At 40.0% G+C, this 68,599-nt stretch overlaps 2 protein-coding genes and 1 pseudogene across 2 annotated transcripts; all 3 read right to left on the bottom strand.

Moving 5' to 3' along the window:
* Nucleotides 1–2,478: 2,478 nt before the first annotated feature.
* Nucleotides 2,479–3,410, bottom strand: LOC136142539 (TATA-box-binding protein pseudogene; annotated as a pseudogene).
* Nucleotides 3,411–36,908: 33,498 nt separating this feature from the next.
* Nucleotides 36,909–37,316, bottom strand: LOC136143029 (histone H2B-like). The gene has a single exon (XM_065901314.1). It carries the CDS (start codon nt 37,314–37,316, stop codon nt 36,909–36,911), a length of 408 nt encoding a protein of 135 aa, XP_065757386.1.
* Nucleotides 37,317–52,486: 15,170 nt separating this feature from the next.
* TMSB15C (thymosin beta 15C) lies at nt 52,487–55,684 on the bottom strand. Its single transcript, XM_065901014.1, has 3 exons — nt 55,623–55,684; nt 53,843–53,955; nt 52,487–52,916 (listed from the first exon to the last, which is right to left on the bottom strand). The coding sequence occupies exons 2-3, from the start codon at nt 53,940–53,942 to the stop codon at nt 52,879–52,881; spliced, it is 138 nt and encodes a 45-aa protein (XP_065757086.1). The 5' UTR covers nt 53,943–53,955; nt 55,623–55,684; the 3' UTR covers nt 52,487–52,878.
* Between the last annotated feature and the right edge of the window lie 12,915 nt (nt 55,685–68,599).

The raw sequence follows: 68,599 nt of genomic DNA on the forward strand, positions 1-68,599 counted from the left end.
CCCTCTCTCTTTTGTATCAATTTCTCTGTTTCCATGTAATCATTTCTATCAGCATAAACCTCTTATACTAGTCCCATTCTTTTGAAGAAAAAAAGTTTTGAATCTAGGTCATCCTTCAGCCACTGTTCTGCTTCTCTGATTCCCTTTACAACAATACTTCCTAACCCAGTTGTCTGTAGTTGATGTCTCCACATCCTCACCTCTTCATCTCTCCTCAGCCCACAATTTTCCAGCTTCCATCTCCGTCATAGTTCTTGAGATACTGTTCTTCCCAAGGTCAATAATTACCTCAGTATTGCCAAGTTCAGCAGTCACTGCTTTGTTTTCATTTTACTTGACTCCTCAACAGCACTCCTTTCTTCTTGAAATATTCTCCTCATTGTTTCTGTATTAGTCAGCTCAAGCTGCCATAACAAATACCATACACTGGGTGGCTTAAACAACAGAAATTTATTTCTCACAGTTCTGGAGGCTAGGATGTTCAAGATCAAGGTCCAACATGGTTTGAGTTTTGGTGAGGACTCTCTTCCTGGCTTGCTGATGGCCACCTTCTCACTGTGTCTTCATATGGAGATATATATGTACATACGCAGAGAGACAGAGAGAGAGAGAGAGAGAGAACGATCTCTGGTATCTCTCCCTCTTCTTATAAGGACACCAATCCTATTAGATTAGGGCCCTACCCTTTTGACCTCATTTAACCTTAACTACTTACTCAAGACCCTGTCTCCAAATACAATCACATAAGGGGTTAGGGTTTCAACATATGAATTTTTGAGGAACACAATTCAGTCCATAGTAGCTTCTATAACACTAGTCTTTCCTGTTTTTTGTTCCTGCCTCGGCTTACTGCTCTACCTCTGGTTCCTTAGTTGGCTTCTCATCCTATAACTGACTCTAAATGTTGGCATTCTTCCAGTCTCTTTATGGACCGTCTTCTCTTGCTACATTCTCTCCCTAGCAATGTTCATCAATTCTCATGGATTCAATTACCATCCGATGTTGATGATTTTCAAATTTGTATTTCCAGATTTTCATATCAGCTGTCCATTTGAAATTTCCACTTTGATATCTCATAGTAATATCAAACAACATGTTGAAAAGTGAAACTATTGTTTTTTTCTACCAAACTTGCTTCCCAGCCACAGTCTTCCCCATTCCAGTTAATAGCATCAGCATCCATCCACAATTCTTCTAGCCAGAAACTTATGAATTCCTTGCTTCCTTGCTCTGAAACCTTGATTTGCTTTCCTCTTGCCTTACTCTTCCCTGAAACAGATACACCAGTCAATCATGCCAATTGTAGTGTCAACATATATCTGGAATCCACCTCTGACTTCTACGGACACTATCTTAGTCAAGCCACACATGAGTCACTACAACAGAATACCAGCTGGTTTCTCTGGTTCCATTCTTGCCTCATCTAATTCATTCTCCACTTAGCAAAGTGATTTTTAAAAATGTTAAATAAATCATGTTACTTATTACATAGATCTATTCGATAACTTTCTATTACACTTTGGATAAAATTCAGAGTCAGGTATCATGACCTGTTAAGGCCCTGCCTGATTGCACCTCTTTATAATTCGACACCCTCATCTTCTGCCATTCTGCACGTCATGTACTCTTCTTCATGCACACTGGTCTTTTTCTCACTTTCTTAAACAAGGCAGTCCCTTTCCTATTTCAAGGTCATTATGTATGCTGTTCTTTCCATTTATAGTGCTCCCCACTGACTTTTCTCAAGGCAAACTCCCTAGATCTCAGCATGAGGATCTCTTCCTCAGGAGATTTTTTCTCACCTTGTTTGTTTTTTAATTTTATAAACAGCATTTAGTGTACAAAGTACTCTGAAGGAAGAAAAATATGTACAGCCATTTGTTTTCATTAATACATTTCTATTCTGTCCTGCAATACTGAAAAGGCGGAATGTGGCACAAAAATAACCCCTAGGAGTTACAAATTAGAAAACAACACTTTTAAAAAAGATTTTTACTTTTCTGTAGAAATATAAAAACTGTGGTTTATAGGGAAGAAATTAAACAAAATAAAGTCCAATCAATTGTTGAGGTGGCTTTAACACTTAAAGTTTTGTCCCTTAAACCCACTTGTCAACAGCAGTAAGTGTTTAAAATCTAAATATAAATAAATGGGCAGCTCTGACAGAATAGCAGCCCAGTTCGAGCAACTTACAGTAACACTTTGGTGTTCTCTGTGCAGAAATAATACCCCTTCCTGGCATTCTTATGGGGTACACATGCAGGAGAGCTTCACTTCATGCTGCAACCTACAACCGAACATCCATCCTCTCATCACATGGGGCCGTCCACAACACCACTAAATGTACAAAAACTGATTTGTTAAAAAAAAAAAACAGCAGAAACTAACACATTATTGTAAAGCAATTATACTCCAATAAATACGTTTTAAAAAATTAAAAAACAAGTGGATGGGGGAGGCAGGAATAGATGACAGCCATTACGTTGTATTCCTGAAACCCTTTAGAATAGGGTAGATGTTCTCAAAAGCTTCATAAATTTCTGCTCTGACTTTAGCACCTGTTAATATAACTTGTCCAGAAACAAAAATAAGGAGAACAATTCTCGGTTTGATCATTCTGTAGATTAAACCAGGAAATAACTCTGGCTCATAACTACTGAACTGTTGGTGGGTAAGCACAAAGCCTTCTAACCTTATAGGGAATTTCACATCACTGCTCCCCACCATGTCCTGAATCTTGAAGTCCAAGAACTTAGCTAGAACACCCAACTTCTGTACAACCTTGGCATATTTTCTTGCTGCTAGTCTGGACTGTTCTTCACTCTTGGCTCCTGTGCACACCATCTTCCCAGAACTGAATATCAGTGCAGTGGCCCGGGGCTCTCTTATTCTCATAATTACAGCAGCAAACCGCTTGGGATTATATTCAGCATTCCCTGAACGAAGTACAGTGGTCTTTAGGTCAAGTTTACAACCAAGATTCACTGTGGATACAATATTTTGCAGCTGCGGCACAATCCCAGAGCTCTCTGAGGCTGGCGTGGCAGGGGTAGGTAATGGGGGTCATGGGGGAGGGATACAGGGGAGTGGTGCCCGGCAAGGGTGCGGTCGTTAAGAGTTTGTGAGTGGAAAAGCTGTGGTGTCTGGCCCGAGGCTCCCTGGGTTGCCTGCTGGGACGTCGACTACTGAATGGCTGCCACTGCCACCTGCTGCTGCTGCTGCTGCTGTTGCTGCTGCTGTCTTCGCTGCTCTTCCAATAAAGACAGACTATTGGTGTTCTGAATAGGCTGTGGAGTCAGTCCTGTGCCATAAAGAATCATTAGACTAAAGACAGGGATTCTAGGAGTCATGGTACCTTGAGGGAAGGCCAGGCCCTGAGCATAATGTGGGAGGTTGTTGTTCTGATCCATGAGGTTCATTTACTTCTTGGCAAATCAAAACCCTTTGGACTGTAAATCGCCTCAGCATTCATTCTTTTCCTAGAGCATCCCCAGCACACTCTTCTTAGTGACTTCCTTAACTCTCTGGGTTATCTTCATGCACACCAAGAAACAGTGTTGCTTATTCTCAGAAAAGAGAGTTGTTTGTAGAATCTCCTCATTTTTTGGTCAAATCTGATATTTTTTTTTGATATAATCACTGGAGTCACTGCAGAGATAACTCTCACCTTCTTATCAGGAATAATTTCCTTCATCCTTGCCTCCTATAACTCTATCTCAACTCCTTGATTGTTTCTTTTGTTAACATTTACAATTTACAATACTTCTATTCATGTATTTTGCTTTGTTTAATGTCAGTATCCTCCACTAGACTGCAAGCTCCATTTTTGTTTGTCTTGTTCACTGCTGATTTCTCAGGTCCTAGCCTGGAATGAAATGAACTCTACATAGATAATACTTGTTGAACCAAAAAATTTAAAGTAACAAGCATGAGGGCTTCCTTTCATAGATTTTGGCAGTCTAGCCTAATGGACACAGGAACCTCTGATATCAAATTCAGCCTTCCAAGCAATGAGTAGTCCTTCCCAGACCCACTTCACCTCTAAGGAGGTTCAACATGGCTCTGTTTAGCCAAGGTCCTTTAAGGTCTGTGGAAGAAGGTTCTGAGCCTGGAGTCTATGAATAGGATTGGTGGTTTATGAAACCTCAGAAATTGTATATAGTAATTTGTGGATATGTTAATCTGTGTATTTTTCGAGGGAAAAATTCTACAACTTTGATCAGATTCTTAAAGGAGTTCATGACCCAGAGAAGGTTAAGAATCACTCACCGAAGGGTCTTTTCCTGGGATAACTGCCAGCCAGAAGTCCTGAACTGCTCTAATTAAAATGTAATTGGAGAATGTAGCTGAAACCACTATTTCCTTTGAGCTTTTCCTGGAGCTATGATCAGATCTGTTTGAGCCTTCCCTGGATTTGGGGTACATTTTTGGCATTATATAATGTGCCTTAAATCTTATCTAGTCATGCTCTGCCTCCTGTGACCCACATTGACCTGGTTGCTGTTTCCTGTCTAATCTTAGATTCTGACCAGACCTGCGCCAGTGTCACAACCATGCTGATATAACCAGCACATCCTTTTGTCTGACTCAGTTCTGTCAGGGATCTTCACTGGTCCCAGACTGATGGATCAGAATTATTATGTCATTGACCAAGACAATGAAGTAGGAATGGAGGGAAAACTGATTCAAGAACTCAAGATCAGAAAGCAAATCTGATCATATGAGTCACATTGGGGCTTGTCTGATCATATGAGTCACTTTGGGGCCTTGTGAAATGCAGATAAAACAGATTCTATCCACCCTGACCTACTAAATCACAATCTTGAGGGGAGTGGTGGCCTGGAAATCTGTATCTTAACAAACTCCCACTGTGAGGTGAGTGTTATGATCAGGTAATTTTGGGAAACTTTGTGTCTAAATTGCAATTCATCGGTTCATCTTGACACTTGACTTTCACAATCACAATTTATGACATTTTAATGATTGGAAATGTTCATATTTCACAAAATTAATTAGGTAGAGAATTTTGAACAGTGTATGAAGGCAAAGTTGTGGATTTAGTCTTAATCATTCAATTTACTCTAATTTATGTTCAAGCTGAAATATTACATCTTCTCAGTCTGTGTCAAATTGTTCTGTAGCTGATTTTCATCAGGGTTCTTTTTAGTATGGCATTGGTTTCCCCCAAATCTGAGGACCTTTAGGTTGTGGTTTACCCAGTTTATGCTCAGGAACTTCTTCATGAAGAATTTAAACATTCCTTTATTTAGCTTGTCTTTCACCACTATTAAGTCATCTTTGTATAAAGATCACTTTTATAAAAATTGAGCCTCATAACTCGTACTTTCCAAATGAGGAAATGGACACTCAGAGAAGCTATTTGATTCACCCAAGATCACAGAGCTGTTTAGTAGCAGGGTCAAAGCGTAAAGCTGTTCAACTGTTCTGTGTTGATTGAGCACTTACTTTATCCAGGTCAATGAAGTCATTGATGGGGATACAAAGATACAAAAAACTTGGTCCTTGCCCTCAAGGAAGCCCAGGTCTTCAGATTCCAAAATGAGTCAGGTATCCTGAAGATGCTGGGACACTGCTAATATCATTTGAACTTCATTAGAGAAAATTGTTTTTAATCTTGACTCATATTTATCAAAACAATGTTTGGGACTGTGGCAGGAGAAAGAGAGGTTATGCACTATTATCCTAAACACATGTTGTGTTTTTGGTCTGTACAGCACTTACATTTTCTTAAATTATCAGTTAAAATTGGGAGAGTTCACATTTAATATCTAGATCTCTGGATTCTCTTTAAAAAAACCCCAAAAATCTGGCCTTACTGGACCAATGTTCCCTTGTGGCAGTAATTCTCTGGAGGTGAGGGACTGCTGCCAAATTTTTATGGGCTGGTGCTAGCAGTTCACATAGTTCCTAACCAGTACGTTGCACACACTCCTATTGCCTACCCAACCCCTGGAGCATTTAAGTTTGCTAACCCTGTCCACTAATTTCTGAGGCTACCAGTTGTTGTCTGAACTGTTCCTGACAGCAGATGGCAGAAACAAGCTGTGTAATTTCCATTTCCCCTACAAGTAGGAAACATGTACTGTAGCAACAATCGACTTCCGAAGCTTTTCTTTTTTCCTCAAAAAACAAAACAAAACAAAACAAACAAACAAAAAACAACCTATGGTCACTAGATTTTAGCTGAGTCATATTTTGACAAAGTAAGTGGTGAGAAAGGGATTTGGTGCCAATTGTAGCAACAACTGACTTCAGAGGCTTTTCGTTTTTCTTCTTAAAAAAATCCCCTAAGGTCATAAATGTAAGACCAGATACTATAAAACTCTTAGAGGAAAACATAGACAGAACACTCCTTGACATAAAATGCAGCAATATTTTTTTGATCTGTCTCCTAGAGTAATGGAAATAAAAACAAAAATAAACAAATGGGACCTAATGAAACTCAAAAGCTTTTGCACAGCAAAGGAAACCATAAACAAAATGAAAAGACAACCCACAGAATGGGAGAAAACATTTGCAAACGATGCTACCGACAAGGGAATAATCTCCAAGATTTACAGACAGCTCATGCAGCTCAATATCAAAAAAACAAACAACCCAATCAAAAAATGGGCAGAAGACCTAAATAGACATTTCTCTAAAGAAGAGATACAGACGGCCAACAGGCACATGAAGAGATGCTCAACGTCATTAATTATTAGATAAATGCAAATCAAAACTACAATGAGGTATCACCTCATGCCAGTCAGAATGGCCATAATCAAAAAGTCTACAAACAATAAATGCTAGAGAGGGTGTGGAGAAAAGGGAACCCTCCTACACTGTTGATGGGAATGCAAATTGGTATAGCCACTATGGAGAACAGTATGTATCTTCCTTAAGAAACTAAAAACAGAGCTACCATATGATCCAGCAATTCCACTCCTGGGCATAAATCCTGAGGAAAACATGGTTCAAAAGGATACATGCATCCCAGTGTTCATTGCAGTGCTGTTTACAATAACCAAGACATGGAAGCAACCTAAATGTCCATCAACAGATGAATGGATAAAGATGATGTGGTATATATATCTATATCTATATCTATCTATCTATCTATATACATATATATATACACACACACACACACACACACACACATATATATATATATATATATATACACATACATACATACACACACACAATGGGATATTATTCAGCCATAAAAATAGTGAAATAGTGCCATTTCCAGCAACATGGATGGACCTGGAGATTATCATACTAAGTGAAGTAAGTTAGACAGAGAAAGACAAGTATCATATGATATTGCTTATATGCAGAATCTAAAAAAAAAGATACAGATGAACTTATTTACAAAACAGAAACAGACTCACAGACTTAGAGAATGAACTTATGGTTACCGGGGTGGCAGAGGGTGGGGGGGAGGGATAGAATGGGAGTTTGGGGTTGACATGTACACACTGCTATATTTAAAATAGATAACCAACAAGGGCCAGCTGTATAGTACAGGGAACTCTGCTCAATACTATGTAACAACCTAAATTGGAAAAGAATTTGAAAAAGAGTAGATACATGTATACGTATAACTGAATCACTTTGCTGTACAGCTAAAACTAACACATTATTAATCAATTATACTCCAATATGAAATTAATATGAAATTAATATTTTTAAAAATGAAATAAAAATTAAAATTAAAAAAAGAAAAAGGGGAAAAAACCCTACGGTCATTATATTTTAGTTGAGCCATATTTTGACAAAGTAAGTGGTGAGAGAGGGATTTAGTATCAGTAGTGAGAAGTAGCCCATTGTGTGCAGCAAGAATTTAGAAGGTATGAATGGAATAGCTAGCCAGCAAAATAACTCTGAAACTGAGAGGTAGGGCAAGCTGGCTTGCAGCCACTTGTTGGGAACCTCTTCCCCACACTATATACAAAAATGAGCTCAAAATAAGTCATAGACCTAAATGTAAGAGCTAAAACTTTAAAACTATTAAAAGAAAATACAAGAGTAAATCTTTTCTGACTTTGGATTAGGCAATGGTTTCTTAGACATGACACCCAAAGTGCAAGCAGCAAAAGAAAAAGTAGTTAAATGGGACTTCATCAAACATCAAAATTTAAAACTTTTGTGCTTCCAATTATATCATCAAGAAAATGGAAAGACAACATGCAAAATGGGAGAAAATTTTTGCAAATCATATGTCTCATAAGGAACTTGTATATAAAGGACTCTTACAACAGAACAATAAAAAACAAATGACCTAATTTAAAAAAAAGGTGAGAGGATATGAATAGACGTTTCTCTAAGGAAGCTATACAAATAGTAAATAAGCATATAAAAAGACATTCAACCTTATTAGTCATCAGGGAAATGCAAATCAAAACCACAATGAGATACCATCTTACTCTGCACAGGATGGCTAAAAAAACAGACAATAACAAGTGCTGACAGGGATGTGTAGAAATTAGAACCCTCAAGCATTGCTGATGGGAGTGTAAATGGTTCAGCTACTTTGGAAAACAGTTTGGGTATTCCTCAAAATGTGACCTAGCAATGCCATTCCTAGATATATAGCCAAGAGAAAAGAAAACATATGTCCACACAAAAACTTGAACACAAATATTCATAGCATTGTTATTAACAATAGTCAAAATGTGGGACAACCCAAATGCCCATTAATTGGTGAGTAGATAAACAAAATGTAGAATATCCATACATGGAATAATATTCAGTTACAAAAAGGAATGAAGTACCAAACATGTTACTATATGGATAAACCTTGAAAAATTATGCTAAATAAAAGAAGACAGACACAAAATGATTCTATTTCTTTGAAATGTCAAGAATAGGTAAATATGTAGAAACAGAAAGTAAGTTAATGGTTGCCAGGGCCTACAAGGAAGGGAGATCAGGAGTGACTGCTAAAGTGTACAGGGTTTCTTTTGGGGTGATGAAAATATTTTGAACTTAGATAGTAGTGGTGGTTTAACAACTCAAGGGATATACTGTAAACAACAGAATTATATACTTTCAAAGGTTGAATTTTATAGTATGTGAATTATGTCTCAATAAATTGTTATTGTTGAAAAGGGCACATTAGCTATTAGCCTCCTGCAGTGCTTTAGGATCAACTGTAAGAAAATCACTTTTTTAATATTTAAGGAATATGGTTTAGTGTGAGCAAGTTATGGGTGATGGAATGTGGGTTAAAGCAGCTATGGCTGTGGCCCAGACCCCCTTCTCTGTCTTCTGTAGGGCAGTAAGCTAGGGGAGAGGACAACCGGCAGCAAGGAAAAATGGGAAAGTTGGAGAGAAGGAGTCCAAAGTGAGAAGCCTACCCTGGGGCTGAAACTACCTTATTCTCAATGGATGAAAAAGATGAGGTCATAGAGCTTCCATCTGTCTTGTGAGACATCAGAGATCATCCTGATAATAATGTCCTTCCAACAAAAATAGAGCATGAACAAAGTACATTTCTCAGCAAGGCCAAAGATAGGCAGGTCTTGTTGTTAGGGATTGCCTGACCAGAATTTTCTCATTTCACCCTAAATCTACTGAGTTCCACTGAGTTCACACAAACACACACACACACACACACACACAGAGCAAGAGAGAGAGAGAGAGAGAGAGAGAGAGAGAACCCAACATTTTATGATGACCAAATTAATTATTTTGCTGGAGAAAATGATGGCATGGCTCTCAGCAGGCTCCAGCAAAGCTAAGCCTAAAGCATCAAGATTCTTAGTCACCCAGACTGCAAACCCTGTTGTTTAGCTGGCCCTCTTCCCTCTCTTGGGCTCTCATCCATGTCTACTTAGTCATCATGGTCTATTGATTTATGTTTCTCATCTAATGTACCTCACATCTGTCCCTCTGTTTTCAATCCTCTTACCACTCTATCAGACCAGATGCTCATTAACTCATGCTGGAAAAACAACTGAACTAACTAATGGGGAGAAAATAAAAGTGTCTGTTTAAGAGCTAACTAACTACAAATTTCCTCTTAGGGGAAGAGATCTGTGTTTGTTTTAGCAAATGCTTTGATGGATCATTTTGATTGCTCAAAGATTACCCTTGGGGCATGGTTGGAATAAACCCGGAGCTAAACATCTCTGCTTGAGAAAGTAGCAGTAAGGCCAGAGTTTGGGTATTTGTGATCTGAGGAAAACTAGGGAAAAGATTGAAAGATGAAGAAGGAGAATTGAGCAACATTGAGAAAACTCAAGCCATATTAGAATGGCTAAGGAACTTTCAATGTGAGAGATATTTAATTTTAAGTTGTTTGCTGTTGTACTGTAAATACTTGGTCCTTCAGTAAAATCTGTGAGCTCACAGCTATTGGTAGTATACGGGAAAGTGAAGAAATCAAGGAGTGAGCAAGGAGGCAACACAGTACAGAAAAGGAACCATATATCCAGGAGGCATGAGAAGAGAATGAGAACATAGTAGAAGTAGAAACTCACAGACATTGGTGACCAGAATTAACATAAGCATCAAACCTTCCCCAGAATCTCCTAAATCGTAAAGGGCACAATTGCCCCAGCAAGCCAGGAGGCTTAGGGCCTTGCAGGGCCTGAATCTTTATCACACTACCCCTGATTGTTGGTTACTTACTGCTCTTCCAGTTTCACTCTTCATCTCTCCTCACTTTCTCCATGCTTTGTGTCCAAGGAGGAAATCGACCTATATTGACATCATTAATGGGCTTCCTTATATAATGGCTTTCTGTTGGGTTCCACCATTGAGAAGCCCTGGTAGGAGATCTGAGGAGAGTAAGGTCAGGGTATTTATTCACTCAACTCATTCCCTGTAGGGTCACAGTGGGATGGCTAAGCACAGTACCTGATAGATGACCCTCTCAACATCTCTCTCTCTCATCAACTAACTTCTCACACTTCTCCCTCTCTTTCCTCCTCTACTCCTCCAGTATTAGGAGGGGTAATAACCCTACTGTTATTTGTCCCTGGGTACTTTACCATTCCTTATGATTTCCTTACACCTTACTCACAACTTTGTTAAGAGTCCCTCCCTTTTTTTTGCTGGCACCCTGACTAATACAGTCATTAGGCCTTTACATCCATTATCTTAGTTAATTCTCACCACAACTCTATGAAGTAGATATTACTATTAACCTTATTTTACAGGTGTGAAAATATGAGGCAAGGAGAGGTTAAGTAACTTCTCTGAGGACCTTCTGACTCTGGGGATTAGGCTTCTATACATGTTATTTTTTTTCCCACTCCAGTAATATCCCTGCATCCAGGCTCTAAGCCATCTGATACACTATGGCCAGATTATTCCTCCTAAAACATTCATGTAAGGCCCTCTAAGATCTGGCTCCTATCTACCTTTTATCTCCCCTATACTTTCCCTCTGTACAAGCCTTCCAATCAAGTTAAACTGGACTCTTCAGTTTTCCCCAAACATATGATATTAGTCCTACTTTATCATTCTACTCATAAGGTACCCCAAACCTACTCTCCTCACCCCCATTCTATCTCCTTCTATGGTAGTTTCCCTCTTCCCTTTCCTTTAGGCCCAGCTGAAATCCTCCATTCTCCATAGAGTCTGGCTAATCCCAGTCTTGCCACTTTCCAGTTAGGTGACCTTCAGTGAGTCATGCTAACTTCTTTGAGTCAGTGTCCTTAACTGTGAAATTCATATCAGTTGCTGGTCTACTGATCTCAAAATACTTACTAATACTAACTGATCTCAAAGTGGCTCAGCAATGAGGCCACCCAACCTAGGAACCTTTTCTTCTGTAGCTTAATCAAGATTTTCACAAGTGATGTCTTATGCTGAATATTTGCCAATCATTTTATGGTTGCATAGCATCTGAACCCCCTTCATGTATGGGGGAGTTGTCTATTGTGTGTATCTTGGTGGAAGAACGTGCCTTGTCTCTCACTACAGAGCTCAAGAGGGGCCAAATATTCTTACTTCCTGCTCTCAACAGCTAGGATAGATATATGACCTAGGCTCAGCCACATGACCTAGGTGTTTAGCTCTTTTCCAAGACTATTTTTTTTAACTTTCTATTTTATATTGGAGAATAGTTGATTAACAATGTTGTGTTAGTTTCAGTTGTACAACAAAGTGATTCAGTTATATATATACATGTATTTATTCTTTTTTAAATTCTTTCCCCAATTAGGTTGTTACATAATATTGAGCAGAGTTCCCTGTGCTATACAGTAGGTCCTTGTTGGTTATCCATTTTAAATACAGCAGTGACTTTTAATATGGAGGAAGTGGATACAGAGGCACTTGGAAATTTTTCACTAGCCATAGTTTCACCATTCTTCCTAGGCTACAGCATGGTTTAGTGGTTCTCAAACTTTAGTGTACATCAGAAACTCAGTGTGATGTATGTGTGCGTGTAGAGGGGTGGTATTCTTGTTAAAGTGCATTCTCTCCTGGCTCCTATATAGCTCTGCTACATCAGTATCCTTCAGAGAGGGGGTCCAGGATTCTTCATTTTCATAAACTCCTTAGAGCTTGGTGATTCTAATACACACTAAAGTTTGAAAATCACAGCTCTATAAGGTCTGTAGGTAATACATTATCCTTGCCTTACACATTCTTCCCTTCTTCATCTGTAGATTTCCGAGATCCCTCAATTTGCTTCTACAGAAGAGAAGATCTATTTTCTCTTTAGACTTTGACTTTACTTTTTCCCTGAAAATAATCTTTTTATTGACCACCCACACACACATACATTAAATACCACACACACACACTCACTGTTTGGACACCTTGAAAGATGAACAGGATTTATATGTCATCAGTTATTCCTTTTTACCATATTTCTAATTCCTCTAAGAGTAGGAATTCACTTAACCTCTATACATCTTTTCCAACTTTGTAATCTTTACAGGAATTAATTTAGGTTCTTTCCACAGCATGATAAGAAGTGATGACATCTTTCACTTCATTTTGCATGACTTCTATTTTTTCTTTCACTTAAGTCCTATCAATTTTATGGCATCTTTCATTTTCTTTTGGTTAAGTGTAAACTGGACAGATGGTATGAATTTATCTCAATCAGTTCTTCTAATCTTTTATCTTACTAATGTTAACTATTTGGCTTCATAACTCATTTTGATTATTTCTCTTTCTCCACCCCATTTGAAAATTCCTCTCTAACTCTTGGCATTTTTTATATATTGGAGGAATATATTACTTTCCCTGTCATAGATCTTTTCAAGGGCATATATATTCATAAATTGGATCTCTTATCTTTTCAAATACATACATAGCTATGTTATATCTTATGTCTTTTTTGACATTACTGTCTTGGGTAAGTTAAGAATTAACTTACTCAAGATTTGTCTTTCTGTACACTGAAATTTTTCCTAAGAGGGTAGATCTTACATTGTGTTTTTACCACACACGCATGCCCACACAGATAATAATAAAGGAGTGAGAGGCATCTTTGGGTGGTGATGGATATGTCTACGGCTTTGATAGTGTTGATGGTTTCATGGGTGAATAGTTATCTCCAAACTCACAGTTGTATACATTAAGTATGTACAGTGTAAGATGTCAATTATACACCAGTAAAGGGTTAAAAAAGAGAATATCCTTAGAAGGTTGTTTTTAAAATGCTGATTCTCAGCACTCCTCTGCCTCCAGAGATCTTTGTTCAGTAGGTTTGAGATCAGGACTAGAAATTTATGTTTTAAACAAGCACCCCAAGTGATTCTCATGATCAGGCAAGTTTAGGAGACTCTGCTAAAAGGATGGAAGATGCTGAAGGGTTTGGTTTAGAGTAAGCTTTTTTTTTTTAATTGAAGTATAACACACAGAAAAGTGCACAAATTGATCCATGCATTTTTCACAAAGTGAACACATTGGTGCAAGTAACACCAAAATCAAGAAACAGAACATTAGCAGGACCATAGAAGCTCTCCAATGTGCCCTCTCCCAATTATTACTTCATCTAATGGGAACCATATACCTCATTTCTAACAGAATTGATTATTTTAGTCCGTTTTTGAACTTTATGAAAATGGAATGAAACCCTGTGTACTCCTTTTTACCTGGATTCTTTCACTCAACATTATTTTTGTGAGATTCATTTGTGTTGCTGTCTGAATGAAAATTGGTCTTTTTTATTGCCACTCTATTAGGAGAACATACCACAATTTTTTATCCATCTTACTGTTGCATTGCTTTCAATTTGGGGCTATCATGAGCAGTGTGGCTATAAACTTTCTTGTGCATGTCTTTTTGTGCACATATTCACTCATTTCTTAGTTAGGTATATACTCAGGAGTAGAATTTCTGGATCACTGGACACATATATTCTTAGCTTTAGTAGATACTGCTAAACAGTTTTCCAAAGTGATTGTTCCAATTTGCACTCCCACCTGCAGTGTTTGAGAGTTTCAGTTTTTCTACATCCTTGCCAACACATGATGTTCTCAGTCTTTTTGATTTTAGGCATTTTGTTGGGTGTGTAATGATATTTAATTGTATTTAATTTTTATTTCCCTCATGACTAATGAAGTAGATGCTGTAGGATTTTGAGGCCTGAAGAAACTAACTAGGATGATGGCTTGATAAGCATGCCACTAATTAAACTTTGTTTACTTGACAGTTGCTGGCAGAGTATATGCCATATATGAGGTGTTAAATGAATATTTGTTATTGAATGAACCTCTGTTTGTAATTCTTCAGTTGTCTTCAGCAAGCCTTCAGAGGTTTTTGTAGGAAACAGTTGTGGAAAACCATTCTTTTTTCTTAAAAAAAAAAAATAAATAATTTATTTATTTATGTCTGTGTTGGGTCTTTTTTGCTGCATGCAGGCTTTCTCTAGTTGCAGCGAGTGGGGCTACTCTTCGTTGTGGTGCACAGGCTTCTCATTGTGGTGGCTTCTCTTGTTGCGGAGCATGGACTCTAGGCACGCAGGCTTCAGTAGTTGTGGTGCACAGGCTCCAGAGAGCAGTCTCAGTAGTTGTGGCACACGGGATTAGTTGCTCTGTGGTGTGTGGGACCTTCCCGGACCAGGGCTCGAACCCGAGTCCCCTTCATTGGCAGGCAGATTCTTAACCACTGCGCCACCAGGGAAGCCTGGAAAACCATTCTTTAATGATGTAAGGGATCACAGTTCTTCAGCAATTGAGAATTATTGACATGGAGGAGCCCGGTAGATGTCAAGGTGAATTACCAAATAATTAAAAGACCAGATTAGGTAGTGATGGATCAGTTGAGGATTGCAGTTGAGGATTAATAAGTAGGTACAAAAATTTTTAATCTTTTTGTTTATACTTCTTTAAATTGTTCTATGTAGTGTGCATACATAATATGCATAATTAGAGGATAGTGGGTGCTAGTGCTTTAGTCATTCATTCAACAAATATTTCTTGAACATCTACTAGATGGCAGGCATTGTGCTAAATCATGGTATAATAAAAAGAGTATGGGCTTTGTACATTAATATACCTGTCTTTCAATCCCTGATCTTCTGCAAGTTATTTAGCCTCTCTAAGTCTCAATTTCCTCATTTGTAAAATGTAATTATAATGCTTATCTTTCAGGTTGTATGAGGATTAAACAAAGGAATGCCTTTAAAGTTTCTGGTACATAGAAGGCAGGCAATAGCTTAATTCGCCACAGAACTTATCACAGTGTGATTTATATTATAATTGTATACATTCTACCTCCCCCTTTAGATTGTGAGTTCCTTAAGTAACTCACAGGGAGAATCCCGTTCATCCTTGTACCTTTCAAACCCTAACAGAGTGTCTGGCATGCATTGGGCATTAAATCAGTGTTTGCTGAATTAAAGATATACTCTCTTCCCTCCAGAAATTTATAAGCCAAAGGCGAGCTAAGAGATTCACATAACTAACTGTACTAGAAGGCAGTATATAATGAATAGCATAAGAAAGGTCCAAAGTGCTTTGGGGATTCAGAAGAAAGAAACTATCACTTCTGGTTCTGTAGATCATAGAAGCCTTCATGGAAGTGGAACCATAAGGGCTGGACTTTGAAAGATAGGTAGGATTTTTAATAGGCAAATATAACAAAAAAGATATTTCAGACAGTGGGGTCATTGTTAGCAAAGAGTGTGTTAGGATGAAATATAGGTTAACTTAAAAAAATAAACTTTCTATTTTAAAAGTTTTAGATTTACATAAAAATTACAAAGATAGTACAGAGTTCCTATATACCCTGCACCCAGTTTTTCCTATTATTAATATCTTACATCAGAATGGTACATTTGTCAGAAGTAATGGGCAAATACTGATGCATTATTATTAAATAAAGTCCATACTTTATTCAGATTTCTATGGTTTTGCCTAATGTTCATTTTCTGTTTCAGTATACCATCCAGGATATCACAGTACATTTAGCTGTTATGTCTTCTTAGTCTCCTCTTGGCTGTGACATTTTTCTCAGATTTTAATTGTTATTGATGACCTTGACAGTTTTGAGGAGTACTGGTCAGGTATTTTGTAGAATATCTCTCAACTTAGACTTGTCTAATGTGTTTCTCATGATTAGATTGGGGTTATGTGTTTTGGGGAAGAAGACCACAGAGGTAAAGTGCCATTTTCATCACAACACATTAAAGGTGTATAGTATCACGACTTACTCCTGTTGATGTTAACCTTGATCACCTGGCTGAGTTATTATGTGTCAGGTTTCTTCACTGTAAAGTTATACTTTTTACCCTCTTTCTATACTGTACAATTTGGAAGGAAGTCACTATGCACATCCCATACTTAAGTCATAGGGAGATATGCTTCACTTCTTTGAGGGAAGAGTATCTAAAATATCTGGATTCCTCAACATGGGAGATTTATCTCTTCTTCCCAATTATTTATTTTCATCATTTATTTATAGTAGTATGGACTCCTGGATATTTATTTTATACTTTGAGTTATAATCCAATACTGCGTTCTTTATTTTCTTGCTCAAATTACTCTAGCTCTGGCCATTGGGAACTCTTTCAGTTGACTCCTGTATCCCTTTGACATACTCTAAATTTTGTGGGATTTTTTGAGCACCTTATTACTTACTGGCACTACAAGATACTCCAGGATCATCTTGTATATTTTCTGCTTCAATTCTAGAATCAACCCTTTATCTAAGGAGTCCTGGGTCCTTTCATTGGAAAATGGTTTTAGAAATCAAGGTCTCGGCACTAGGCGTGCTCATTGTTATGGAGATATTAGGTTAAGTTGTACATAATTTCCTAGAAGCCGAATAGCTTTCTACTTTCTCTTCTTGTCGGGTGAGAGTTTCTTGATGTCATATTTTCTTTTTTCCTAATCCATGATCTTTGATGCCACTCTTCCTTTATCTAGGTAATAAGCCTCATGGCCTAGGCCTAGTGATTTCAGGGTAGCAGAAGAAGGATTGATATTAACCCCTACTTACCCTCATGCATACATATGTGTCCCATCCTTGTTTGCCATTTTCCAATCATATAAGAGGGATTTTTCTGAATGCCAGCAACTATGTTATTTAACCTCCTTTCCCAACAGATAGGCACCAAAAAGCTATTTTATTATTTGCAATTTTGTAACCTATACCGTAATACAGATCTCTTAGAAACCAAATTTGAAAATACCATACTAACTTGTTCAACTTGCCTATTTTCCTTTTAGAAGCACATTTTAACTCTGCAGTCGCCAACCTTTTTGGCAGCAGGGACCAGTTTCGTGGAAGACAATTTTTTCCATGAACCGGCTAGGGGGATGGTTTTGGGATGATACAAGTGCATTACATTTATTGTGCACTTTATTTCTATTATTATTACATTGTAATATATAATTAAATAATTATACAACTCACCATAATGCAGGATCAGTGGGAGCCCTGAACTTGTTTTCACTTGCCACTCACTATTAGAGTTTTGATATAAATCTGCAAGCAATTGATTTATTATGGTCTCTGTGCAGTCAAACCTCTCTGCTAATGATAATCTGAATTTGCAGCCGCTCCCCAGCACTAGTATCACCATCTCAGCTCCACCTCAGATCATCAAGCATTAGATTCTCATAAGGAGCACGCAACCTAGATCCCTCGCATGTGCAGTTCACAGTAGGTTCACACTCCTATGAGAATCTAATGCCGCCACTGATCAGACAGGAGGCGGAGCTCAGGCCTTAATGCAAGTGATGGGGAGTGGATGTAAATACAGATGAAGCTTCGCTCTCTCACCGAACACTCACCGCCAGTTCTGAGGCCCAGTTCTAAACAGACCATGGGCCAGTGCTGGTCTGTGGCCTGGGGATTGAGGACCATGTTTTAACTGACCACCAGACATAGTGGATTTCCTATAGATTCAAAATAACTCCTCTCTGCACTGTTGGTGAGAATGTAAATTGGTGCAGCCATTATGGAAAATAGTACGGAAGATCCTTAAAAAACTAAAAATAAAACTGAATTATGAGCCAGCAATTTCACTCCTGGATATACATCTGGAAAAAATAAAAGCATTAAGCAAAAACATACATTCACCACAATTATCATAGCAGCATTATTTACAATAGCCAATACATGGAAGCACCCAAATGTCCATCAACAGATGAATGGATAGAGAAGTTGTGGTATATATATATATATACATATATATATATATATACACACACACAAAAGGTGATTAAGGAGAAAGGGCACCTAGTGTGCAATCATGATCTAACAGTGTGCTTTATTGAAATGGTAAATTAAGGGAAAGAACTTTACTGCATAAATAAAAAATGATAAGCATCAACTCTGAGTTATAAGGACAAACATACCCCATTCAAACGTTTTCAACATGACTAGTGTCAGGGAAATCATTTAAAAGCAGAATTGAGGACCCAAAAACAGCACAGGAATAATTAAAACAAAATGTCCTAGAAAAAATACTTATCTAAGGTGGAAGAAACTGAAGTTACTAATCGGACTGGTTCAGATAAATCGTAGGTGGTTTCTAACCCCAAGAGTGCATTCCCCTGTTTTTGAAAACAGAAACTTTCTTGACATGCACTTTGGCATCTTGGGAGGATGCTGGAAGCACTGAATCAGAGCAGCCTAAGCGCCACTCTGGATCGGCTCAGCCAGTGAAAAGTCTGCAACTCCTGAGGCATGGCCATCAACTCAAAGTGTGAAGAGTTGTCCTGGGCTTGAAGCAAAAAGAGTCTTCACGGCACGTTCAGATTTTGACATTGAAGGGGGAAAGGGATGTGATTCCTTGCCAATGGGCCAAAATACTACACTGTGACACAGGATAAACCAATAAGGGCCTTCTTGGGAGATGCGGGCTTTAGAGATTATGGAGTATACTGGAACGTTTCATTCACTGTGGTTCCTTTGCTGGCTGGTGTTTAATCACAGTGATTTAATGATATGAATTCAGAGACTGTACCGGATATGTTTTTGGTTCTTCCATCAAAATACGGCAAGGTTCATTACGAGCATTTCAAGTAAGATTTTTTATATCCTCATTTGTAAAAGGAACTCTTCACATATTTGAAATAGTAAGCGATTTTCACTGGTTGTATCATTCCATTCCATTTTCTAGTAATAAAAATTAGCTTTTTCCCCTTCATGATTGACACCATTTTCTTAGCAGTAGGAATAGCTGTCCCTTAAAAGTCCAAGAGGAAACGTTATTGGAAGCCTGGTCATTGGGGATGAAACCACAATGATGACTCACATTTCCTAAATTTTTCTGAAGTCGCTTTTTGATTCAATTACTGTAACTTATTTCTCCATGCATACCTTTAAGTATGCCTTTGATTGAATTATCTTAGGCGCTTGAAAGTAGTTTGATTTTAATTTTTAAGTATTTCCAATTTTTTGAATCCTATTCTCTCCTCTGGAGGTTTCTGAAAGAATAGGGAAATTGTTGAGTGCTTTTTTGGCATATTTTTTTTCCCAACTAACCTCTCTTATATATATCATCCATGCGAGGTATTTTAGGAAATCAAATAATGTTTAAAAAAAGAATTTTAAATTTGTGAAAGATTAATTATTTTTAATCATTTTATGAGTAACCATTTTTGATTTGTGTTCTCGGTGTGAGGACTCTGATATTGCCATTTCTTCCACCTGTGTATAGCAGTACCATCCAGAGATTCTTATGTGGGATAAAGTAGCCGATAAAATGCAGTAACAGATATAAAAAACACACCTACCCATTTTTCCTCCTTCAACGTATCTCAAATCCTAATTCAGTTACATACATAAAGGAGGACCCCAAAGCAGTGTAAACTGAGAGAAAACTCATTTTCTAGAGTCAAGCTCGTGACAATAACTTGTGAAATTTCTTTGTACCTACTTCAGATTTCTCGGAATCCTTTTATTTATTTATTTTTTTAGCTTTACTTTTCGCAGTCTTTACCTTTTCCCTTTTCGTCCAAAAATCTTGACTGAACTGCAGTTGTGCATGGATGAAGGGATCATCCACTGGCAGCAGCTGTAACCAGCATCTCCAGAGCAGCAGCCCACGAGGGACTGGCAGCCCGTGAGCCAAAGCAGTTGGCCCAGAGTGCGGTGGGGCGTCCAGAGCTGAACAAATAACAGCCTTCCCGTGACACTCAGCCCGGAGATCGAGTTGGAAAGAGGTATGATAGTTCACTTGTTGTTTTTCCCTTCAGCTAGCTGCTGTTAACCATGGTGATCTAAGTACAGTCATCCAGATCTGGTAGTGGGACATGTCTCTATCTCCCTGCATGAAAATAAGAGGAGGGTGTTCAGTAATTAAGATAACTAAGATGACTCCTTCCTCTACCTCAAGTAATTTGAATGTTAATGCTTCTAATAATATTTATTGAAGTTAATATCCATTGTGTTTTCTTCTTGGTGCATTGAGGTTTTTTTTTTCTTTTCTTTTTCTATAAATATGTTCCTGAATTTCAAAGGATTTGTTGACTTTCCTATTCCTTTTTTCAAAACCTGTACTTCTGGCTTCCCACATCGCTAGAGAGAGAGAAGGCACTCCATGATTGCAGTCCTTTGTAATTTACTATGGTTTTCATTAGAGATTAATATTTCACATATTTAAAACTATTCATTTGGCATTTGAAAAGAAGCCACAAGGATATGCTGTACAGCAGAGGGAAATATAGCAGTTCTTTAATAATCGCTTCAAAAAGAGTATAATATGTAAAACTTTTGAATCACGTGTTATGAACCTGAACTGATAGAATAGTGTAACTCGCCTATACTTTGAGAAAACATGGAAAAATTGAAAGGAAATTCTCAGTACCCCTGGAGTAGGATGTACCAACCTGTGAAGGATGTCACTCTCAGCCACACAAAGAGAGAAAAGCTAGGTAAACTACAATATTCCAACCTTTTCTTGAACCCAGTTTTAGTGCTTTCTCTACGTCGGGCTTTGTAGAGTTTTATGAGGCCAAACTCATTTTCCTATGAATGTCATCTCCCAGTTTATTCTCATCCTCCCGTGAGCGTATGATGGAATTTTTCAGAAGTATGTTATGTGTGACATGCAATAGAAAATGTGGAGGAGCAGTCATATACATCAACTACCCCTATTACACAGTTTCAACCTATCCCAGTTTAAGCACACATCTAAATATATAAATGGGGACTGATGATAGCTTACAGAAGTGGCAAAACCAAATGTTCACAAGCATTTCACTTTTCTGATTACCTGGTTTTTGAAACTATTTAAAGAATTCCCACAGATGCATCTAATCAGTTCTTCCCTAGCAGAGAATCCTTCCATCTTTAAAAGGAAAACTTTCATGACCTGCAATTTTTCATCCATTGGAGAATGTCCAGTGAGAGCAGCTCATGCTCCGGTCTCCACTGGGGGTCTGGCAGCCTGTGAGCTACAGCCATTGGCTCGAAATGGTGTCCAGTGGCCAGGGCTGAACAGATGATAGCCTTTGTATGATAGTCAACCTGGAGATTAAGGGGAAAGGAACTGTGGTAATTTACCTTATTTTATTTTTATTTTTTATTTTTTTTGCTTCCTTACTTACGTTTAATCAGGGGGATCTAAGGAGTTAAATCCAGAGGAAGTCATTTCTTGCATCAGTCAGCCCCTTGCGTCCATTTAGAGGAGGTTTATCAGCAATAGAAGACCTATTATGTCTGCTTTTACCTCAAGTGGTTTGAATGTTAAGGTTCATATCTGTTCTTTTCCATTGTTTTATCTTCGTGGCCCAGGAAGCTTTCTATTTGTGTCATTTTTCTCTAAGTGTATTGCCAAATTACAAAGAAGTTGCCGATTTACTATGTTTTCGAAAGAGATTTCTAGCGTCCTACGACTGCTGAGAGAGGACGAACTGTGGGATTTCAGTCTTGTGCAGTATATTCCGATTTGCTTTGAGGCCCCATACTGCATCATGATTGTGCAGTGTTTCATTTGAACATGTAAAATAAGTTGTAAATAACCCTTTTGACTAGGATGTAGAAGCTGGTAAAGGATGTCTCTCTCAGGCAAACCATGGGACAAAAGACATATCAACTACAAAATTCAAAAATATTTTGGGGTCATTCTGTGGAGAGACCAGAAACCAAATATTCCAGCTTGGACAGAGCACCGCTCGCTGAAGAGTCAAACGGGGTGGGGGGGCGGCGCAGGACAGGACACTAGAGAGAGTTCACGCACAATTGCAAGTAAGAAGGGGGCCAATCTTGCCTCCAGCGATCTCTTTGAGATCTCTAGGAATAGGATTTAGGCAAATAAGCCCCCTCATGAAGTTCATTACTTATTATTATTCGGGAAAGGTGAAACTTAAAAGGGTTTGAAGAAAGGAGCGCTTGCTGCGCAACTTGCCATTAAAATCTACCATGAAATCAAGTGCATACTTTCCTCTGTGTAGGAACTACAAATTGTTGTACACACTGGGAACACAAAATTTCAGAACTCCAAACTCTTGGTAGAGCCAGGTGCCTTTTCTGAGAAGCAAGCGTGGACCACTTGGGAAAGAGCTGACTACAGAAAATCACGTAATGTCTCTCATGGTAATGGTTGCTGCATCAAAATGCCGGTTTCTCTCCATATGAAACAGAGATGCATTACCTAGGTTATTTTAGCGTGCTGGTCTCAAGGCTGTGGTCTCTGTAAAAGCATTCTAAGTGATCTAATACACCAGGACACTGCTGCTGTGCTTTGCATGTTTTGCATTTGTGGATTCAGTAATGAAATAGGGTCATTTTTGTAACATATTACAAATTCAGCATAATAGAGCTGGAGAGTGCAGACTGGGCGTGCAAGGGTGAACAACACGTGGGAAATCGAGAAAGAAACCAAGATGGTGGGAATGTAGTTATTTCTGCCGTTGAATTTGGGAAGCGGGAGTGAGCGATTGTGATTATCCACTTCAGTGGGTGCTTGAGGAAAGAAGGGCACCTAGTGAGCCATCGCGATCTAACGGTGTGGTTTACTGTAAAGACAAACTGAGGGAGAGCCTTCACTGCCTAATCAAGTAATTAGAACCATCAACGTGTGGATCATAGTATTGCTAGGACAAAAATACCGCATTCAGACTCTTTTCTCCACTACCCGTGTTATGGAATTCATGTAAAGCGTGGATCCAAACATGGTAAACGAATAACTAAATGCGAAAGTTCCAGGAAGAAAATCGATCGCAGATCCCAATCTCCCCGGAAAAAAAATTAATCTTGGAACTGAAGGGTCTGCTCCAACTTGTTCAGGTAATCAGTTTCTATTCTTTTCAGTCTTTACTCTTGTTAAAAACCACCTTGTTGTTACAGGGCTCAGAGGATGGGAGGCCCAATCAGAGAAGCTGAAGCACCACTCGTCTCTGAGTCAGCCAGTGAGAGGCCAGCAACGGTGAGCCACAACTCTGGATCCTAAGTTCAAGCGGATTTCTGCGCTGAAGGGGTAAGTGCCTTCGTGGATGTTCAGCCTTGGTAGCAAAGAGGGTATCAGGTGTGATTATTCGCTTGCTCTTTGCTTGCTTCGTTGTATGTTTCTAATCGTGCTGGTTCCCTGGGGCTGAGGTACAAAATGGCAGAGATTGGTTTCCTTGAAGGACACACGTACATAATATCTCACATTTCTGGAGATCGGAAGTCGAAATCACGATGTCAGCGGGTTTGGTTCTTTCAGACTGGTGTGAAGGAAGCCTGTGTTCCAGGCCTCTCTCCTTGGCTTGTGGAGATGGCAGAGACACCCCTCCATCTGCTCCCAGTTTTCTCCCTCTATGAGGGTGTCTATGCCCATATTTCCCCTTTTAATGTGGATACAGGTCATTTTGTATTCGGGGTCATCCTAATGAAGGCAGTTTAAGTTGATTTCTTCTGTCAAGATCCTGTCTCTGTAGAGAATCACTCGTCAGGTGCCAAGATTTAGTACATCAACATAGGAGCTTTAGGCAGAAAGCATTCAACCCACAAAGACATGAATTTTGAGATATAGGTGGGCATGTCTCCCGATTCTTCCATTCTCTTAAGAGGACACTGGTTCTGTTCACACATAAACGCTGGTTTGATGCTAACGAGGTGGTATAGTAACAGATTTGAGTTCTTCCAACACATCTAAGCATAGAATGTTGATGGAAAGTCTTACTTAAGCAGATCTTTATGGTGAATTAATGCATTCAAATCCCTGAGCTTTGTGGAAAAAAGTGAATCTTTTCATCATAGTGCATCATTTACCAATTTCTGCATTGTAAATTACTTCAATACTTAGTGGACTAAAGCAGCCATTATTTATTATTTCTCATGTATGTATGGGCCAGCTGAATGCTTCTGCTGTTATGGGTGGTACTTGTCAGGATTTTCGTGTAGCCCTCCTTTCTTTGCTCATCATCCCGGGTACAGCTCATCTCCCATTGCTTCAAATTTAATAGTGTATCGAAAGGACTTTTCTCTGTGTGATAAAATTGATGTTTGATTGTAAGCAGTGTTTTGTCGATACTCCTATAACCATAATAATAAAAAGGAGAACACTGCTGACTGCGTATGGGAAAATCAGGTGACACATTCCACGTAATTTTGCTCAAGAATTTGAAGAGTGAACAGTTTTTAATCACCTTTTCAAAGTTTCTGACTTTCTACCACTGTGAAGAGGGAAGATATTCTATCATTTCAGTCCTTGTAAGTGCTTAAAAAGGTGAATTGTGATTTGTTTTAGACACCAGCGTTTCTTCAGTTATGTTTGGCCTTCGTTTTATACTCTGAAAATAATTTGTAAAATTCCCTGTTGATTAGCATGTGAAAGCATGAAAAGTACGTCACGCACCCAGCGAGACATAGTATGGACAACCTACCGAAATCAGGCCCCGAGAAAAGGGACAGCACCGTCGTGGGAGACAAAACAGAAAATGTTTTTTTAATGTTTTCAGAAACCCACAAACTCAGGAGAAAGAATTGGGCAAGGCAGGATACTAGAGGGAGCGTGACCACTCTGAGGTGTGTGGCTATGCGGGGGGCCATTGCCTGATCGAGGAGAGCTCTAAAACTCTTTTTTCTCTGGTCCAGTGGAGGAGAACTCTGTCGGGCCATTCGCCCTGAGAAACTGTCCTTGGGGCCATCAGACGAAGGATTGATGATAAATGAGCAACCGGTATGAGAATCTTATTTTTTGCATTCTTGAATATGATAAGAATCGTAGGAAAATATTTCAAAGAACAAAAAGGATTAGACTCCCAAGGAGACCAGGACAAACTGCCACCAAAGGACCTGCAGGTAAATCCCTCTCTGTGGTACCTCCGGATGATCTTACACACCGGAAACAAAATTTTGGATGAGAAGAGCTCTAGGAAAAGCACGAGGACGACTGACACACAGGAAATGTAAGAAAGAGAGGAATACAGGGGTATGATGTTCAAGAGGATAAGACCAAAGAAGTACATGTGTGATTACTGATTTCCAAAGGTGATTAAGGAGAAAGGGCACCCCGTGAGTAAACATGATCTAACAGTGTGGTTTACTGAAATGATAAACTAAGGGAAAGAGCTTTACTGCTTAAACAACTAATGATAAGCATCAACTCTGAGAAAATAGTATTATAAAGACAAACATAACCCATTCAACCTTTTTCAACATGACTAATGTCAGGGAAATCATTTAAAAGCAGAATCGAGGACCCCAACACAGCAGGAAAATAATGAAAGCAAAATGTCCAGGAAAAAATACCTATCCAAGGTGGAAGAACCTGAAGTTACTAATCTGACTGGTTCAGATTGATGGTAGTTGGTATTTTTCCCCCAAGAGTGCCTTCTCCTGTTCTTGGAAACAGAAACCTTTTTGACATGCACCACAGCACCCTGGGGAGGATGCTGGAAGCATCCAATCAGAGCGGCGCAGGCACCACTCTGGATCGGCTCAGCCAATGTAAAGCCAATGAAAAGCAGGGAACTCACCGTAGGCCTATACCAGGCACTGCACCTGTCATGCTATGTCTATTCTCTCATTCAGTCCTAATCACAGCCCTTCTGCAATGGCGTTGTAAATAGTACACCCATTTCAAAGTTGAATGTCCTGAGGCTCAAGGAGAGAGAAGTCACTGTAGGCTGGGATGGTCAAGTCATCTTCACAGAGAAGGTAGGATTTGAGCCAAGACTGGGAATGTGAATAGGATTAGGAAAGGGAGAGGGTGAGGGGCCGAGGCTTCACGGGAGTGAGGAGGAACAGCTGGCCCACAAAGCGCTGAGTCGGCAATTCCCAAAGCCAGCGAAGTAACTAGGCACTTTCCACCTGCTCCCTAGCAACTTCCCATCACAACTCGGAGCTGCGTTATCTCTGCCACTTCACTAATGTGAGGCTCCAGAGGGAAAAGTCATCCAGCCTCATCTCGCTGTCAGCCCTAAGCAAACAGATGGGGCCAAGGCAGCCAGGAGAGCGTGTCCATACAGCTGTCTGGCAGCAAGTCTCACACCCACCCCTCCGGTTGCCTGAGGGCTTGAATCTCAGGCCTGAGAATAAGTATAACCTCCATTCGCTGGGCACTCCATCGGCATTGTCTCACTGAGTCCTCACAACAGTCTTGTAGACCCTGTTCAACAGAGGAGGAAACTGAGGTCCAGAGAGGCCAAGTCACTTACCCAAAGCACCACATCTAGTAAGAGGGACAGCTGGAGTTTCAACCCAGGTCTAATCTGACTCCAAAACCTGTGTCCTTAATCACTCTTGCTGTGGAGCCTGGTGCTACTAGCTCACAGCAGTTCCAGGACCCAAACAGACACCGTCACCATGTTGTGTGCCTTTTCCTTGTTAATGCAGCTTCGCAACTGTATTTGTCTCCAGAAAACAAAGGCACCAGAATTCTGAGGAGAACAAATCAAGAAAAGGTGATGCGTTCTCATTTTCCCACTCACCGTTGTGCTCTCCAAATCCCCAAGCCTCAAGAGATGTTCTTACTCTTTCCCCAGGTCTTTTCCCTTAAAGGGTGTCCCCACACCCTGATTTTCCCTGTTGTCCCAGCACAATTATTTGTAGTGGGCCTTTTATTCTCAAAAGTGTCTGCATTAATTGGACAAGAAATTACAAGGTCACTGTCCCTATGAAGAGGCGAAGCAGCCTCACACATCATGTCCTTTTGCAACCCTGACACACCTGCCAGGCAGTGATCTGCAGCTCCCCTGAGTGAGTGTGGAGTCTGACCTGGGGGGAGTAGCCAGCCTCTCCATGAGGATGGAATAAGGAATAAGCAGATTATAAATGTGCCTTTTGAGGGCTTTCTGAGTACATTCCAGCTTGCTGGTCATAGAGTGGCCAAGAAACAGGGGTAGAAGAATGCCTGGAATGCAGAAATTGCCCTAGTTGGGGGCCAGTGGGGTTGAGCACAGTGGCCCTCTCAGCACAGCTGTGCGGCAAACATGTGGAGCATAGAGAGTTGAGGACTCAAACAAAAACACGCGAAGGAAAGACTAATTAAGGGGTCAAGCCCACTCTCCTAGCCCACTCTGCTTTGCCTTAAAGCAGAGTCCAGCTAAGCCCTGGGTGTGGGCGGCTACAGGGAAACTGAAGCCCCCAGGACACAATCGGACTTTGGGGAGCCTTGAAGAAGCACATGGCCAAGGGTGCAGAAGTCATGAGAACTCAGAGCTCTGACATGCTGGTGACCGTGCTCGTGAGACCGCATGGGAAAGGACCTATTTCCTTCCCAGAATGCTAATGTGATTTAATAGTGGAAAATTTATTAACGTGATTTAATAATGGAAAATTTATTAATGTGATTTATATGAATAAGCAGAAAGATAAAAGACATGTTAAGCTCAAAAGTTGCTACATTGCCTTGAGTGAATGTTTGATAACTGCTAGATACCTAACATGCTCAGAAACCAAAGAAAGATGGTACTGTGAGAACATGGACCTCAAATGAAAACCCAATACGATGTTTGCTGATGAAATGCTACTGTCATTCCTATTGAGAGTTAGTAAGGTGACAAGATAATTTCCTGACAGCACTATGATTTGGAAGTTTTGATGAACAATAGGCATTGAAATTTTACAACTCTGGATGATACTGCTGTACTAGGTGGCAGAATGAGACTAAAACAAGTAAATGAAGTTATTAGGAAAATAATTTTGACAATAAAGACCCCTAAAAAGGCTGACCTAGAGATATAACTAATAGAAACGAACATTTAGAAGAGTGGTGAAATAAAATATGGTTAAGTAAAATCCATGATCTTCCTTGGAAAAAACTGCACTAGAGACATATATTCATGTAGATTTGATAATGTTTGATAGTGTTTCCTTCACCATAAAAGGGTTTTTAAAAGGGGAAGAATGGCACAGGTCCAAAAACTAGAGCACATCCCACTTTTGTGAGCTACAAGTCTTTTCCCGCCAAGTGAGTGGCTCTGAAAAGGGCCTTTGGTCTGCAATGCTCAGGTGGTCCGGAGGCAGCTCATTTGCTGGTGGTGTATCTGCTGACGGCCTTGGTGGCCTCAGACACGACGTGCTTGCCCATCTCCCCAGGCAGCAGCAGGCGCATGGACGTCTGGGTCTCTCTGGAGCTGAGGGTGGCGCACTTGGTAGAGTGGGCCAGTAGGGAAGCATAGCCTCAAATGCACTTAATGATATCTTTAAAAATAGTGCACGATGAACATAACGTTCAATTAAATTCCAAAATTAGTGAGAAAGTGCTTCACAACCTGGTAGACACAGGTGGACATGGGAGTGCAAAGTCTGCTCCTTGTAGACATAGGGGTGCTCCTGGAAATCAAGGGAATAATTGGCCAACCATTGTCTCCAGGTATGAGCAAAACCCTCAGGGCATCAGAAAATGAAAAATGGCAAAATCACAGCCTCCACAGAGAGAATACAAACGGAAATATATTACTCACAAAATTATTTAATATCTACCAAATTTAAAAATTGGTTTTTTTAACATTAATTATGCTCTGAAAATACCCCACATGCTGAATATATATAATACCTGTTGGTTGAAAAACAAAACAAAACAAAACATTACCCTATTCTTTAAGAAACCAACATAGGGAGAAAAAACGGAATCAGTAAATGGGAAATATTTAAAAATGAAAATCAAATTACTTTCAAGAGTCTAGGTTAAATACAATCAAAGGCATACTTAAATGTATTTATGTAGAAATAAATTACAGAAGTTGAACCAGAAAGGGACTTTAGAAAAATTGAAGAAATGGGGGTCATCAGTGTGGTTTCATGCACAGTGACTAGGCGTCTAATCATGTTTCCTCTTGGACATTTAAGGGACAGCTAATTCTACTGCCAATAAAATGGTTTCAGTCATGAAGGAGGAAAAGCTAATTTTTATTACTAGAAAATGTAACAGAATGATACAAGCAGTGAAGAAAACTTACTATTCCAATTTCTGAAGAGCTCCATTTACAAATGAAGATATAAAAATCTTACTTGAAATATTAGTAATCAACCTCTTGCCATATTTGATGCAAGGGACAAAAGACATGTCCAGCGCAGTCTCTGAATTCATATCATTAAATCACCATGATTAAACACCAGCCAGCAAACAAACCACAGGGAATGAAACGTTCCACTATACTCCATAATCTCTAGAGGCCAAATCTCCCAAGAAGGCTGTTACTGGATTACACTGTGTCACATTGTAACATTTGGCCCAATGGCAAAGAATCATATCCCTTTCCCCTCTCAATCTCAAAGGCTGCATGTGCCGGGAAGACTCCTATTACTTCAGCCCAGGACACCTCCTCACACTTTTGAGTCCATGGCTGTACCTCAGGAGCTGCAGGCTTTTCATTGGCTGAGCCGGTCCAGAGTGGTGCTTGGGCTGCTCTGATTGGACACTTCCAGCATCCCCATGATGCCGAGGCGCAAGACATGAAGGTTTCCGTTTTCCAAAAACAGGACAATGTACTCTTGAGGGAAAAGAAAAACAAATAAGATTAATCTGAACCAGTCAGAAGTGTAACTTCAGTTTCTTCCACCTTGGATAGTTACTGTTTCTTGAACATTTTGCTTTAATTATTTCCGTGCTGTGTTTGGGTCCTTGATTCTGCTTTTAAATGATTTCCCTGATACAAGTCATGTTGAAAAAGTTTGAATGGGGTATGTTTGTCCTGCTAATAGTATTTTCGCAGAGTTGATGTTTATCTTTTATTATTTAAGCAGTAAAGCTCTTTCCCTTAGTTTATCATTTCAGTAAACCACACTGTTAGATCATGATTGCTCACTAGGTGCCCTTTCTCCTTAATTACCTTCTGAAGTCAATAATCACATGTACTTATTTGGCCTTAGCCTCTTCAACATTAAACCCCATTATTCCTCTTTCTTAGATTTCCTTGAGCTTTACCTAGAGCTCTCTTGTCATCTGAAATTTTGTTCCACGTGTGGAAGATCATCCTGAGGTACCTGCGGGATTTACCTGCGGATACTTTGGTGGTAGTTTTCCTTGGTCTCCTTGAGAGTCAAATTCTTTATCTGAAATATTTTCATAAGATTCATATCATGTTCAAGAACATAAATAAATAATATTCCCATTCCGGTGGCTCATTTAACATAAATCCTTAGTCTGATGGCCCCAAGGACAGTTCTTGGGGGGTACTGGACAATCGAGTTCTATCAATACACTGAACCAAAGGAAAAAAGACCTTTACAGTCCTCCTCGATCAGGCAATGGCCCCCTTCATAGCCACACAACGCAGAGTGGTTAAGCTCTCTCTAGTTTTCTGCCTTGCCCAATTCTTAATCCTGAGTTTGTGGGTTTCTGAAAACACACACTTTCTGTTTTGTCTTTCCAGGACGGTGCAGTACCTTTTTTCAGAGCCTGAAGAAAAGTTCTCATTTCTGTAGGTTGTCCATATTTTGTCTCACTGTTTAGCTGAGTGACATCCTTTTCAGGTTTTAGCATCCGAATCAATAGGGAAATTTACATTTTTTTCAAAAGCAAAAAAGGAATACCAAACAAAACTCAACAAACGTTGTTCATCAAATCACAATGCATTTATAGGGACTATGATGAAAGAGTTTCTTCCCCCTTCACCGAGGTGGAAAGTCAGAAACATATTTAAAATAAATAAAACTATTCACTGTTCAAATAGTTGAGGAAAATTACATGAGAGGGTTCACCTTATTTTCTCTTAAGCAGTCACGAGTGTTCTCTTTCTATTTTTAATCTAAGTATCTACAAAACGTTGCTTAAAATGAAACATCAATTTTAACACACAGAGAAAAGTCCTATCTATGCATTGCTAAGTTTGAAGTGATGTGATATGAACTCTACCAGGGACGATGAATAAAGAGAGAAGGGCTACATGAAAATCCTGAGAAATACCACCCAGGTCAGCAGAAGCATTCAGCTGACCTGTAGATACATGAGAAACAATAAATAATTGCTGCTTTAATCCACTAAGTATTGAAGTAATTTGTAATGCAGCAATCACTAAATGATACACAATTATGAAAACATTACATTTTTTCCAGATTGCTCAGGGTTTTGAATGCATTTATTCATCAAAATTATCTGTTTAAGTAAGACTTTCCATCAATAATCTATGCTTACATGTGTTGGAAGAATTCAAAAACTGTAACTATAACACCTCGTAAACATCAAACCAGTATTTATAGGAGAAGAGAACCAGTGTTCTCTTAATATAATGGAAGAGTCAGGAGATATGCCCACCTATAACTCAAAACTCATGTCTTCTGTGGGTTGAATACTCTCTCCCTAAAATTCCTATGTTGATGTGCTAAACCCAAATACCTGATATGTGATTGTATACAGAGATAGGATCTCTACTGGGAAATCAAGTTAAACGGCCTCCATTAGGATGATCCTTAATACAATATGACCTGTATCCATATAAAAGGGGAAGTATGGACACAGAGACTGTCATATATAGAGAAAACTGTGAACAGAGAGAGGAGTTTCTCTGCCATCTCCACAAGCCAAGGAGAGAGTCCTGGAACAGAGGCTTCCTTCTCAGCAGTCTGAAGGAACCAAACCAGCTGACATCTTGATTTGGACTTCCGGCCTCCAGAAGTGTGAGACATTATGTACGTGTCCTTCAAGTAAAGGGACCTCTGGCATTTTGTATATCAGCACCAGGTAACCACCACCATTAGAAACATACAACCAAACAAGCAAAGAAGCAAAGAGCAGGCAAATAATCAAACCCAATACCGTTTTTTTTGTTTGTTTGTTTTGTTTTGTTTTGTTTTTTACCAAGGCTGAGCATCCAGGAAAGAACTGACTTCTTCAGCCCAGAAAACCAGCTTGAATTCCGGACCAGTGGCTGTAGCTCACCGTTGCTGGTCTCTCATTGGCTGACTCAGAGGCGAATGGTGCTTGAGCTTCTCTGATTGGACCTCCCATCATCCGAGGCCTATATCACCAAGGTTTTCAAAAATAGTAAAGCCTGGAAAAGAATAGACACAGATTACCTGAAGAAATTAGAGTAGACCCTTCAGTTCCAAGATTAAATATTTTCCGGGTAGATTAGAATCTGGGATAGATTTTTTTCCCTTGAACTTTTTGGTTTACTTATTCGTTTGCTGTGTTTGGATCCACACTTCAAATGAATTCCATAACATGGGTAGTGGAGAAAAGAGTTTGAATGGGATATTTTTGCCCTAGCAATACTATTTTCCACGCGTTGATGGTTCTAATTTGTGGATTAAACATTACACTCTTTTCCTCAGGCTGTCTTTACAGTAAACCACACACACAATTAGATCGCAATTACTCACTGGGTACCCTTCTTTCTGCAAGAACCCACGGAAGTGTGTAATCACAATCTCTCACTCCCCCTTCCCATCTTCAACAACGAAAATCACAAAATTCCCCTTATCTTCTTATCTTCCTAAATTTCGTATGTGTTGCTCACCCTTGCATGCCCAGCCTTCACTCTCCAGGCCTATTATGCATATTAGGTAAACATATTACCTATTATATAATATGTATCAATAATGATCCTATTTCATTTCTGATTTCACAAGTGCAAAACACCCAAAGCACAATAGCAGTGTCCTGGTCTATTAGAGCTCTTATACTTTTTACAGAGACCATAGCCTTGAGACCAGCATGCAAAAATAACCTTGGTAATGAATCTCTGTTTCATATGGAGAGAAACTGGCATTTTGAAGCAGGAGCCATTAGCATGATAGACATTAAGTGATTTTCTGAGGTCAACTCTTTTCAAAGTGGTCCACGCTTGTTTCTCAGAAAAGGCACTTGGCTCTACCAAGAGTTTGGAGTTCTGAAATTTTTTCCCCAGTGTGTACAACAATTACTACTTCTTACACAGAGGAAGGTATGCGCCTGATTTCATGGTAGATTTTAATGGCAAGTTGTGCAGCAAGCGCTCCTTTTTTTCCAAACCCTTTTAAGTTTCATCTTTCCCGAATAATAATAAGTAATGAACTTCATGAGGGGGCTTATTGGCCAAAATCCTAATTCTACTGATCTCAAAGAGAGCGCTGGAGGTAATATTGGCCCCTTTCGTACTTGCAATTTTCTGTGAACTCTCTCTTCTGTCTTGTCCTGTCCCCCAGTTTGCTCTTCAGCAAGTGGTGCTGTGTCCAAGGTAGAATACTTTGTTTTCTGTCTCTCCACAGAATGAGCCCAGAAATTTTTGAACTTTGCAACTTATATAGCTTTTGTCTCATTGTTTTCCTGAGAGAGACATCCTTTACTACCTTGTACATCCCAGTCAAAAGGATTATTTACAACTTATTTCACATGTTCAAATGAAACACTTCACAATCACGAGGAAGTACTGGGCTTTAAAGCAAATCCGAATATATTGCACAAGACCGAACTCCCACAGAACGTCCTCTCTCTGCAGTCGTAGGAAGCTAGAAATCTGTTTTAAACAAGAAATAGAAAATCAGCAACTTCTTTGAAATTTGGCAATACACTTATACAAAAATGACACAAATAAAAATCTTCATGGGACATGAAGAAAACACAGTGGAAAAGAACAGATATGAACCTTAACCTTCAAGCCACTTGAGGTAAAAGGAGACATATTAGGTCTTCTATTGCTGATAAACCTCCTCTAAACTGATGCAAGGGGCTGAAGAATGACTTCCTCTGGAGTTTAGTCCTTAAATCCCCATGATTAAATATAAGTAAGGAACCAAAACAACAAAAAAAAGCAAAGTTCCACAGTTCCTTTCCCCTTAATTTCCAGTTTGATTATCATACAAAGGCTATTATCTGTTCAGCCCTGGTCACTGGACAACATTTGGGGCCAATGGCTGTAGCTCACAGGCTGCTGCCAGTCCCCCAGTGGAGACAGGAGCTTGAGCTCCCCTCACTTGACACTCTCCAATGAGTATAAAATTGCAGGTCATGAAAGTTTGTGTTTTAAAGATGGAAAGGTTCTCTGCTAGGAAAGAATTGATTGATACATCTGTAGGGATATTTCCAATAATTTCAACAACCAGGGAATTAGAAAAGTGAAATGTTTGTGAAGATTTTGTTTTGCCACTTCTGTAAGATATATCAGTCCCCATTTATATATTTAAATGTATGCTTAAACTGGGATACGTTGATAATGTATAATAGGGGTAGTTGATGAATATACCTGCTCCTCCACATTTTCTATTGCAAATCACACATAAAATAACTCTGAAATTTCCATAAAACACTCACACGAGGATGAGAATAAATTGGGAAATGAAATTCATAGGAAAATATGTTAGACCTCATAGAAATCTATAAAGCCTGATGTAGAGAAATCATTAAAACTGGGTTCAGGAAAAGGTTGGTATTTTGCAGTTCATCTAGCTTTTCTCTCTTTGGATGAGAGTGACATCCTTCACAGGTTTGTACATCCTAATCCAGGGGTACTTAAAATTTCTTTTTAATTTTTTCTTAAAGTATAGGTGAGTTACAATATTATATTAGTTCAGGTTTATAACAAGTGATTCAAAAGTTGTATATATTATACTGTTTAAAGTTATGATTAAATAATTTCTATATTTCCCTGTGCTGTACAGCATATCGTTGTTGCTTATTTTAAAAGTGCAGAATGAATAGATTGTAATACACTGAAATATTAATTTCTAATGCAAACCATAGTAAATTACAAAGGATTGAAATCATAGAGTGCATTCTCTTTCTCCAGTGATGTAGGAAATTAGAAATCAATTTCCTAGTGAGCCATGGCTCACTAGGAAAATCAACAAATACTTGAAATTCAGCAACATATTTTTAGAAAAAGATTAGAAGAAAAGGCAATGCACCAAGAAGAAAACACAATGGATATTAAATTCAATAAATATTATTATAATCATTAACACTGAAATTACTTGAGGTAGGGGAAGGAGTCATCTTAGTTCTCTTAATTGCTGAACTTCTCCTTCTTATTTTCATGCAAGGAGATAGAGACATGTCCCACTACCAGATCTGGATGTGTGTACTTAAATCACCATGGTTAAAAGCAAGTACTTGAAGGGAAAAACACAGGGAAACTATCACACCTCCTTCCCACTCACTCCCGGCTGAGTATCACAGGAAAGCTGTTATTGGTTCAGCCCTGGTCACCCCACCACTTTGGGCCAAATGCTTTGGCTCACGGGCTCCCAGTCCCTCATTGGTTCCTGCTCTGGAGACTGTGGCTACAGCTGCTGTCATTGGATGATCTCATCATCCATGCAGAACTGCAGTTCAGTCAAGATTTCTAGATAAAAACTGAAAAGATTTATGTATAAAATAATAAAATCAGAGAAATCAGAATTATGTAGAATAGTAATTTCACGAGGTTTGGTGCTTGATTCTAGAAAAATAAATTTAGTTTTACTCTGTGTTTGGGTCCTATTTTATGTACTTAACTGAATTCAGATTTGAGATATGTGAAGGGCGTACGAATGTGTAAGTGAGATTTTCACGTCCGCTACTTCCCTTTTTTTTTTTTTTTTTTTTTGTGGTACGCAGGTCTCTCACTGTTGTGGCCTCTCCTGGTGCAGAGCACAGGCTCCGGACGCGCAGGCTCAGCGGCCATGGCTTACGGGTCCAGCCGCTCTGCGGCATGTGGGATCTTCCCGGACCGGGGCACGAACCCGTGTCCTCTGCATCAGCAGGCGGACTCTAAACCACTGCGCCACCAGGGAAACCCTGCTACTTCACTTTCTCGGTTACTATATCCCATATAAAAATCTCTGGACGACACTGTTATATACAGCTGGGAGAATAAAAATAAAAATGGTCAATGAATCTTTTATGGAAAGAATTCTGACCATAAAGATCCCTAAAATGTCTGACAGAGAAACCATGAATAGAAATGACCATTTAGGAAAGTGACAAGGTGCATTTTGTCTAAGACTAGTTTGCGATTCTCTGTGGAATGAATGGCACTACAGACATATACTCAAGTGAGTGGATGAGGTTTATGGCATTTCCCTCATGGCACAGGGCGACAACCCAGAGTGGATCGGACTCTTCAGAGCTACAAGTCTTTTCCTGCCAAGCGAGTGGCTCTGAAAAGAGCCTTTGGTTTGTGATGCTCAGATGGTCCAGAGGCAGCTCATTTGCCGGTGGTGTATCTGATGACGGCCTTGCTGGCGTTGGACATGGCGTGCTTGCCCACCTCCCCAGGCAGCAGCAGGCGCACGGAGGTCTGGATCTCTCTGGAGCTGAGGGTGGAGCGCTTGCTGGAGCGGACAAGGCGTGCCGCCTCGTTGGCGATTCGCTCAAAGATGTCCTTGACAAACGAATCCATGACATTCACAGCCTCCTGCGAGAGGCTCAGGCCTTCGTGGATCCGCTTCAGCACCCTGGGGAAATAGGCGGCAAAGCTGTCGAAGTCGTCAGAGTGGCGGCGGCGGTGGCACTTCAGTGTCTTCTGCTGCGGGTTCTTCGGCTCAGCTTCGGAGGACTCGGCTTCCTTGCTGGCCAGGCTTTCTTCAGACATCTCAGACGAAGGCTCATGCATGTCGGAATCACCTGCCCTACAGCTCACAGGGAAGGACAGTGCGGCAGTTGGGGGAGGGGGCCGTTGGCCCGCTTTATACGCCCTGCCTTCTCTGACGTCACGGGCAATGTTCATATCTGATTGGATAAAATGCAAAGCAGGGAGGCCTGTCACTAAGGCACCCCATGTCACGTGTGATTGGATGGCCCCCTGCTTGGCCTCCAGTCAACCAATCACGTGGAAATCTGGTGACCTTTAAACTTTCCGTGACCTCTACCAGAAAATCTTTGAACTATGCCCCATGTAGGCAAAGTTCACTTCAGCTGATTTATGCCTACTATTTATGCATGAGAACTCTAAAAAGATGTCACCCAAGTCACTCCTTCAGAGTGGTGTGAAGGAAGCCTCTGTTCCAGTCCTCTCTCCTTGGCTTGTGGCGATGGCAGAGACACCCCTATTCTCTTCACAGATTCCCCCGTATGTGAGGGTCTCTGTGTCCATATTTCCCCCTTTTTATATGGATACAGGGCATTTTGGATTAGGGACCATTCTAATGAACGCACTGGAACTTGATTCCTCCAGTAAAGATCCTATCTCTGCAATTTTATACTCATTGGAGAGTGTCAAGTGAGGGGAGCTCAAGCTCCTGTCTCCACTGGGGGACTGGCAGCAGCCTGTGAGCTACAGCCATTGGCCCCAAATGTTGTCCAGTGACCAGGGCTGAACAGATAATAGCCTTTGTATGATAATCAAACTGGAAATTAAGGGGAAAGGAACTGTGGAACTTTGCTTTTTTTTGTTGTTTTGGTTCCTTACTTATATTTAATCATGGGGATTTAAGGACTAAACTCCAGAGGAAGTCATTCTTCAGCCCCTTGCATCAGTTTAGAGGAGGTTTATCAGCAATAGAAGACCTAATATGTCTCCTTTTACCTCAAGTGGCTTGAAGGTTAAGGTTCATATCTGTTCTTTTCCACTGTGTTTTCTTCATGTCCCATGAAGATTTTTATTTGTGTCATTTTTGTATAAGTGTATTGCCAAATTTCAAAGAAGTTGCTGATTTTCTATTTCTTGTTTAAAACAGATTTCTAGCTTCCTACGACTGCAGAGAGAGGACGTTCTGTGGGAGTTCGGTCTTGTGCAATATATTCGGATTTGCTTTAAAGCCCAGTACTTCCTCGTGATTGTGAAGTGTTTCATTTGAACATGTGAAATAAGTTGTAAATAATCCTTTTGACTGGGATGTACAAGGTAGTAAAGGATGTCTCTCTCAGGAAAACAATGAGACAAAAGCTATATAAGTTGCAAAGTTCAAAAATTTCTGGGCTCATTCTGTGGAGAGACAGAAAACAAAGTATTCTACCTTGGACACAGCACCACTTGCTGAAGAGCAAACTGGGGGACAGGACAAGACAGAAGAGAGAGTTCACAGAAAATTGCAAGTACGAAAGGGGCCAATATTACCTCCAGCGCTCTCTTTGAGATCAGTAGAATTAGGATTTTGGCCAATAAGCCCCCTCATGAAGTTCATTACTTATTATTATTCGGGAAAGATGAAACTTAAAAGGGTTTGGAAAAAAAGGAGCGCTTGCTGCACAACTTGCCATTAAAATCTACCATGAAATCAGGCGCATACCTTCCTCTGTGTAAGAAGTAGTAATTGTTGTACACACTGGGGAAAAAATTTCAGAACTCCAAACTCTTGGTAGAGCCAAGTGCCTTTTCTGAGAAACAAGCGTGGACCACTTTGAAAAGAGTTGACCTCAGAAAATCACTTAATGTCTATCATGCTAATGGCTCCTGCTTCAAAATGCCAGTTTCTCTCCATATGAAACAGAGATTCATTACCAAGGTTATTTTTGCATGCTGGTCTCAAGGCTATGGTCTCTGTAAAAAGTATAAGAGCTCTAATAGACCAGGACACTGCTATTGTGCTTTGGGTGTTTTGCACTTGTGAAATCAGAAATGAAATAGGATCATTATTGATACATATTATATAATAGGTAATATGTTTACCTAATATGCATAATAGGCCTGGAGAGTGAAGGCTGGGCATGCAAGGGTGAGCAACACATACGAAATTTAGGAAGATAAGAAGATAAGGGGAATTTTGTGATTTTCGTTGTTGAAGATGGGAAGGGGGAGTGAGAGATTGTGATTACACACTTCCGTGGGTTCTTGCAGAAAGAAGGGTACCCAGTGAGTAATTGCGATCTAATTGTGTGTGTGGTTTACTGTAAAGACAGCCTGAGGAAAAGAGTGTAATGTTTAATCCACAAATTAGAACCATCAACGCGTGGAAAATAGTATTGCTAGGGCAAAAATATCCCATTCAAACTCTTTTCTCCACTACCCATGTTATGGAATTCATTTGAAGTGTGGATCCAAACACAGCAAACGAATAAGTAAACCAAAAAGTTCAAGGGAAAAAAATCTATCCCAGATTCTAATCTACCCGGAAAATATTTAATCTTGGAACTGAAGGGTCTACTCTAATTTCTTCAGGTAATCTGTGTCTATTCTTTTCCAGGCTTTACTATTTTTGAAAACCTTGGTGATATAGGCCTCGGATGATGGGAGGTCCAATCAGAGAAGCTCAAGCACCATTCGCCTCTGAGTCAGCCAATGAGAGACCAGCAACAGTGAGCTACAGCCACTGGTCCGGAATTCAAGCTGGTTTTCTGGGCTGAAGAAGTCAGTTCTTTCCTGGATGCTCAGCCTTGGTAAAAAACAAAACAAAACAAAACAAACAAACAAAAAAAACGGTATTGGGTTTGATTATTTGCCTGCTCTTTGCTTCTTTGCTTGTTTGGTTGTATGTTTCTAATGGTGGTGGTTACCTGGTGCTGATATACAAAATGCCAGAGGTCCCTTTACTTGAAGGACACGTACATAATGTCTCACACTTCTGGAGGCCGGAAGTCCAAATCAAGATGTCAGCTGGTTTGGTTCCTTCAGACTGCTGAGAAGGAAGCCTCTGTTCCAGGACTCTCTCCTTGGCTTGTGGAGATGGCAGAGAAACTCCTCTCTCTGTTCACAGTTTTCTCTATATATGACAGTCTCTGTGTCCATACTTCCCCTTTTATATGGATACAGGTCATATTGTATTAAGGATCATCCTAATGGAGGCCGTTTAACTTGATTTCCCAGTAGAGATCCTATCTCTGTATACAATCACATATCAGGTATTTGGGTTTAGCACATCAACATAGGAATTTTAGGGAGAGAGTATTCAACCCACAGAAGACATGAGTTTTGAGTTATAGGTGGGCATATCTCCTGACTCTTCCATTATATTAAGAGAACACTGGTTCTCTTCTCCTATAAATACTGGTTTGATGTTTACGAGGTGTTATAGTTACAGTTTTTGAATTCTTCCAACACATGTAAGCATAGATTATTGATGGAAAGTCTTACTTAAACAGATAATTTTGATGAATAAATGCATTCAAAACCCTGAGCAATCTGGAAAAAATGTAATGTTTTCATAATTGTGTATCATTTAGTGATTGCTGCATTACAAATTACTTCAATACTTAGTGGATTAAAGCAGCAATTATTTATTGTTTCTCATGTATCTACAGGTCAGCTGAATGCTTCTGCTGACCTGGGTGGTATTTCTCAGGATTTTCATGTAGCCCTTCTCTCTTTATTCATCGTCCCTGGTAGAGTTCATATCACATCACTTCAAACTTAGCAATGCATAGATAGGACTTTTCTCTGTGTGTTAAAATTGATGTTTCATTTTAAGCAACGTTTTGTAGATACTTAGATTAAAAATAGAAAGAGAACACTCGTGACTGCTTAAGAGAAAATAAGGTGAACCCTCTCATGTAATTTTCCTCAACTATTTGAACAGTGAATAGTTTTATTTATTTTAAATATGTTTCTGACTTTCCACCTCGGTGAAGGGGGAAGAAACTCTTTCATCATAGTCCCTATAAATGCATTGTGATTTGATGAACAACGTTTGTTGAGTTTTGTTTGGTATTCCTTTTTTGCTTTTGAAAAAAATGTAAATTTCCCTATTGATTCGGATGCTAAAACCTGAAAAGGATGTCACTCAGCTAAACAGTGAGACAAAATATGGACAACCTACAGAAATGAGAACTTTTCTTCAGGCTCTGAAAAAAGGTACTGCACCGTCCTGGAAAGACAAAACAGAAAGTGTGTGTTTTCAGAAACCCACAAACTCAGGATTAAGAATTGGGCAAGGCAGAAAACTAGAGAGAGCTTAACCACTCTGCGTTGTGTGGCTATGAAGGGGGCCATTGCCTGATCGAGGAGGACTGTAAAGGTCTTTTTTCCTTTGGTTCAGTGTATTGATAGAACTCGATTGTCCAGTACCCCCCAAGAACTGTCCTTGGGGCCATCAGACTAAGGATTTATGTTAAATGAGCCACCGGAATGGGAATATTATTTATTTATGTTCTTGAACATGATATGAATCTTATGAAAATATTTCAGATAAAGAATTTGACTCTCAAGGAGACCAAGGAAAACTACCACCAAAGTATCCGCAGGTAAATCCCGCAGGTACCTCAGGATGATCTTCCACACGTGGAACAAAATTTCAGATGACAAGAGAGCTCTAGGTAAAGCTCAAGGAAATCTAAGAAAGAGGAATAATGGGGTTTAATGTTGAAGAGGCTAAGGCCAAATAAGTACATGTGATTATTGACTTCAGAAGGTAATTAAGGAGAAAGGGCACCTAGTGAGCAATCATGATCTAACAGTGTGGTTTACTGAAATGATAAACTAAGGGAAAGAGCTTTACTGCTTAAATAATAAAAGATAAACATCAACTCTGCGAAAATACTATTAGCAGGACAAACATACCCCATTCAAACTTTTTCAACATGACTTGTATCAGGGAAATCATTTAAAAGCAGAATCAAGGACCCAAACACAGCACGGAAATAATTAAAGCAAAATGTTCAAGAAACAGTAACTATCCAAGGTGGAAGAAACTGAAGTTACACTTCTGACTGGTTCAGATTAATCTTATTTGTTTTTCTTTTCCCTCAAGAGTACATTGTCCTGTTTTTGGAAAACGGAAACCTTCATGTCTTGCACCTCGGCATCATGGGGATGCTGGAAGTGTCCAATCAGAGCAGCCCAAGCACCACTCTGGACCGGCTCAGCCAATGAAAAGCCTGCAGCTCCTGAGGTACAGCCATGGACTCAAAAGTGTGAGGAGGTGTCCTGGGCTGAAGTAATAGGAGTCTTCCCGGCACATGCAGCCTTTGAGATTGAGAGGGGAAAGGGATATGATTCTTTGCCATTGGGCCAAATGTTACAATGTGACACAGTGTAATCCAGTAACAGCCTTCTTGGGAGATTTGGCCTCTAGAGATTATGGAGTGTAGTGGAACGTTTCATTCCCTGTGGTTTGTTTGCTGGCTGGTGTTTAATCATGGTGATTTAATGATATGAATTCAGAGACTGCGCTGGACATGTCTTTTGTCCCTTGCATCAAATATGGCAAGAGGTTGATTACTAATATTTCAAGTAAGATTTTTATATCTTCATTTGTAAATGGAGCTCTTCAGAAATTGGAATAGTAAGTTTTCTTCACTGCTTGTATCATTCTGTTACATTTTCTAGTAATAAAAATTAGCTTTTCCTCCTTCATGACTGAAACCATTTTATTGGCAGTAGAATTAGCTGTCCCTTAAATGTCCAAGAGGAAACATGATTAGACGCCTAGTCACTGTGCATGAAACCACACTGATGACCCCCATTTCTTCAATTTTTCTAAAGTCCCTTTCTGGTTCAACTTCTGTAATTTATTTCTACATAAATACATTTAAGTATGCCTTTGATTGTATTTAACCTAGACTCTTGAAAGTAATTTGATTTTCATTTTTAAATATTTCCCATTTACTGATTCCGTTTTTTCTCCCTATGTTGGTTTCTTAAAGAATAGGGTAATGTTTTGTTTTGTTTTGTTTTTCAACCAACAGGTATTATATATATTCAGCATGTGGGGTATTTTCAGAGCATAATTAATGTTAAAAAAACCAATTTTTAAATTTGGTAGATATTAAATAATTTTGTGAGTAATATATTTCCGTTTGTATTCTCTCTGTGGAGGCTGTGATTTTGCCATTTTTCATTTTCTGATGCCCTGAGGGTTTTGCTCATACCTGGAGACAATGGTTGGCCAATTATTCCCTTGATTTCCAGGAGCACCCCTATGTCTACAAGGAGCAGACTTTGCACTCCCATGTCCACCTGTGTCTACCAGGTTGTGAAGCACTTTCTCACTAATTTTGGAATTTATTTTGGAACTAATTTTGGAACTAATTTTGGAATCACAGTCCTTCTGCAAGGGCGTTGTAAATAGTACACCCATTTCAAAGTTGAATGTCCTGAGGCTCAAGGAGAGAGAAGTCACTGTAGGCTGGGATGGTCAAGTCATCTTCACAGAGAAGGTAGGATTTGAGCCAAGACTGGGAATGTGAATAGGATTAGGAAAGGGAGAGGGTGAGGGGCCGAGGCTTCACGGGAGTGAGGAGGAACAGCTGGCCCACAAAGCGCTGAGTCGGCAATTCCCAAAGCCAGCGAAGTAACTAGGCACTTTCCACCTGCTCCCTAGCAACTTCCCATCACAACTCGGAGCTGCGTTATCTCTGCCACTTCACTAATGTGAGGCTCCAGAGGGAAAAGTCATCCAGCCTCATCTCGCTGTCAGCCCTAAGCAAACAGATGGGGCCAAGGCAGCCAGGAGAGCGTGTCCATACAGCTGTCTGGCAGCAAGTCTCACCCCCACCCCTCCGGTTGCCTGAGGGCTTGAATCTCAGGCCTGAGAATAAGTATAACCTCCATTCGCTGGGCACTCCATCGGCATTGTCTCACTGAGTCCTCACAACAGTCTTGTAGACCCTGTTCAACAGAGGAGGAAACTGAGGTCCAGAGAGGCCAAGTCACTTACCCAAAGCACCACATCTAGTAAGAGGGACAGCTGGAGTTTCAACCCAGGTCTAATCTGACTCCAAAACCTGTGTCCTTAATCACTCTTGCTGTGGAGCCTGGTGCTACTAGCTCACAGCAGTTCCAGGACCCAAACAGACACCATCACCATGTTGTGTGTCTTTTCCTTGTTAATGCAGCTTCGCAACTGTATTTGTCTCCAGAAAACAAAGGCACCAGAATTCTGAGGAGAGCAAATCAAGAAAAGGTGATGCGTTCTCATTTTCCCACTCACCGTTGTGCTCTCCAAATCCCCAAGCCTCAAGAGATGTTCTTACTCTTTCCCCAGGTCTTTTCCCTTAAAGGGTGTCCACACACCCTGATTTTCCCTGTTGTCCCAGCACATATATACAATGGAATATATATATATATATATATATATATATATATATATATATATATATATAAACAAAATTGAGTTATTTGTAGTGAGGTCGACAGACCTAGAGCCTGTCATACAGAGTGAAGTAAGTCAGAAAGAGAAAGACAAATACCATATGCTAACACATATATATGGAATTTAAGAAAAAAAATGTCATGAAGAACCTAGGGATAAGACAGGAATAAAGACACAGACCTACTAGAGAATGGACTTGAGGATATGGGGAGGGGGAAGGGTAAGCTGTGACAAGGTGAGAGAGTGCCATGGACATATATACACTACCAAACATAAAATAGATAGTTAGTGGAAAGCAGCTGCATAGCACAGGGAGATCAGCTAGGTGGTTTGTGACCACCTGGAGGGGTGGGATAGGGAGAGTGGGAGGGAGGGAGATGCAAGAGGGAAAAGATATGGGAACATGTGTATATGTATAACTGATTCACTTTGTTTTAAAGCAGAAACTAATACACCATTGTAAAGCAATTATACTCCAATAAAGATGTAAAAAAAAGAGAGACAAAGGAGAATTTTCAACCAATTTAACTATAGAATTAGAAAACTTATCACAGTTAACCAAAATTGAGTTTTAAAGCAAATCATAATAAATTTCCAAGGTTGACATGACAGAACATGTTCTTTCTCCACAGAAATCGGAGACTACAAATCAATTAAAAATAAAAGTAACAGGAAAATCACCAACTACTTCTGAATTAAATAATAACTCACAGAAACACAAACAAAAAGCCATTGGGCTAAGAGGAAAATTCAATGGAAATTAGATTATATTAACAATATAATTAATATTAATATTGGAATACTGCAAGGACATGGAGAAAGTCATCTTAGTTCTTTTACTGCTCACCATCTTTCTCTTAACTTATTGCAAAGGTCAAGAGAGATGTTCCTCTTCCAGCTCTGGATTCATATTACTAAATAACCATGTTTGAAAAGAAGTTTCAAGGAAGCACACCCAGGTTCATCCCAGCTCACCTCCCCACACACTTTGGGACAATGCTCGTGGCTCATGGGCTGTAGGACCTTATTGGCTGCTCCAGTGGACACTGGTGCTTAAGCTACTCTCATTGAACACTGCTGTCATCCTATGATACATAATTGTGGGTCATAAAGTTTTGTCTTTTAAATGTCATAAGAAATAGAATGTAAAAATTTAGAATTGGATAAGTCTGAACATATAGAAATAGTAACTTCAGAATTCAGGGATATGGAGAAGTAAATTGGGTCAAGAAATTTTAATTTAGATATTTGTGTACTATTTTTGGTTCCTCATTTATGTATATTAAATAATTCTGAATATGGGGTATGTTGAAAGAAGTTTGATTGTAGTACCTTTGATTTTTCTTATCAGTTTCTTCACTTTACCTTTAAAAACTTCTGGATTATTGTACCCTATCTCTTAGGGAGTTAAGGAATGAAAGAGGTAAATAAAATGTTTACAAAAATAATAATGACCTTAGAGATTACCAGAAAGGCTGGAACAGGAATTGTTTATTGAACTTTCAAATTCAGTTATTTCCACAATGTGTTTCCATTTTTGCTTATGTTTTACAGTGTATTCTGTGATACAGATAATGTTGAAAAAAGTTTGAATGAGGTATGGTTGTCCTATTAATACTATTTTCTTAGGGTTGGAACTTATAGTTTGTTATTTAAGCAGTAAAGTCCTTGCTCTAATTTGTATTTTCAGTAGCCAGCACCATTAGATCATGATTGCCCGTTAGGCATCCATCTTCCTCAATCACCCTCTGAAGTGAATAACTGCATATGCTCAATTCTCCTCCAGGTCTTCAACATCAAACCCCACTTTCCCTCTCTCCTTCCTAGATGTCATGTATGTCACTCACCCTTGCACTTCTGCCTTCACAACCTATATGCTGCAGTTGTAACACTGGTTTACTAATGCCTGTGTTTGATTATTGGATTTACTAAATGTAACACACACCTAGCACAATAAAAACATCCTAGTTTCCTCACAGGAATTCACACATAATTGTATATGATCAGTGTGCAAGAAAAGTTCTGAAAAACATTTGTATATCATATGGGCAGACACTGGGATATTGAAGAAGCAACAATGAACACAATAGAAATTATGTAATTTTATAAAATATTGTTTTTATTATGGGTCCACAGTTCTGTTTTGAAACTGTGATGGTTCTGCAGTGAGTTTTTCACTTCCAAAACTATGTTCTGGTTGTATAAGACCATCTCGAGGTCCCATCCAGAGAAATTTAACTGCGGTTGATTTGGTGGAAGTTTTTCCTGGTATCCTTGGGAACCATATCCTTTTTTCACATTCTTTCTTAAGATTTTTCTAATATTCCACAAAAATAGTAAATAACAATACTGATAAGGGGATTCATTTATCCTAAATCTGTACTCCAATGACCCTGAGGAGATCTGGAATGGGTGGTTGCAGGCCTAGGAGTCCCAGATCTAATGTCCACTTGCTGGTGGGAGGGGCCATGTCCCAGAGGTGTCCTGAAGCTGGTGTTAGCCCATTGGTGGGTGGGACCAAATTCCAGGGCCACTGGCTGAGCAACCCAAGGTGTCCTGAGCTGGTGTCTAGGGACAGGACCCTTGGGGTCCTGGGGCAGGTGCCAGCCTGCTTTGGTGTGGGATGGGTCCTGATATGGCAGGATGAAGGGCTGTGATGGTCCTGGGGCTGGTGTCTCCTCACTGGTGGGTGGTGGCTAGTGCCAGCCTGGTAGGCAGAGCTGGGTCCTGGGGTCTCTGGCTGCAGGGCCCAGGGGGCCCAGAGCTTGTGTTTTGGCCTACTTGTGGGCAGGGGTGAGGCCCAGGGATTCCCAGGACTAGTGTAGGTTCACTGGTGTGTGGAGCCGGGTCCTGGGAATGTGGGCTGCATGGCCCTGAGGGTCCTGGAGTTGGTGTTTCAGCTTACTGGTAGGCTGGACTGGGGTCTAGAGTATCATGGGATGGTGCCTACCCATTGATGGATGAGGTTGGTGCTGGGGCTAGTTCCAGCCCAGTGAAGCTGGGCCAGGTCCTGGGGTGGACTGGACTGGGTTCCAGGGTAGGTGTGGGCTTCAGGGGTCTCAAGGCAGCAGGCCTGCTGGTGGATAGGGCTGTGTCTCTGCCTGGGCTTTTGCTTGGCCTGAGATGTCACAGTACTGGTGCTGATAGGCTGCTGGTCAGAGCTGGGTTCCAGCACTAACAGTCTAGAAGGAGGATTCCAAAATAGCACTTGCCAGTACCAGTGTCATGTGGTAGACCAGCTCCCCCAAATGGCTGCCGCCTCTGTTTATATCCCCATGGTGAGCTCCAGTTGCCTTCTGCCTCTCCAGGAGGCTCTCCAAGATCAGCAGATTGGTCTAACACAGGCTCCTTTCAAATTACTGCTTCTGCCCTAGATCCCCAAGCTTGTTAGATTTTGTGTGTGCCTTTTAAGAGTGAAGTCTCTATTTCCCACAGCCCTCTGGCTCTCCTGAAAGTAAGCTTCACTGCCTTCAAAGCCAAGCGTTCTGGGGGCTCATCTTCCTGGTGCAGGACCCCCAGTCTGGGGAGCCTTATGTGGGGCTTGGATCACTTACTCCTTGAGGAGAACCTCTGCAATTGCAATTATCCTCCCATTAGTAGGTTGCCCACCTTGAAGGTATGGGTCTTGACCATGTCTCCACCTTCTTAACCGTGTACCAAGTTTAAAATTATTTTCTTCACAATACTTAGATTCTAAAAGTATTCCAAAGGCTAAAATTGGTGAAGATCTATTGGGTGAAAAATATATACTCACCTAATTCTCTAAGAAACCTCCTTAGGGAGAGAAAATATATCAATAAAGTGGGAAATATTTTAAAATTAAAAGCACAATGCTTTCAAGAATCTTTGATAATACATGCAAAGTTATTTATACATGTATGAATGTAAAATAGTATAGAAATTGAACCAAATTATAGAAATTGATCGAAACAAGGATTTAAGGATAAACAAGAACTGAAGAGATGGAGATCATCAATGAGCCAAATGGCCAAGCTTCCAGGGGTGTATCTGGTCAGACTTTCAAGGAGGAGTTAATTCTGATGCTAATTAAATAGTTCGAGATTATGAATGAAAAGACTATTTTATTTCAACAAATACAATATGATGATAAAACTTATTGAAGAAAGCATGCTAAACAAATTTCTGAGCAGTCTCATTTATATATGAGGATACAAAAGTCCTACTTGAAATATTATCAAATAAATCTGGTTTCACATTACAAAAAAGACTAAATAAGGGAAATAGCATTACTGCTGTAAATAAGAAATTACAAACAAACAAACAAGCAAAATAGTTATGAAGAACCTAGGGGCAGGACAGGAATAAAGATGCAGATGTAGAGAATGGACTTGAGGATACGGGGAGGGGGAAGGGTAAGCTGGGACGAAGTGAGAGAGTGGCATGGACTAATATACACTACCAAATGTAAAATAGATAGCTAGTGGGAAGCAGCCACACAGCACAGGGAGATCAGCTCGGTGCTTTGTGATCACCTAGAGGGGTGGGATAGGGAGGGTGGGAAGGAGACGCAAGAGGGAGGAGATATGGGGATATATGTACACATATAGCTGATTCACTTTGTTATACAGCAGAAACTAACACACCATTATAAAGCAATTATACTCCAATAAAGATGTTAAGGAAAAAGAAAGAAATTACAAGCATCAAATCAGGGGATCATCATTCATAAAACAGAATATGCCATACAAACTTTTTTCAGCATGACCCTTATTGTGGAATTTATTAAAATAAATAATATTATAGTCCAGAATTTTAAAAGTTCATGTAAAGGTACCTTTTTCAAGCTTCCTAGGAACTGAAAGTAACTAGGATAACTCATTCAGATTTATCTGATTCTATTATTTTCTGGTCTATACTTTTGCTTTTTAAAATGCAAAGCTTCATGACCTGCAAATATGCTTCACTAGATGATGAGAACATCTAGTCAGAGCAACCCAAGCTCCACCCTTCACTGGCTCAGCCAATGAAGGACCTGAAGACCCTCAGCCACAGCCATTGGCTCTAAGTAGGAGCAGGTGACCTGAGTTGAGCAAATAAGTGCCTTCCTGGGTGTTTTCTTGGAGACTGAGGAGAATATTGGTGTGGTATTTTTTTTGACTGTGGTTTGCTCAGGGCCCTAAATCTCAATCCCTGCTAATGGCTATTGGAGAAAAAGTATTTCTCTGGTTAGACAGGCTAGAAAAGTAACCCCACATATATTTAAGAAATGCTGAGTAAAACTACTCTAGGTGAGCAATTGTTTTTCCTATCTCATATATGTATGAGTACTCACCAGCTACTGGTCTTTCACCTGCCACCATGTACATCTCATATGTTCCCACTAAGTTTAATACTTAACACTGCTCAGGATGGAATCAATATGTCAATGAATAGGATGATTACCAGATGCAACTGAACAATTGGAGTTATTATCCAACCCCAGCTCACCTGACAACATTCATTCTTTCCTTTAGGCCCACTAAAATCCAATCTTGTGGTGGATTACTGTACGAATACAGAGGTTGCTGAATCTATCATGGATGTATAGTATCTTTCTCAAGTTTGCAAATGGCAATGTTGAAAGGAGAGCAAATGTGTGGGATGACAGAATCAGGATACAAAGATATCTGATCATGAGCAAATTTGAGCATGTCAGCAACCAGGATGTTTCCTCATCATGTAATTTGGATCCAAAGGATCCTGGAGGTATCATCAGGAGAAGACAGCGGTATAGAGGCAGGCACACAACAGCTGATTTCAACTATAGGAGCAGGGATTAACTACGTGGTGTGGGACTCTAGTACAGTCCTAGGACTATCGGATAGAAATTACATGGAGGCAGGTTTGGGCACAGTGTAAGCAGCCTGTTGCAGCAAGGGGCTGAGTAACTCTATTGGATAATTATTTCAGGCAAGAGGTAAGGTATTGGTGACCAACATGGTTACTTCCAACTCTCAAATCCTCTGGCTACTCTAAGCCCTGTGATGGTGTCACCTCACTGACATTTGAGCAGAGGTGACCCCCCACCCCCGGTTTTGCTTAGGGAAGTTTATGCTATTGCAGAGACCATAGTTTTCACCTCCTTTAAACCCAGTGATTATTCAAGAATGTCAGCTCTTAGAAGGGAGTGGTAAGATAATACTTGAGATTGCAAATAGGTATGGACAGCATAATCCCTTTTAGTCAGAAAATATATTAATATTAATAGACCACAGTCAGGATGGTTATACACTCAAAGGTTAACGTGTAATTGGTGGGATTACAGGTGATTGGTTCTTATAAATTTCAAGTGAAAAATGTATTGTTTTAAGGCAGTGATCTGGACTCGTCTATTTATATGTATTCCTTATTATATTAGCCAGCTAGGCTTGCCATAACAAAATACTGTAGACCAGGTGGATTAAACAACAGAAATTAATTTTCTCACAGTTCTGGAGGATAGAAGTCCCAAAATCAAGATCCAGCAGGGTCATTTTCTGGTGAAAACTCTCTTCCTGGCTTGCAAGTAGGCACCTTCTTGTTGGGTCCTCACATGTTGGGGAGAGAGTGATGTGGTGTCTCTTCCTCTTCTTTTATGGCCACAGTACTATCAGATTATGGCCCCACCCTTATGGTCTCAATTAACCTTAATTACCTAAATACACTATCTCCAGATCCAGTCACATTTGGGGTTAGGGCTTCAGCATATGAAATTTTTTGAAGGGGAGACAATTCAGTCCAGAGCACTTATGCTCACCACAAACACCAAAAATACTTGGTTCATAAGACAGTGAATTCTGTTCAGGACAAGAATGAAACCAGAGGTTCAGTACTGTAGGTCATTAGAGGTTATCAGACGTCTGAGTTTATGCTCGATAGAAGATGTGATGTGCTTAGCACAGTATTGGTTAGCAAGTGTCTCTTGCCCCCTTCCCCATCCAACCCCAACCTTGGGTGACCCCTAACTTTAGTTGAAAAGCACTTTCCAAAAAGCAAGAAGAGTCCAGCTAAAATTCCAGCCCTTATACACCTTAGAAGATTAAATCAGACCCTGTGTTTTAATTTCCTCATTTCTAAGATAACGGAGTTAGTCCACGTGACTTCTCCCAAGTTTCTCTATCTCTATGATTCCAACTCTAAAGAAAAAGCACTTAGCATCCCTGTTGGGAGGCAGACATACTGAATAATATCCTGCAAACTGAGAAGGAACTTTGAGACTGAAAAATGAAGCGAGCAGCTCCATAAAGTGCAATTATGAAGTTTCCTGTGGGTAACTTACATACAGGCATGATAGATAGGGCAGACAGATAATCCAGAAGCATTCACAGCTGCACTGCACACTGCACTGCCAAAAAGGGTACAGGGGAATTTAAAGGGGCCAAAACTAAAGTAGAATCTGACGACAAGAGAGAAGCACTTCTGCACCAACTAGAATAGGAGTTTTTTCCTCTCCCCAGGGGTCTCATGACCATTAACCATCTATGTCAGCAAAAGGCACTCTTCCAGGTTTCATATCAGATGAAGGAAAGGGTAAAAGTTGATAGGGAACTCATCTGGCTTGGACTCACTCCTCGTAAATTAGGCTAAAGCTCAGTCATGTGGAAAGGGGAGGAGTTAGGACTGTGTGGACTAAGATGGAGCTGACAAAATGGAGTCAGTATGGTTCAGCCATACAATCCCCAAAGGCCCTCCTCTGTCCAGATCAGACAGAGGAGGGCCTTTCCCATGTGCCAAATCTGCTGAAGCAGCTTTCCTGCACCCATTTTTTTTGGCTGAAAAGTACCCTTGTGTACTTTCATTCCTTAGAAGACCACCAGGAATGAACCACAGGAGCCTATTATAAACATACTGATTATATTTATTATTTTATTGCCCCATTACAAATGAAAATAAACTGTGAGAAGATGCAAAAGCATGCAACTTCATGAAGATTATAAAGCAATAGAGGGAACCATTGTAGAAAGTTAAAAGTGGCTTATCCGGTAGGGGGTGCAAAGACTACAAGCACAAAGGTCATCAACGGTTAGATTATTGACAGCATCTGCCAACTGGAATTTATGCACCAATAGAAGTTTTAAAATGAATGTCAGGGAACGTAGGCTACCCCTGACCTCTTAGCCAGGGATTATGGGTGAGAAGACATCAGAAGATGCCTAAAATCTCTACAGAGTTTTACCAAAAACAAGACACTGAAGCAATGTCGAAATTTGCTCTTGCAAGGAGATCCCCATTTTACGATGTTTGACCACACTCTTTCTCCTGCTGGATAGCTGGGGAAAAAATAAACACAAAGAAATCATTAAGAGGGTATTTTTACCTAAGATTAAGTTCAGTTTCTTCTAAAAGAATTCTTTGCCAAGTCATTGGAGGCTGCCATACCTTCTTTAAGTTTAGAATGCCAAGGCACTACACACAAATCCTTAGTCAGGTATGTGTGTGTGCAAATTAATGAGCTGAACATTTGTTAGACTCAACTGTGTGTTTCTTTTTCCCCATTTGAGAGGTAGATTTATGCTGTTGCCATTTTTACCATGGATCACTCTGAGACTGAGGGGCATGTGAAGCACTTTCTTCAGATTTATCTATCACTATACAATTAGGAAGTTACGCCATTTCAGACAATTTTGACTAACTTTGGAACTTTCAAATAATGCTACATGACAAAATGTTTCCCTTGGCTTGGGGTTTCTCCTGCAGGCTGTAAGTGGGGAGGGCAAAATTGATCCCTTGAACCCTGGGAGACTTGAGTATACCCTATAACTAAACTGATTAGCTCACCTCATCTTGTCATCAGGTAGAGAAGGCCAAAACCACAGTTTGCATGGCTCATTAGGGATGAGATCAAAGACCCAAATAGCTAGATGCAAAAAAATGCCAAATAACAAAAATCCGACAAAACTAAGATGTTTCTAATGCTATGTCCAATATTCCAAGATTCGTTTCAATGTGGGTTTTAGTATTTTTCCACCAAAAACCAGCTTTTTAAAATTCCCCCATTACTACTGGGGCCTATTTTGTGAGAACTACTTATATAAGCAAAGTAAAAAAGGCAATTATTTGATATTTTTAATGTTATACATTAAATAATTCATACTCTGGTTATTGCTTCCTTTGTGGTAAAATTTACTAGAAGAGTTTATTTACTGAACCTATTAGTTTTCACCATTGTTTGTCTCAGAAAGTCCCCATGACTTACTTTCCTTTGAGGGAAGAGTGTTTTTTTCTTTAGTGTTAGTTTTCTTCAGTTGTGACTTGTCAAACTTCTCCACTTCAGACAAGTCTGGCTTATCACTCATCTTGATTAAAAGACTAAAAAAAAAAAAAAAACCATAAAAAAACTTATCTGGTAGAACTATTATCACACTAAGGAGTAACAGCCAAAATTCTCACATTTAATATCAATGTGTATTTTACCTGATTTTCAACAGGAAAACAGCAACAGATCTTAGAAAAGTCATATTTTTATTAGAATACTTTTATTACCCCACATCATTACGCCATTTTTTTTTTTTTTTTTTTTTGCGGTATGCGGGCCTCTCATTGCTGTGGCCTCTCCTGTTGCGGAGCACAGGCTCCAGACACGCAGGCTCAGCGGCCATGGCTCACGGGCCCAGCCGCTCCGCGGCATGTGGGATCCTCCCGGACTGGGGCACGAACCCGTGTCCCCTGCATCGGCAGGCGGACTCTCAACCACTGCGCCACCAGGGAAGCCCATTACCCCATTTTTGATAGACAGTAAATGCCATTGGATCAGGATGCACTAGAAACCAAGATGTTCTAGAAACCGGGAGCCAATATGTCTGACTTTTAAAATCACAGCAAAAGTAAAATGGAGGTGATAGAAACACATGAGCAGATAGGGATAGAAGAAAAAATAAGGACTGGGTTTAACCAGCTAATGAATTTGTAAGGAGATAGCACTATTTGAGCACGTTCACTTTGTATTCAATTACTATGAGAGGGCGGCATTTTTCTTGGGGGTTAGGGAGCAGCACACAAAAAGGGGTAGCACAAATTGGACTAGTTTCTTTCCATTTTATCTGCCCAAAGACAGTAGATTAAGGAGCTACAATAAGAGGAGGGATTAAATCCAGTCATAACTAATTACATGTCTCACAATAACTCCTTATGGCACTAGTTTGTAAACGCTGTAAGACGGCACAGCTAATTATGATCAAACCAAGAACTTCAGCAGAATGGGATAAACTAGAGCTCATTTCTATTTCACCATATTTTCCCCTAAAGAGGAGAGGGTAGTAGATGAGGCTAGGAGATGAGGTGCCATGTGATCATTCCGGGTTTGTCCAGAAGAGACAACAGGAGACCCCTGAGCCCGGAAAGCAGAGCTCTCCTGCGTGTGCCTGGCCCCACCCTGGTGGGGTAAGACACGTCTAGTGCCCAGACTAGCACTGAGAGGCCTCCAAGCAGCCAGACGTCCCCAGAATGCCTCCCTTCCGTCGAGGTCACCCTAAGACCTTCCTTTGACAAGCGATCAGCCGCCAATCTCCAGAGGGGGGAAACAGGGACTTCAAATACTAATAACAGGGCTGGGTGCATAGACCAGTTTGTTTGCAGCAATCTGCTTACATTTCAAAATAAATATCATCATTGTCGGGAGCCCAGTCCAACCTAACAGCCACGGGAGCGGGGAGAGCGAAGGGCCAGCCCCAGAGGGCCCATTCCGAGCCCCACACTCCTCATCCCCTCAGCCTCGGACTTGCAGCCACAGCGGACTGGCCGCTCTGGGGGCTCCCCCCTCGGACCTTCCAGGGACAGCCCCAGGGAGGATTCCGCATCGCGCGCAGAAGGCGGCGCTGCGAAAACAAAGGCTCGGACTCGCCAGGAGGTGCAGATACTAATCGCCCATCCCAACCCCCGCCCCTCCAAAGCCAGCAGGCCCAATACGCCAGCCCCGCGGCCGCCACGCCCTCCTGTCCCCACAGTCCTCTGGCTCTGGTGGGGCCGCACGTCCTCACCCGAAGGCTTGAAGACCAGTGAAAGGTAGAGCGCTGAACTGAGACCGCTTGGTACACAGGACGAGGTTAGCCTTCCCATGCGGAACCCCGCAGTTATAAGCTGCGTGACAGACTCCGCCCCCAGACCCCTCCCCAGTCCTCTCCGATTGACCAAGGGATCCTAGACCCGCCTCCTCGCCCCTCCCACCTATTTAGACTTGCTGACCTCAGTCTACTGTCTCCTCTCCACTCAGGACCTCACCCTCGCAACTGGGTGTTGATAACGTCATACCAGATCCGCCTATCCAGACCCCATCCAAGCCCACTGATTGCCCAAGGGATCAGTGGCTGGCCTACCTGCCCTGTTTCTCCCACTACTTTCATCCTGAGAGTCCACTTCCCTTCCTCCCAAGTATACTCACTCCTCCACAATAATAGGGGCCTCTACAATAAGCAGACATATTTTACCCAGTTAGCTTTGAACGTCCAAAACTCCGAGATCCAAGCTGAAGGAGCCATAATCAGGTACTCTTGGCTTTTTATATTCAAAGGACCCTAAGTATGCGGTGACAACGAGTGATGCTCAATGTCTGTTCTGATCCTTGGCCGGGTGTTGGAGGAGGGGTGCTCATGGAAAGGGTGGGTAGTTCAGGATCATTCACTCCCACAACGGGGCATTTCTGTGACAGTGGTACGCTCCTATGTAAAAGTCACATTTTCTAATTTTTCAGCCACTGAACATGGTAGCAGTGTAATCAGAGGAGAATCTGCTGAGGCTATTCATCTGTATATCTCTAATCCCCAGCACCTTGCTTGGTCTACAGTAGACACTTAGATAAATACCCGTCTTTAGATTGAAGTAATAAATCCAGGATAGAGCAGAATTTTTGGACAGCAGCACCACCCAGTGTCTATGTTGGGAGACAAAAAGGAGACTCCAGTAGTTACTTGAAAGAACTAAATATTCAAGGTCATTTTCTGGATACTCACCCAGAACCTTAGAGCATTAAGGTAAAATGGAGATAGGACTATGTCTTTAGCTTGCATGCCATATTTTCCATAAGGCTCATGTATGGTGGTAGAGATCTGCATAGATCAGCAATTACTCTCTCCTCAAGCATTTCTTAGGCCTTCCCCACTTCTCTCCATTTTCTTTTCTATGCTCTTGTAGCATGATGTGCTAACTTGAGAGTTTTGTATGTTCATTGGAGGAACTGTTAATACAGAAAGGCACACTCATTCAACAAATAACATTCATTGAGTACCTACAACGTCCCAGGCATTAAATATAACAAACACCAGTGTTTTCACCACTCAGATTTGGATGCTGTTATATTTAGGTATATTTACTTTGTCTTTTTTTAAGGAATAAAAACATTACAGAAAAATTGAGGTTTCCTTGACCTTCACCCCATTTCCATTCCCCTCCCACTTCCCCAGGGTTACTCCTATCCTGAATATGATATGTAGTTTCTAGCCCATTTTTCTTTCACTACAGATTTATGTGGTCTGTTTCCAGGAGCAACATGGAGCGTTCTGTGGACCAGTGCTCCAGGTGTAAGACTGAATTTCCATATCTCTTGGGATTGACAGCAAGCCTCAGACACTCACCTCCCCACACCTAGCTGAAACTTCAAAGTCTGTCTTGAATCTATCTGCCTCAAATCCATCAGAACTCATCTCATCAATGTCCAACCCCACTTGTGTCAGTCACCACAAGAACCCCCATATCCCCGTGATACCCCTCAACTCCCACATTCTAACTTCCATAAGGCTGTGACCACATTCTCTCTTTAGCTCACTTCTCACACCCCTTCCCTACTCCTAAAACACAATGCAACCTCAATAATTCCTCCATATCGCCACCCTCTTCTCTGAATGTGCCTTTCATTGTCTTGCCTTAACAGAAACCAGGCTCTTCCCTGAGGACTCTGTGTCCCCTGAAGCCCACTCAAGAGAAGTAGATGATTTTTCTCTCCCATCACCATTGTACCACAGGGCCTGAAGCTCTGGTAAATGTCTTCCTTGCTTCTCACTGCTGCCTTTAGAGCATTCCTCTCCCACATCCCTGAAAACCTCCAGCTTTTGACAGCTTGTGTCACCAACTAGACTTCATTGTCATCATCTACCAAACCTCAGTGCTCCTCTCCCTTATTTCTCAAAGATTTTAGCTCCTGGAACTATGTCATTCCCAACGGTAGTAGTCCTGTCTTAATTCCTGGTGAGCTCAAGAATGATCATTCTGATACACTGGCTCCTTCATTTCTCCTTCATGACATCGACCTTGACCCCAACTCAGCTACTCATTTGCATGGCCATACCCTAGGCCTTGTCACAGCAATTACAGCAATCCCTGCATAATCTCAATTTCAAACATCCCTCTTTATGACCATCACCTCTTTTTCCAGCTCATTCCCTTTAGTACCCAGACCCCACTATCATTTTTTTTTTTTGCGGTACGCGGGCCTCTCACTGTTGTGGCCTCTCCAGTTGCGGAGCACAGGCTCCGGACACGCAGGCTCAGCGGCCATGGCTCACGGGCCCAGCCGCTCTGCGGCATGTGGGATCTTCCCGGACCGGGGCACGAACCCGTGTCCCCTGCATTGGCAGGCGGACTCTCAACCACTGCACCACCAGGGAAGCCCAGACCCCACTATCCTTTAACCTCACAAAAATCTCCAGTCCATTGTTTTTGCCAGATTTCACCATCTCTCGGTCCCTTATTGTTTTCTCTCCCCTCCTTCCCTATCTCAAATGTCATGCTCAGTCTTTATAATCACTCATTGGCATATACCCTCCAGTCTCCTGCCCCTCTCTCACTTTGTTTGCTTCCCTGGCAAAATAATAACTCTAGCTAAGTCCAAATACACCTCAAGGAGCCTGAACTCACACAGCTAAACCTGGCTAGAGGAAAATACACAACCACAAACTTTTGAACTTTCCCCGAGCTATCAATATGTGGTATGATACTCTCTTGTGATGCTGGGCAGCAGCAGAGAGCTGCAGCTCCCAGTCAGCCACACGATTATGGGGTAAACAACTCATACTGATATACTTCCAATCATTCTGTACCCATTCAACCATTCTGTTTTTCACTTTCAGTACAATATTCAGTAAATTACATGAGATATTCAACATTTTATTATAAAAGAGGTTTTGTGTTAGATGATTTTGCCCAAATGTAGGCTAATCAATGTAAGTGTTCTGAGCACGTTTCAGGCAGGTTAGGCTAAGCTATGATGTTGGGTAGGTTAGTTGTATTTAATGCATTTTTGACTTATGATATTTTCAATTTACAATGGGTTTATCCAGATATAGCTCCATCATAAGTTGAGGAAGGTCTTTAGATCTCTTTCTCTCACACCAGTTCAACAATATCACTACCATCTCTCACCCCTTTATCACCACCATCAATGTTGTGCTCTCTACTAGGTTGTTTCTGTCAGGATACCATCATGCTGTTATTTCTTATCTTCACATAAATACATTCTCATCATTATATATGGAATATATATATATTCTCTTAACTCCACTTCTGCAACTGCTAGCAACCTATTTCTTTGCTGCCCTTTGAGGCACATTTTTTCTTTACAGATGTATGTAATATACACCTTCACGTGCAATATTTGAACATGAATATTTGAAGGCATCATTTGAACCAATTCTTGGTCTAAGACCACATTCCCCTAGGCTTTCTACCTACATCAATCTGGTGTCAAGAGGAAGCCCCAGACAACTTTCCTTCCATAGCCCCCTACCCTCTCTGCCTGCTCTCCACCTCACTCACTCTGCCACAACCATGGTCTCTCTGCTGTTCCTCAAAAAAGTCACAGTCACTCTTGCCTAGGGCTTTTTCAATGTCCATTCCATCTGTCAGGAACATTCTTCCCTCAGATATCCACTTGGACTACTCCTTCACCCCTTTGTGATAGTTGTCTCTATTCACTGTTTCCAATTTTTCTCCTCCTTCCTATTCTCATTTGAACACATTCCAATCAGGGGTCCACCTCCACCACTCCACTGAAATTGCCATCCTCAAGGTCACGACTAGTTTCTACATTGATCAATCCAATGGTCAATTCTTAATCCTTACTGGACCTATCAGCAGCACTGGCACAGCTGATGAGCCCCTCCTCCTCAGTTCACTGTCTTCAGTTGGCTTCCAGGACCCCACATTCTCCTGGTTTCCTCTGACCTCACTGGCTGCTTCTTCTCAGTGACCTTTACTGGTTCCTCTTCTCCTCCCAGACCTCTTAAAATGGGAGTGCCCCCGGGCTTGGTCCCTGTTCTTCTCATTTCTATCTACACTCCCTTGGTGATCTCTTCCAGTCCTATGCTGTAAAACACTTTCTATACTGATAACTCTTAAATTCAAGTCTGCAGACCAGATCTGTATTGCTGCCTACTAGCACCTCCACTCAGATGTCTAATAGACATCTCAAACTCAAAATGTCCCAGATTAAATTCCTAATCATTTTCCCCCAAACCTGCTCCTCCTACAGCCAGCCCCATCTCAATTGATGGCAATTACATCAGTCCATATGCTCAGGCCAAAAGTCTTGACATTATCTTCAATCCCTCCCTTTCTCTCCCACTGTACATCCAACCCATCAGGAAATCATTTTGGTTCTAATTCAGAGTGTACCCAAAATCCAATCATTTCTCACCATCACCATTGCTACATATAAGGTCTAATACACCATCTTCTCTCATCTGAATAACTAAAATAGCCTTCTAAGAGATCTCTCTGTTTTCATTCTTGATCCTCTATGGTTTATTCCCTACACAAAAAAATTAAGTGATCATTTTAAAATATAAATGAAATCCTTGTACTTCTCTGCTCAAAATCCTGAAAAGATAGCCAGTTCCATTCAGAGTGAGAACCAAAGTCCCTACAAAAGCCCTACATTTTCTGGCTCTCCATTATATCTCTAACCTCCCCATCTGCTCTCTTCCTCACTCACTCTGTCCCATCTGTGGCCTCCTTACAGCTCCACTGAAAAGCCAAGCTCACTGTTGCCATAGGGCTTTTGGAGTGCTCTTTTCCAAGCTATCCATTTATTTAAATTCTCTCACCTCCTTCAAGGCTCAAATCTCACCATTTCAATGAAGACTATCTGAACTATCCTATTTAATAGTGCAACCTGCCCATCCCTATTCTATCTGTCTTACCCTGCTCTGCTTTCATCATTCTCTAACACACTATACAACTTATTTACTTGCTATGCTTATTACTTTATTTCAGTCTTCCCGCATTGAAATGTAAAGTCCATGAGGGCAAGATCTCTGTTTTGTTCCCTGATTCTAAGTACCTAGAATTGTGCACAAAATGAAGATTTGTTAAGTGAATTGTTTTCTCATGATTTTTGCTTCATGGTAAATTATATCACACTGTGTGTAATCATCTACAACTTGATTTTTTCACCCATTATGCTTTCTAGATTTATCCATGTTCATGCTATAACATATGTACATCCTTTTTAACTGGTATATAATATTCCATTGTATGAATAATTTCCTTATGCATTTCCATTCTTGTGGACATTTGGGTTGCTTCCTTTTTTTCTATTACAAACAGTGCTTCAATTAATATTCTTGTTATAGCCTCCTATTACTCTATAAATGTGTTTCCTAGAAGTGGAATTGCTAAATGACAGAGTATGTTCATCTTCAACCTCACTGGACATTGGCAAATAGCTTGTCATGGTAATTGCACCAATTTACACACATATCAGCTATAGAAGAGTCCCCATTTCCCCCACATTCTTGCAGATAAGTATTTTAAAATTTCTTTTTACCAATCTAACAGGTGAAGATGAGCATCTCCCTAGTGTTTGAATCTGCCTTTCCCAGATTATTTCATGACATGAGCACTTTTTATAGGTTTTCTGGCCAAACTCATTTCTTCTTCTGTGAATTACCTTTTGATAACTTTTACCCATTTTTCTTTTGTTTGTCCTCTTGATATTGCTTCTTATGGGTGCTTTACATATTCTATATTCTAATTATTTGTCTGTAACATGTTTTGCAAAACTTTTTCTGCAATCCTATTTTGTTGGTTTGGTTCACAAACCATTCCTATTTTGTTTACAACAAGCGTAACTGGAATAAACCTGTTTAAGGAAAGAACAACTTTTGGTGAGCATGAAACTCTACTGGTGGGAAAGTATCCTATTAGGCAGGTGTTGAAAAGGTTTTACTTAAGTATAAAATACATACAGAAAAGTGGACATATCTTAAGTGTACATCTTGATGAATGTTCACAAAATGAAGACACCCATATAACCAACCCACAGATCAAGACCATCCTTTATCGATCAATTATCCATCCTTTCTCCACTCTTTTGCAGTGCCACATCCTTCATAAATCAATTTCCTGTATATGCCATTTCCAATTTTGTAATCGATTGTCAAGTTCCACAAAAATAGGCCTGTTAATATTTTGATTGGAACGTTATTGGACTTATGGATTAATTTGAGATGAATTGCTAACTTATTGACATGAAGTCTTCCCATGCATAAATGCAGTATTGTTGGGAGACCCAATCCACCATGGGCCCTGAGCATCCCTGAGTTTTCTTGCTGAGTACGCCAAAAATGCAAGTCCCTGAAGACTGTTTATCTGAGCCATTTCTCAGGGTCATGTTTGCAATAAAGGATGAAGAAGTATCTCCCCACAGACAAAGAGCAGGCTTGCTTCTACTTTCCATAAAATCAGTGGAGCTTCCAAACTCATTGTTCCTCTCCTGTAATGCAATCCACTATGTGTGCAGCCACCTATCATGAGTCCTTTACGTCATCCTTGTGGGACTTGGGGGAGCATTAGGAAGAGATGCAAACCAACATGAAGCTCTGGTTACTGCTTTTGTTGTCAATAATAAAGTCCTTTGTCTCTCACCCAAGAGTCTCATGTCTTATGCCAGAATCCATGAAACTAGGGCAGGCTAATGTCTTAGCTTGTATATAGGCAAAATCCCAGACCCTGTGCAGGTCTTGACAAGTATATTTCTTCACTTTCAGATATATTTTAAATGTCCTTTAGTACAATTTTGTACTTTTATGCATAATGGCTTGTTCATATTTGTTAGCTATCTTTTTAGCTGCCTTATAGATTTGGGGGCTACTGTGAATGGGTTATTTTTTCTACTGAATCTTCTAATTGGTTGTTGAATCCTACATCCTTTTTAAACATCACTAGTGTAGCTATTCATATGGAATAATGTATTTTTCCCTCAACAGACTGTTGGCTTCTCTTGAGAGCAGAAACCATGTCTTATTCATGTCTGTATTTTTCCAATGAAATATTTAGTTAAGTTAACATTTATTGAACATCTACTATGTATCAGTTGCTAAATAAGGAGTGAGAGGCATTTAACCATCAATAAAACAGGGTACCTGCTCTCAAGGAGTTTATAAAATGTGAAGAAGACCAAAACATCCACAGACTATTACCATTAAGAAAGTTATATTATGCATGATAGCAGAGATATAAACAAAGTACTATGGAAGTAGGGGCAATTCAATGTGATCTGGAGGATTATAGAAGTTCTCGTACCATATGGTGTATTTGAGTTGGGCCTCACAAGGTAATCAGCATCTGGACTGGTACAGATGGAAAGCAGAGGAAGGGAGATGACTTCTCATACCATGCCTGGCATTCAAAGTCATCCACAATTTAGCCCCAAGCTATTTTTCTGAACCCAGATGTTTAGTCCTCGAGGAGATAGGAACTAGCCTCTTATCTGTTAACCCTTTCCCAAATTCATAATATTTGAGTTCCCACCTGTTGCTTTACATTGTAACACACTGATTAAAAGCAGAAGATTTAGAATCAGATAAATGTGGATTCTGGCCCAGGCTCTATAACTTACTGACTATGAGATCTTGGGCAAATGAAAACTAGTAATGGTGCTTATCTCACAGGATTGTATGATAGATTAGATAATTCTTGTAAAGCTTTGGTATAGTTCCTGGTACAGAGTATGCACTCAGTATACATTAACTGTTATTAATGGTAAATCTATTTTATCCATCCCTCTGGTATTAATTCTCAAGTCAATCAAAACACACTTATTGTATATCCACAATGTGTAATAGATTGTATTAGATATCATGGAGAACACAAAGATGAATAAGACCCTTCCTCTGCCTTCAGTGACCCGTCAAGTAAAGGATATAAAATGTGTACACAAATAATCATTAGGCAAGGCAAATTAAAAGACCTGGATTTTCTCTCTGGCCCTCCATAGCATGTGGAAGTTGGAACATGATCACCAAGACTACTTCCAAGTCTAACATGATTGTATGACTTCTATGATTGTAAGTGCTATATCAAGGTTACTAAGTACCAGGGGAAAGTGGAAAAGAGGTTAAACCTGATTCTACCTGGGAGAGTCAGGGATGCCTGCAGAGAGGAAATGACATTTGAATTGTGTTATAATACACGGGTATCATTTGGTGAGGGAAGAAATGGGAGGAATGGAATTCTGTGAAGAGAGAAAAATAAGAACAAAGGGAAGTGTAGGGCACACTCAGGGAATACCCAGTAGTCTTGTATGGTTGGAACATTGGGATTCATAATGTTTAAGTAGGGAAAAATATAGTGGAAGCAGTAAACTGGTGTCAGATCATGGAAAACCTTGAATGTCATGTTAAACCATTTGGATTTTATCTATAAGCTGTTCACATTGGAAGCTGTTAAAAAAGAGTTGTGGCAATTGTTTAGGTGTAAAATAAAAAGGGGCTGAACAAGGGCTGCGGGTCTAATAATAGAAAAGAAAGGACAGAAATCTTTCAGCATTTTCTTTTTTTTTTTTTGGCCGCACTCCGCGGCTTGTGGGATTTTAGTTCCCAGACCAGGGATCAAACCTGGGCTCTCAGCAGTGAGAGAACAGAATCAAAACTACTGGACTGCCAGGGAGTTCTCTCAGCTTTTTTCATATACTACTTTGTGTGTATTATTGAATAATTTTTAATCAAACATTTCTTCAGGGCAGGAACCATTCATTCATTCTAGAAATAGTTATTGAGTACCCACTATATGCAAGCCACTCTTCTGGGCACTGGAAATACAGTGGTGAATGAAAGAGTCAAGGTTCCTATATGTTAAGGCTCTTTCTGTTGAAAGTATCAAAAAATGATGATACCACTGGAAGTGAGAAGACTAGGTTCAGGTGGGTAGGGGAAAATAGAAAGTTCAATCTTTGACATATTAACTTTGGGATGTCTACAAAATATCTCAGTGGAAATGTCAAGTAAGCAGTTGGATATAGACACCTTGAGCTTTTTCTGTGCTCCATCCCACAGTTCTTCTCCATTAACATAGTAATTTGTTTAAGGTGAAATGTTTACTTTTTGAAAACTTGTTGAATGATTGGCATCTTTATAGATAATACTATATTATATTAATCAATATATATTATATTACAATGACTATGTCAATATGAGGGAGCAACACATATAAACTGATTTATTAACACAAGATGTATATTCTTGCTTAAAACAAAACAGAAGAGCATTACCTATAAGAAACATATTAAAATCCCATTCCTGAGAATCCTCTTTACTGTTAGCAATTTTTTTTAATTCAGCAATTAGTAAAAATCCAACAAAAGATATGTTAGACACTATGAAAAATATTATGAAACTTTGAGAAACATTAAAATTAGAGTCTTAACCATTATTTTTGCTTACATTAAAACTCAACAGTTACTTTTGCTCAAATTAAAATCTCAACAATAATTATTGTAGAAAATAAAATCTCAGCAACTATTTTGGTAGATATTGATAAGAACAGTTAAGAAACTCCTGCAGAACAAAAATGAGGTGCAAAGACTTTCCCTATCAGATAGCGAGACTCATTACAACGTTACAGTAATTAAGGCAATGCCATATTGGCACAAGAATAGACAAATAGATAAGTGGAACAGAACAGAGAGGCCACAAATATTCCGAAGAATATATGAACACTTGATATTTGACAGACTTGGCATTATGAATGAGTGGGGAAAGGAGAGATTTTTCAACAAATGATATGGGGCAATTGGGTATTTGTAAGGAAAAATAATGAAATTGGAGGTCAATTCTCACACTCCATACAAAAATTAATTTCAAGTATATTAAAGTCCTAAGTGTAAAAGGCAAAATTAGAGAAATTTCAAATGTTAATAAAGGAGAATATCCTCATGATGTTGGGATAGGGAAGGATTTCTTTGAAAAGACACAAAAAGCACTATGGATAAAGAAAAAACGATTGATAACTTTGAATATAGTATAATTAAGGACTTCTGTTTGTTGAAAGAAACCATCAGGAAAATGACCAAAAAATAAGAGACAAAGTGGGAAAAGATATATGCAACACATATAAAGGACAAAGAAATAAAGTTAGAATATATAAATAACACCTACAAATTAATTTTTAAATGGCATACTACCCAATAGAAAAAAATTGGCAGATGTATTGAATAAATGCTTCAAAAAATAATAAATCCTAACGTCTGATAGGCTTATGAAAAGATGCTCGAGAAGAAAAAGAAATAAAAGGAATCCAAATAGGAAAAGAAAAAGCAAAACTGTCACTGTTTGCAGGTGACATGATACTATATAGAGAGAATCGTAAAGATGCCACCAGAAAACTACTAGAGCTATTCAATGAATTTCGTAAAGTACCAGGATACAAAATTAACGCACAGAAATCTCTTGCATTCCTATTTCTAACAACAAAAAATCTGAAAGAGAAATTAAGGATACAATCCCATTTACCATTGCAACAAAAAGAACAAAATACCTAGGAATAAACCTACCTGAGGAGACAAAAGACCTGTATACAGAAAACTATAATACACCGATGAAAGAAATTAAAGATGATACACACAGATGGAGAGACGTACCATCTTCTTGGATTAGAAGTATCAACAACGTGAAAACGACTATACTACCTAAAGCAATGTACCGATTAAATGCAATCCCTATCAAACTGCCAATGGCATTTTTCACAGAACTAGAACAAAAAAATTCACAATTTGTATGGAAACACAAAAGACCCCAAATAGCCAAAGCAGTCTTGAGAAAGAAAAATGGAGCTGGAGGAATCAGGCTCCCTGACTTCAGACTACACTACAAAGCTACAGTAATAAAGACAGTATGGTACTGGCACAAAAACAGAAATATAGATCAATGAAACAGGATAGAAAGCCCAGAGGTAAACCCACACACATAGGGTCACCTTATCTTTGATAAAGGAGGCAAGAATATACAGTGGAGGACAGCCTGTTCAACAAATGGTGCTGGGAAAACTGGACAGCTACATGTAAAAGAATGAAATTAGAACACTTCCTAACACCATACACACAAATAAACTTAAAATGGATTAAAGACCTAAATGTAAGGCCAGACACTATAAAACTCTTAGAGGAAAACATAGGCAGAACACTCTATGATATATATCACAGCAAGATCCTTTTTGACCCACCTCCTAGAGAAATGGAAGTAAAAACAAAAATAAACAAATGGGACCTAATGAAACTTAAAAGGTTTTGCACAGCAAAAGAAACCATAAACAAGATGAAAAGACAACTGTCAGAATGGGAGAAAATATTTGCTAATGAAGCACCTGACAAAGGATTAATCTCCAAAATATACAAGCAGCTCATGCACCTCAGTATCAATAAAACAAACAACCCAATCCAAAAATGGGCAGAAGACCTAAATAGACATTTCTCCAAAGAAGATATACAGATTGCCAACAAACACAGGAAAGAATGCTCAACATCACTAATCGTTAGAGAAATGCAAATCAAAACTACAATGAGGTATCACCTCACACCAGTCAGAATGGCCATCAACAAAAAATCTACAAACAATAAATGCTGGAGAGCATGTGGAGAAAAGGGAACACTCTTGCACTGTTGGTGGGAATGTGAATTGGTACAGCCACTATGGAGAATAGTATGGAGTTTCCTTAAAAAACTAAAATTAGAACTACCATACGACCCAGCAATCCCACTACTGGGCATATACCCTGAGAAAACCATAATTCAAAAAGAGTCATGTACCACAATGTTCATTGCAGCTCTATTTACAATAGCCAGGACATGGAAGCAACTTAAGTGTCCATTGACAGATGAATGGATGAAGAAGATGAGGCATATATATATATAATGGAATATTACTCAGCCATAAAAAGAAACGAAACGGAGTTATTGTTAGTGAGGTGGATGGACCTAGAGACTGTCATACAGAGTGAAGTAAGTCAGAAAGAGAAAAACAAATACCGTATGCTAACACATATATATGGAATCTTAAAAAAACAGGTTATGAAGAACCTAGGGGCAGGACAGGAATAAACATGCAGACATAAAAGATGGACTTGAGGACACAGGGAGGGGGAAGGGTAATCTGGGACGAAGTGAGAGAGTGGCATGTACTTATATACACTACCAAATGTAAAATAGATAGCTAGTGAGAAGCAGCCGCATAGCACAGGGAGATCAGCTCGGTGCTTTGTGACCACCTAGAGGGGTGGGATAGGGAGGGTGGGAGGGAGATGCAAGAGGGAGGAGATATGGGGATATATGTATATGTATAGCTGATTCATTTTGTTATAAAGCGAAAACTAACAAGATTGTAAAGCAATTATACTCCAATAAAAATCTTTAAAAAAAAAAAAGAATCATGTACCACAATGTTCACTGCAGCACTGTTTACAACAGCCAGGACATGGAAGCAACCTAAGTGTCCATAGACAGATGAATGGATAAAGAAGATGTGGCACATCTATACAACGGAATATTATTCAGTCATAAAAAGAAACAAAATTGAGTTATTTGTAGTGAGGTGGATGGACCTAGTGTCTGTCATACAAAGTAAGTCAGAAAGGGAAAAACAAATACTGTATGCTAACACGTATATATGGAATCTAAAAAAAAATGGTTTTGAAGAACATACAGGCAGGACAGAAATAAAGACACAGACGTGGAGAATGGACTTGAGGACACACG

Source organism: Phocoena phocoena, chromosome X (genome assembly GCF_963924675.1).
Source record: "Phocoena phocoena chromosome X, mPhoPho1.1, whole genome shotgun sequence".
NCBI classification, from domain to species: domain Eukaryota; kingdom Metazoa; phylum Chordata; class Mammalia; order Artiodactyla; family Phocoenidae; genus Phocoena; species Phocoena phocoena.

What these genes read in the sequence shown, in the direction of transcription:
- LOC136143029 (XM_065901314.1), bottom strand. Translation starts at nt 37,316, where the DNA reads ATGCATGAGCCTTCGTCTGAGATGTCTGAAGAAAGCCTGGCCAGCAAG.
- TMSB15C (XM_065901014.1), bottom strand. Translation starts at nt 53,942, where the DNA reads ATGAGTGATAAGCCAGACTTGTCTGAAGTGGAGAAGTTTGACAAGTCA. An exon ending in CACTCTTCCCTCAAAGGAAA is followed by an intron (nt 52,917 to 53,842) that starts GTAAGTCATGGG and finishes TTTTTTCCCCAG; the next exon opens with CTATCCAGCAGGAGAAAGAG.